The sequence below is a fragment of the Oryctolagus cuniculus genome, chromosome 16 (assembly GCF_051225735.1).
Source record: "Oryctolagus cuniculus isolate XC-2025 breed Fujian yellow rabbit chromosome 16, ASM5122573v1, whole genome shotgun sequence".
Classification (NCBI taxonomy): domain Eukaryota; kingdom Metazoa; phylum Chordata; class Mammalia; order Lagomorpha; family Leporidae; genus Oryctolagus; species Oryctolagus cuniculus.
This window is the reverse complement of record NC_142882.1, coordinates 78,353,065-78,425,153: the sequence shown is the minus strand read 5'-3', so window position 1 is coordinate 78,425,153 and position 72,089 is coordinate 78,353,065. Positions and strand designations below refer to the sequence as shown.

At 40.3% G+C, this 72,089-nt stretch overlaps 1 protein-coding gene and 1 long non-coding RNA gene across 26 annotated transcripts; one reads left to right on the top strand and one right to left on the bottom strand.

The window, feature by feature from the left end:
* Positions 1 to 16,337: 16,337 nt before the first annotated feature.
* BET1 (Bet1 golgi vesicular membrane trafficking protein) lies at positions 16,338 to 26,597 on the bottom strand. The gene is made up of 4 exons (XM_002713801.6): positions 26,443 to 26,597; positions 22,013 to 22,137; positions 19,647 to 19,703; positions 16,338 to 17,493 (listed from the first exon to the last, which is right to left on the bottom strand). The coding sequence occupies exons 1-4, from the start codon at positions 26,459 to 26,461 to the stop codon at positions 17,338 to 17,340; spliced, it is 357 nt and encodes a 118-aa protein (XP_002713847.3). The 5' UTR covers positions 26,462 to 26,597; the 3' UTR covers positions 16,338 to 17,337.
* A 95-nt stretch (positions 26,598 to 26,692) lies between these two features.
* Positions 26,693 to 61,694, top strand: LOC103349471 (uncharacterized). 25 transcript variants are annotated; one of them, XR_016223123.1, is made up of 6 exons: positions 26,693 to 26,818; positions 27,344 to 27,456; positions 35,394 to 35,530; positions 45,246 to 45,355; positions 48,460 to 48,532; positions 58,046 to 60,154. It is a non-coding gene; the product is annotated as an uncharacterized LOC103349471 (long non-coding RNA). The 25 variants fall into 25 exon arrangements; XR_016223124.1 differs by lacking the exon at positions 58,046 to 60,154 and adding an exon at positions 51,209 to 51,517; XR_016223125.1 differs by lacking the exon at positions 58,046 to 60,154 and adding an exon at positions 49,332 to 50,805.
* Positions 61,695 to 72,089: the final 10,395 nt, after the last annotated feature.

Below are 72,089 nucleotides of genomic sequence, written 5' to 3'. Positions count from 1 at the left end.
AAGAAAATATGGGATTATATGGTAAAGAGGTACTCCAAAATTGAATAACTTTGGGAAGAATCTTACTTTCCTAGAGAAAGTCTTTTTCCCCTTAAGAATGCCCCCTATTTTATAAATAGTTTAACTTTGAAGTTGTGTTCAAACTATTGATGCAAGAAGTACACACATAAGTTTGAGTAGTGTGCCCTGGTGGACAAGAGTGATCAGGAAGCTGACATACATTCTGGCCTTTCCTCATTTATGACTTAGTGTTTTCTGGAGAAACTGCAAGTCACAACCTGTAAGATGGCAACCTGAGGACATGCTGGTGTCACACGGTGTTAAGATTACATCTCGTTTGTCCTCCCAGGATTGAGCGCCATGCCTTTGAATCTCCAGAACTGTGAGCTGAATAAACCCATTTTCTTATAAATTACTGAGCCTTGGGTATTTAGTGGCATTAAGAGAAAATGGACTAATACATGTGGGTATTTTTCTATTCCCTGTGGTTTACAAACTTACTGAAATGTCCTACAGCATATCTTATTTGTATTCCATATTTATAGTTATACTAATTGTTTATACAGTTAGTTTTTATATTGCATCTCTCTAGTCTCAACAATTTATGGTCTTGGAAATGGTTTATGATGATTTCAAATACCTTCTGGGTTGACCACTGAGTTACAACATGGATCTAAAGGAAATTAAATATATTATCTGAAATTAACTTTGAAAAGTAGTTATTACCATAATTATTAGTTTGGTGAATTTTTACAAGCTTTGTTTCTTGACTTATGAGTTTGGTACCATGCATTACTCAGTGGCTTTCTGAAATATATGGAATCATAATCAATCTCTTATGTAAAATTAATACTATACAAGAGCTTTGTATTAAACATATTTAAGCATAAATAAAATTTGGTACAATGTAGCTTTTGTAAAAGAGGCAAATAGATGGATTTCGCTGAGACCTTTGTTTAATGGAGGAGAGAAGAAGAAATAATTGAACACCAGCAGGTAACAGGGTTGTGTCTTTGGGAAATGCACTGATTCCTGCCGTCCTGGAACATGCAGTAGTACCTCCTCCTCTGGGTAGGGTGGCACTGTGTGGGGGAGGTAATGAGTGCAGAGCCAAATTGAACCTCTTTTCATGACAGATTTCTTTCCAGCTCTATTAACTCTTGAGGACAAAAGCACTTCTTAAAAAACCTTTTACATAGCTAGACATCAAAATAATTTTAGAATTTACATATTTTACCCAAATAGTTTTACCCATACTCTGAGCACATATAATGCAAATATATAGTCCTAATCCTTAAATTGTAATCTTATTCTAAATAATGAAAATGTGATAATGAGGCCCCAGAGATAGGGTACATATTTTATCCACTTTGAAATACTCACAATAGTGGTCAATGGTAAATAGCTAAAATACTCTCTGGACTAAAAAAATGAATGTTATAATGAACAAGTGGAAAATGTATTTATGAATCTAATTGGCAATGAATGCTAATATTAAATAGTGGCTTTTGACTGTATTACAAGATAAATACTATATTTTGTCATTTGACAAAAGAAAAAAACATAAAACAATCAACCAAGGCTTTTTTAATTTAATCATTTTTCCCTCCTTGGAGCCATAACATGGGATGCAAATTTGTCCCCTGAAAACAGAGCTTTTAGCATCCAACGTGGTGGAGCAGCTATTTTCAACAAAGAGATAGAATCTGCTTTAATTTATAAACTAGGCTAGTACTTGGAATAGTTCTTGTCTTTAATACATGTTTGTTTCATGAGTTTGGATTTCATGTGTGTTAAATCAGGAGAATATTAGCAGGTACTTGACATAAGGACTTGGTCAAAATGCAACATGGAATTGGGGAGATTCTCACAATACTGAATTTCTCAATACATGATGACTTTATACGGTTCCTCATTTATTTTTTATTGAATTATCTCTTTGAGAATATGGATTATATTCTTTGATTCAAAAGATTCTTATGTGATCACTGAACCCAATGCTTCTATTTTGTTTGTAATATACCAGGTGTTTTATTTTTAAAAATGCAACGTGAATCTTAGTGGTGGTGCTTTGCAATTGCATCTTTTAGAGATGATTTTATTTGTATGGCCTCTGATTTCTCATTTGCCTCAGAGCAATTTTTTAGTCATGATAATAAGGCAAATAAAAAGATGTTTGTAATACCTTTAGGGTCATTGAACTGAAACCTCTTGTAAGCAGGGTATTTATTTAGCTTAGCTGGATAATTTAGTAATTTGACTACTATTCTCTCAGACCAACAACTCTGGATATTATTTTGACTAAAATGAAGATACTGTAAAGTTATTTGTTTCTTTGAAAAGTCAATGCAGATAATCTCTTAACCAAATTGAAGAAATGCAAATATCAGCCTATTTTTATTTGAATGTGTTAGAGTTAACGATGTATTCCAGGGATTATTAATTTTTTTCTCCTCTTTTAAAACATCGTAGGCAATTAGGCTAAAATGATTACACCTATTACCACTAATAATAAATTTGCTCAAACACTCTTATTTGTTGCTGTTTTATTTGTTAGAATTTGCTACAAAGAAAATCACTACAACTGTTACTACCTGGAAAGTGCTGCAAAGCAGAATGATTACAAGAACATGAGTGGGCGGGAGTGAGTCAGGTAGTGTGGGTTGGAAGTGTAGGGTACTTGGTGGGGGTGCACACTGCCCCATCTCAGTGAGTCGGCTTTCAGACAAGTGCCCTTCCTACGTCTCTGCACAGCTCTCTTGGCTCATGTTCATCTTCTGGGTCTCAGCTCCTCAGAGAGTCCTTCTCTGACTATGACACACACTGTGGTCTCCATAGTCACTGTCACTACTATTACCCTGCTTATTTATTCCTTATCAGAACACAGCATTCTTACTGAGTTTGTCCATGGATTTCGCTTCTCTCTTGCCTGTTTTGTATTCATTGTATCCCTGATACCCAACAAAGTACATGGCACATGGGAGGGAAGGGAGTTATCAAATACTTCACTGAATGAGTGAATGAATGAATGATTCCCTGGGCTGTCTCCCACAGCTCTGTCCCTTAGACCTGAGCCACCTGTGGTCCTCAATGCTTTGCATCTAGAAAAGGTGACTGATTGAAGGATGCCATACAGGCCTTCTGTCAGCTTCCCTGCTCTTTCCTAGTGTGAAGTTCAGTGATGTCAGTGCTAAAGAACCTCAGGAACTTCTTGTTTATGAGAACTGGACATACAAGTATTGACAGTGTTAAGCACAATTTAAACAAACGAGCAAAACTACCTACTCTCTGAGTTATACGTGCAAGACCCCCTATCATTTGTTCATGTCTCGTATGCTTTCCTGACCATACGTTGAGTCTAAGGGCAGAGTTGTGGAGAACCCACCCTTTAGCATTCACTCAGGTATTAAGGGATGCCCAATGGCTTGGTGAACATCTGATCTGTCATTGTCTATTTTCCCATCAGTGATAGAAAAAGCTATTCAGTGCTACATTGCTCTTCCCAAGTCTGACTATAACACATCCTTCCTTTGACCTTGGAAGGGGCTTCTCAATTAATTATTCCTTCGTGCCATCAAGGTAGCTCTTGTTTTTCAACAATTGGCGACTCACCTTCAAAGATTAAGATCCTAAGGAGATATGAACTAATCTTCAATTAATGAGCAAAATCCCTGAAATCTGTAATATTTTATCAGGACTAAATTTCATAATAGTTCAAATATGTTTAAAGGTAACTAACATGTTTTCTGTATAAATGATTAATTTTGACATGCATTCATGGTGCTACAATATTTCTAAGTCCAAATCCAGCTGAGCCATGATTTTGCATAAAATTTTCATGAGAAACACAATCCCAGGATTATAGGCTATTTGCTGGAAATGATTAGTGTTTTCTAAATCCGTCAGTGGCTTCTCACTTTGGAATCTTTAAGTTGATTTCAGACTCATTTGAGGTACTTATTCCTACTACCTGGTTGCATCAATTACTCGGGTCAATTCTTCAATATATTGGTTACACATTGCAAAAGGGGACATAACAAAGGGGAAATGAACTATTTTGAGTAAATATGCTCTAGAATTTCCATGGAGCTGACTGCACCATGGAGCTTCCATTGGCACGAATAAGAATGTAGTTTTACGGCCGGCGCCGCGGCTCACTAGGCTAATCCTCCGCCTAGCGGCGCTGGCACACTGGGTTCTAGTCCCGGTTGGGGTGCCAGATTCTGTCCCGGTTGCCCCTCTTCCAGGCCAGCTCTCTGCTGTGGCCAGGGAGTACAGTGGAGGATGGCCCAGGTGCTTGGGCCCTGCACCCCATGGGAGACCAGGAAAAGCACCTGACTCCTGGCTCCTGCCATCGGATCAGCGCGGTGCGCCGGCCGCAGCGCGCCGGCTGCGGCGGCCATTGGAGGGTGAACCAACGGCAAAGGAAGACCTTTCTCTCTGTCTCTCTCTCTCACTGTCCACTCTGCCTGTCAAAAAAAAAAAAAAAAAAAAAAAGAATGTAGTTTTAGGTCTCTATATTTACCATCCAGAGTCTCACTGTTGTGCACCTGGTACACTGTCCCAGGCAGCCTCACTAGCTCCTGATACTACAGTGGCTAATACGTTAGTGTCCTAGGGCTGCTGTAACCGATTACTGTGGAAGTTGCCTTAAAACAATGAAACTTTATATTTCACAATTCTGGAGATTAGAACCCCCAAATCAAGGCTTTTGCAGGGCCAGGCTCTTTCTGAAGTCTCATGGGGAGGACCCTTCCTTGTCTTCTCCGAGTTTCTGGTTGTTGTTGGCACTCTTAGCCAGCCTTTTGCTTGTGGGCACATCACTCAATTCTCTACTTCTGCCTGTATCTCTGTACCCACCAAATTCCCTTCTCCTTGTAACAGCATCAGTCGTTGAGTTAGGACCCACTCTAATCCACTATGACCTCATCTTTAGTAGCTAGATGGAGTTTCAGGCTCCTGGCTTTGGCCTGACCCAGCCCAGGCCTTTGCAGCCACTTGGGGAGTAAACCAGTGGATGGAAAATCTCTCTGTCTCCTTCCTTTCTCTGTAACTCTGCCTTTCAAATAAATAAGTAAAATCTTTTTAAAATGGCTGTCTCTACTATGTATCTTGAAAATTTAATTTTTAAAATCAAGCTGAGTTCCTACTAAGATCGTCTTACCATGCGTCTCATTCCCTACCTTACCTCCACTCTCGCTGCCACTTTTCCCACACCCAAATCCAGGAAGTCAGAAACATGGCTATAGTTGCTGCCACTTTTCCACTTTAGAATCTACCTTCCATCGAAGACTTTTTTTTTTTTTTTTTTTTTGACAGACAGAGTGGACAGTGAGAGAGAGAGACAGAGAGAAAGGTCTTCCTTTGCCGTTGGTTCACCCTCCAATGGCTGCCACTGCCGGCGCGCTGTGGTGATCAGAAGGCAGGAGCCAGGTGCTTCTCCTGGTCTCCCATGGGGTGCAGGGCCCAAGCACTTGGGCCATCCTCCACTGCACTCCCTGGTCACAGTAGAGAGCTGGCCTGGAAGTGGGGCAACCGGGACAGAATTCGGCGCCCCAACCGGGACTAGAACCCGGTGTGCTGGCGCCTCAAGGCAGAGGATTAGCCTAGTGAGCCGCGGTGCCGGCTCCAAGACTTTCTATAGAGTCTCTCACTGAGGCAAAAGGCAGGTTGTGTGTGATTAAGCTTCTAGGTATTGGGAACAGACTGTCTAAATGCCATACTTTGTGTATGATTTTAGGTTGCTTAAAGGCTCTGGGCCAGGATTTTATGTGTAAAGCAAAGCTATTTACAGTATTATCCTTGAGAATATTACAAGGGTTAAATGGGCTAGAATATAAAATGCAAAGCAGTCTTTGACCCCATAAAGAGCCACTATCATTATTAACTGTGTGATGCTGGTATGTAACCTAGCAAGTAATCCTCTTCAAACTAAATAATGGAGAACTTTGGCTACAAAACATTTCATACCAGAGTTCTTCAAAAACCTCATGGAAAATGTGTTTTATGGAAAAGCTATGCATGGATTTCAATTTTTTGCATAAAAATAAGCTTATATTTAAAAATTTGTATTTATTTCTTCATTTGAGGGGCAGAGAGAGAGAGAGAGAAAAAAAAAACATTTCCATCCACTGGCTCACTCCCAAGATATCCACAATAGCTGGTCTGTGCCAGTGCAAAGTTGAGAGCTGGGTCTCCTATGCGGTTGTGAGAGATTCAACTACTTGAGTCGTCACCTGCTGCCTCCAGGGTGTGCATTATTAGAAAGCTGGAATTGGGAGCATAGCCGGGACTCGAACCCAGGCACTCAGATGTGGGACACAGGCAACTTAACCTCTAAGCTAAATGCCCACCCAAATTTATCTTTTAATTCCATTTTCTGTGAACTTTTTGAAGTACCTTTGTGCACTTAATATAAATGTGATTTTGATGAAACGATGAGCTAGTTCTTACAACTGGTAGATTGAGCTCCTTGGAATAAGGACTGAAAGAATACAAGCACTCTACAACAACATCTCAGGCTCATGATTGTTGTTAAGACAGGATCATTCAACCAACTTCCTCCAAGTTGAGAAGCAATTAATAGAACAAGAAGGCGCACCCAACCAAGGCCCTAAAAAAACTTCAGGTTGGTTGCTGTGAAGTTTGCAATGGATCACAATGATCCTCCCCTGATAATGGAATTCAAATATTTTTAACTTTTTTTTTCTGCTCCCTCTCATACCACCATTCTTTTTGCCTTATCAATTCAGGTGCTATTTCTCCAGCTAAAGTCAATGAATGGTAAGAAGGCTGATATGAGAAATGATGGTATCCAAATCAGAAAAACAATCTAAATTTGTACTATACATGTGCATTCTCCTGATTTAATTAATCATGTTATCTTTTGAACTCACCTGTGAATATATATGGGCTAGATCCTTGAATTTATGAAATAATGTGTTTGAAATAAATAGTATCTAATTTGCAATTCAAAATTCTATAATTCTGTGAATATATCAGAAACGTTTAGCTCTGAAAATCCATGAGACTTAAAGAGCTAAATTTCTACATTACTAATATTTAGCACTTGCCTTTCTTGAATGAGAATGGATTATTGGTTCTGAAAACTGAAAAAAAATTTCCTCTGATTCCCCTTTGCAATGGATATCAAGACAATAGATGAAAACAAAACAGCTGATTATAAAATCAGTGGCAGCAAAACCTGGACCATTCAGGGATGCTGGGCTGCCCACATGTGCCTGACTGCCAACCCTGGTGATGTATTCCTCCCCTTCCCTTGAATAATCCTTTATGTGCCAGTGAAATTTCCTGGTAAATGAGGGGTTACCACTGAGACTCTCAGAGAAGATGGGGTATCATTGTATTATACAAGGTTGTTGGTTAACATGTAACATTTACTTGTATTTTTTTTATGGGGGATGCTGCATATATACACATGTTCACAGCATAAACCGATCGGACCCTCTTAGAGGCATTTGATTTAACCCATCTTCCCCCACCTTTATAACAGGAAAACCATTGAGGAGAATTTTAAATCAGCAACAATTAGCTAATTTTAAATCAGCAACCGATTAACCTCCTGGCTACAGTGCCAGGTCTCAAACACTCAAAGAAGCTCAGCTGGTAGGTGAATTTTGTGTATTTGTTAACCAAGCAGCACACTTTTATTAAGGGCCTCTTATTATCTGAGCACTAGAATCTTAGTGTGCCATGCTAAAAAAGACATTCGTTCTGTAACAGGGAAGATACAACCAACATTAATTTATTTGCCAAACACTTGTGTTAAGTGCTTGATAGAATTTGCAGGTTGGTTCAACTTAAGGTCCCTTATGTTGGTTCACACCAAGTATTTCTTTCCTGAATAATTAAATAAAAATATTTTACTTAGCAGTTAGAATTTTCTTCTGAATAAATAATTTTCATGTTCTTTTATTATTAGGAATTCATGTCTCCAAAATACAGAAAAACTGTGTTGGAGGGAGTCTGATTATGTCTGACATAATCAGACTCCACAGAGTTATCTTTTTTGGAGATGTAAGTTTCCAAAAAGTTCCTCATTAGTGAGACAGAACTGTTTTTTTTTTTTCTTTTTAAAGATTTTCTTATTTATTTGAAAGGCAGACTTACAGAGAGGCAGAGGCAGAGAGAGAGGGGGGTGGGGGAGAAAGTCTTCCACCTCCTGGTTCACTTCCCAAATGGCCACAATGGCCAGAGCTGTGCTGATCTGAAGCCAGGAGCCAGGAGCTTCTTCTGGGTCTCCCATGCAGTTGTAGGGAACCAAGGACTTGGGCCATCTTCTACTGCTTTCCCAGGCCACAGCAGAGAGTTGGATTGGAAGTAGAGCAGCTGGGAATAGAATCAGTGCCCATATGGGATGCTGGCACTGCAGGCAGTGGCTTTACCCGCTACGCCACAGCGCCGGCCCCGAGAGCCAGGTTTTAATTATCAGATGTTACAGTTCTAAGAGGGAGGCATGTTTATAACAGCTCAATGGAAAGTGCCAGAAATTTAACAGTGATGAATAAACATTCACACTTCTGAGAAAAATAACCCATTTGAGTTGGCCTGGCACTGATTAGTACCATGAGGAACTGTTTACTAAACAACTAAATTCCCTGAAAAATACCTCATTCCATTACTAGGAACAAAAGCAAAGCTATATGTTGAATAAAGCAACACAAATACATTTAAATAAAAAGACAACTACTTAACACATATTTTATAATGCTTAAATGCCTCAGGATGAATATATCTTCCAAAAATGTCAAATATAATTTATATTGAAGACTGTAAAAGTACCAAAGTGATTGGGGTCTTATTTTCTATTGGCCTCCCTTCTTCCTTTTCACTTTCTCACACACATTTCACTTCTAGTAAAACCTTGATGCATAAGAACATCTTGATGATTTATTCTAGAATGCACAAAGGTACAAAAACTTAAGGTATATTAAATCATAATGGCCTTTTATAATCATGCTGTCATTTTATGAAATAGATTTGTACTTTATATTTTTTGAATAAATTAAAATTTTACGTTTAGAAAGAGAACTCTGAGAAGCCACCCTAGGCAATTTGTCAGTTACGTCCCAAAGGGGGGTACAGGGACACCACGTGTGAAAGAGCAGGTGAACTAAACCTTGTAATTGGTTTGCAAATCGTGCATCTCATCTGTGATGAACTTCATAGGCAGGAGCCTTGTGTTTCCAATCACCTTTGGTGACTGGCTGGTTGTGAGCACAAACTAGATTTGGGTGTTTTTCTGGTTTTCTGCTATAGTCATAAATATATCATGTCCTTGGGGATCAGACTGGAGCCAGGATCCAGGAAGTCCATCCAGGTCTCCTACGCGGGTGCAGGGCCCAAGCACTTGGGCCATCCTCTGCTGCTTTCCCAGGCACAACAGCAGGGAGCTGGATTAAAACTGGAGCGACTGCAATTTGAACTCATGCTCATATGGGATGCTGGTGTCACTGCTTCGTCACAATGCCCGCCCCCAATTTTCTGTCTTCATCAAACTCACTTAAAAAGCTCTCTGTGTGAATTGTAGAAGATATTTCATAATTAAATTAAATTATTTCATCACAAGAAGTAAACACAGTGAAAGGAAAGGGAATTTAAGGGAGTTGATTAGCATATTTCATTTAGAAATTTGCGCCTTTCAAGCAATAATCTAGAGGATGACTTAATTATTGAAGGAATTTCAATCTAACAGTTATGGATACTTTTAATATGATTATAACATATTTGTACCCTTGGAATTTGGGGGTGTGTGTGTATAAACAAAACTAACTGCTTTTTTAAAATCATTAAAAATGTTTAAATAATTAAAATATAAATATACATCGATTCAAAATTAAAATATATTAAAATGAGACTTTAAACAAAATTTTTACTCATTTATTTGAGAGCCAGAGAGACAGATTCCATCTGCTGGTTTAATCCCCAGATGCCTGCCACCCAGACTGAAGCCAGACACCAGGAACCCCATCCACGTCTCCAACCTGAATGGCACAAATGCAACCACGCATCCACCACCACCGCCTCCCAGAGCGCACATTAGCAGGAAATTGATGTCAGAACCAGAGCCAGCCATCGAACCAAGTTACTCTGACCTGGGACCCCAAGGCTAAATGCCACCCCCACAGCATCTTCTAAAGAGACCAAGTGTTGAATCTACCCACAAGCAGACTAAAGCGTTTCATTCCAACTTTTCTGAAATTCAGGTTACCTCACATCACACTCCAGCTGCACTCTCCTTGAAAGTAAGTTTTTATCTCATGTGCTTTAAAGTTGATGATTAAATAATGTAGAAGTCTAATAAATTACCAGCTTGAAGCGCTACATATTCATTAATGAGATAAAGTTGAAAAGCAAAGATTAACCTTTTAAAATGTAAATTGATGACCTGACACGATTTTTCTGTATAGTAATATTTGTTTTATGTAGACTTCTCAAACACTCAAGGGTTTCATTTTTTTTTCTGCTGGTTTTCAAATTCATTGTCAGCATCAGAGGAGCTATAAATATGGAAAATTTGAGCCACCTGTTTTCCTGTGAGCGGCAGCACGAGTGCAGCACAGTGAGAACCCAGACTGACCCTTGCTGGAGTTAGTCTTAAGTGTCCCAAGACCTTAGGAATACTATAGATAAGGCAGTCATATTCTGCTTATTCTTTAGCTACTACAGTTATAAATGATGAAGGTTATATCAGCTTGACTTTCACATTGAGCCAATGCTTGCTTTTTTGTATAAAACATTTTATGTATATTTCTATTCACTTTAAGATCAAGTAAAGGGGCCAGTACTGTGGTGCAGTAGGTTAATCCTCTGCCTGCGGCGCCGGCATCTCATATGGGCGCCGGTTCTAGTCCCAGCTGCTCCTCTTCCGATCCAGCTCTCTGCTATGGTCTGGGAAAACAGTGGCAGATGGCCCAAGTGCTTGGGCCCCTGCACCCGCGTGGAAGACCCAGAAGCTCCTGGCTCCTGGCTTTGGATAGGTGCAGCTCTGGCCGCTGCAGCCATTTGGGGAATGAGCCAGTGGAAGGAAGACTTCTCTGTCTCTCCCTCTCACTGTCTGTAACTCCACCTCTCAAATAAATAAATAAATAAATAAATCTTTTTTTAAAAAAAGATCAAGTGAAGATGAAGACTAGGATGTGGCACTCCACACATCTCTTTAGTCTCTATGGCAGTCCTTCAAAAGCTGGTGAAAACACTTCTAGAAGGGCAAACAGGCTTTGCACAGATTGAACCCCTCAGCTAAGATAAACTGAATGTACAAGAGAGAACAACTGTGCAGCATGAGCCCAGGCTTTGTGGTAGTGGCTAAAACCCCACGAGCGATGCGTTTCCTGAGTGCCTCGGTTTGAGGCGGTGCCAGCTCCGCTCTGATTCCATCTTTCTGCTAGTGTATACCCTGGGAGGGGACAGTGATGGCTCCAATGCTCAGACCCCTGACCCCACATGGGAGACACTGATTGAGTTCCCTGCTCCTCCTTTCATCCTGGTCCAGTACTGGCTGTGGTGGGCAATCGGGAAGCAGACCAGAACTTGGAAGATTCTTTCTCTCTCGTGTCCCTCCCCCCGCCCCCGCCACTGGATTTCAAAAACAAATGAAAAAGAAATGTACAGAATGATCCTTGTACTCATGGTTGCGCGTTTAACTGGAGAGGAAAGCATGGAGAAAACTAGGCTAATGGCAACCACTTACTTGCCTTTGTGCATGATTCTTATGCAGTATTTGAATGACCAAAAAGGTGGACGGTCACTAAATGCAGCAAGAATTGACCCAACAAATTGAGAAAATGTTGATCTTTGCAAAGTGTGTAAGTGCTCATGTGAATGTCCATTGCCTTTGGAAAATATTGTTGTAGAGTTAATTATCAAGCCACCTGAGATTTTTTTCTATTAAAATTTAAATGAAAGCATTTTATTTGAGAAACAAATTTCATCTATATGTTTCAGGAGAGTGTTTATCATCAATATAATAACCAGGGTCTGCAGAAGCAGCTTAGTACCAGCTCATGAGCGCTGAATGTGAGCATCTTTTCACAACTGTGTGTTCAGTGACTTGAAATCTGTGAGATTATTAATAATGCAAAACAATTACTGCAAATCAGGTCTTCCTTCACACCTCCCCCTTACCACCATACCATTGAAAAACCAGTCTAAAACTGAGAAATTCTCTGGAGTAGATAGCCAATATCCCAATTATGGCCAACTTTTCAGTGTAGGTTAGAGAAGAGTCATGTGATTCTTATCAAATCCACTATGATCAGTTAAAATACTATCAAAGAATGCTGAAGTTCATAAACAATAATAAAGACAAAAATACCTGTTGACTATCAAAACACTATGAAATTCCAATAGTTTTTTTTTTTTTATTAGGCAGAGTTAGACAGTGAGAGAGACAGAGAGAAAGGTCTTCCTTCTATTGGTTCACCCCCCAAATGGTGGCTATGGCTGGCACACTGTGCCGATCTGAAGCCAGGAGCCAGGTGCTTTTCCTGGTCTCCCACGTGGGTGCAGGCGCCCAAGCATCTGGGCCATCCTCCACTGCCTTCCCGGGCCACAGCAGAGAGCTGGATTGGAAGAGGAGCAACCGGGACTAGAACCTGGCGCCCATATGGGATGCCGGTGCCGCAGGTGGAGGATTAACCAAGTGAGCCACGGCACTGGCCCCAATTCCAATAATTAACCAATATTAAAACGGCACTTTATTGGTATAAGGATAAAGAACGAGATGAAAGTAATTGGATGGAACAAAACACACACGCCAGAAAAAGACCCTTTATTTATTTTCTCATTTATTTGAGAGATAGAAAGGGAGAGAGAGGCCTGTCCACTGGTCCACTCAAGTGCCTGCAGTGGTGGGGCTGAGCCCGGGCCAGAAGTCAGGCGCTGGGAACTCAATCCCCATCTCTCTCAATGGTGGCAGGGATTCAATTACTTGAGTCATCACCACTGTCTTCCCGCCTTAGCAGGAATCAGCTGCCAGAGTCAGGAAGCAAACCTAGACACCGATGCAGGACGTGAGCGTCTTAACTGACATCTAACTGCCTGGCCGAAGGCACTTCGCAGGAGACCCTACTGCATGCTCTAGCAAGGCACAATGAGCGTCAAAGAGAAAGTGTTATTTTGTTTTTACTGTGAGAATAAGTGGCATGCATTTTCTAAACTAAAAAGAAAATCATTTGAACCCTTTACCTTACATGATCAGGCAATGAATTCTAGAAATAATAAACTACAATAGAAGTAAAAGGGAATAAAATGTTTATTAACTGCTTATCAAACATCTACAGCAAAAGAACTTTCTAAGCTTCTCTCCCTTCAAACTTCTGCTTCTAGAAAGTTGAAAGCTATGTTGTCCTCATTTTAATAACCTAAAACAAGTCAGATGAGCTAAAAAACAAGAAAACAAAACAAAACTTCATCAGATTGCTGAGGATGCAAAGAAAGCTAAGTGAACTACATTCCAGAAAATGATGAACCCTCCCCAGAAGAGAAAAGAACAGCTGCTTTCATTCCTGGCAGCAGAGAAGAGAAAGCAGCCAAAATTCTATCAGCTGCACATGTTGGTGTAACAGATTAGAATTCCCAAGTACCCCAACCCAGCGTGATAAAGGCAGCAACTACCACTGAGTACCAGGAACCCCTCTAACTTCTCTCAAGTAATGTTTCAGGTAATTATCACCCTAAGTCTTTGAGTGTATTATTACTATCTTTATACAGCATTTAAGCAATTCGACACACATGAAAGAGAGAAGTCCCATCTGCTGGTTTACTCCCCAGATGCAATAACTGGGAGTTGGCCAGAGCCAGGTCAGGGTTAGAGTCAGGAGCCAGAGCCAGGAATTAAAACTACACATTTTAATGTGGGATGCAGGCTTCTTACTCACTGGGCCAAATGCCCACTCCTGATAACAATTTGTGTTTCTATTTTAGACTACCTGAGATGGCAAGGTCATAGCTGAAAGTCATAAGTGACAGGTGGAGCCAGAGTTCAGGCTCAAAGAGTGGGACTTCAAGCTTTCAGTCTTTAGCCATGATGCTCTTCTGCTTCCCAGTTCAAATATTCAGACAATGTTTACTCATCAGTATGTCCTTACTAAGTTATTTACGAACAACAAATTCAAATTATCAAGCACCTTTTCAACTTTGCCAAAGAAGTAAATTCAATGTATATAATCTGGAATTTAAGGGCATTGAAAAATTGGGTAGGCTAGTTAATTTTAAAGAACCAGAAGGTGCTAGTGTTCTTTCCCCCACAATTCTGATGCTTAAAATGTCACAAATTTGTTCTAAACTTGACATCTATTCTCTGTTCAAGTAATACATTATAATTCACATGCTAACTTAAATTCTATCAAGACTATGTATAATTCTCCCTTTCCTCATTGCAGACATGGTATCATAGTTATGTTTTGCTTTTTATCATTTGTGAATGTAGAGATCTATTCCTGATAGCCATTATTTTGCATTATTTGCAAATGTATTTGGTATACTGCCAACAACCAACTCCTAGTGAAATAAAGTGAAAATGTGAACATCTGGGATTTTTGAAAACTGCTTCCAGAATTTGCTTAATCACTTAAAATTTAAAGTGCCCCACCTACCACCCAAACACCTGCACGTATTATGTTGCTTGAATAAAGATTATAATGCAAACTTTTTACTTTCCATGTTCATAATCAACTTCCCAGAAACCTATACCATTAGAATCCTTTACAGAATCAGCAATAGGCTTGCAAATGATTGTTGAGTCAAATTTCTGTATCTGGTACTTTTCCCCAATGTTTATTTCTGGGAATATTTTTTCTGAGGGGTCCCCACACAGAAGGAAGGACGTGCTAGTAGAAGGGACCCCTAATGGAGCAAATAGGCCAGTGCTTCCAGAGCAATTCCCTACCTGCCAGGAATCTCAGCAAAAATACCGTGATATGACGAGTGATAGGAAATACCAAGTAGACACCTGCTATGGCAGTTCTTAAAGAGAAATTCATAAGAAATGTCGAACTATGCAAAGGTGGGAATCACCTTTACATCACCAAACATCTTTTACTGAAACTTCTGCCTCCCTGATGATAATAGCTAACTTTATCTAAACAGTGTTTTAATGTTTCACAAAGGACTTTGCAAAAACGGCCAAGCCTTCATGCCAAAATCCATCCTTCCCTCGCCATCACCAGTTTTCATAAGCCTTCAATCCCTTCTATTTCCATTGTTCATTCTTTTCTGCTTTCATCTTCAAGTCATTTAGTCATTTCTTTGACCTTCTGCAACTTTAATTATTGACAATCATTTGAGTTTCCTCCAAGCTCCAGTGTCTCACAACTGGCACACAGTACAGCTAAAAATTTCAATGAGTCACTGCCTGATAGAAATATCTACTTGGAGGTTCCATCATTATCTCAAAACCTGAAACCAACCTCCTGTCTTCCCCTTAACAAAACTCCTTTTTCTGACTTGTAATTTTTTTAAAGGTGTTGGGAACTAGCATTCATTGAGCACTGATGTAATTAACACCATCACATGTCACCTACTTGGCAATATATTATGATACCTACTTCTTGCAACAATTCTATGAAATAGGTGATGTAATGAAGAAACTGGGGCCCCAAAACACTGTGCCAGTGAAGTAATGGAGATCTGGACTCAGATCCTGTTGCCCAAACCCATGTCTCTCCCCTCTGCTGAGATCGGTGCATTCACTTGGCAGGTAACAAATGTAGCCAGAAATAGGGATAAAACAAAAAGCACTGAAAACACAAGCAAAACCAAAGAGGATAGACTTTTAACTAAAAATATAAACAACGAAAGAGGTTTTTAAAACTAGTCAAAATTTGCCTTATTTGTTTGAAGCAAATTCTTATAGGACACAAATGTTAACTGTGCTTCACTTCATTCACACTGAGTGTTCAGAACCATTTCTCTGAGTCTATGGCAACAATATAAGAGATTTAAAGAAGCAGTTAAGTTGGGGCTGGTGCTGTGGTGCAGTGGGTTGAAGCCCCAGCCTGTAGTGCCGGCATCCCATATGGGTACCAGTTCAAGTTCTGGGTGCTCCACTTCTCATCCAGCTCCCTGCTAATGTGCCTGGGAAAGCAGCGAAGGATGGCCCAAGTCCTTGGGCCCCTGCACACACCTGGGAGACCAGGAAGAAGCTCCTGGCTTCTGGCTTTGGATTGGCTCAGCTCTGGCTGTTGAGGCCATTTGGGGATTAAACCAACGGATGGACGATCTCTCTCTTTCTCTCTGTCTCTACCTCTCTCTGTAACTCTGTTTTTCAAATAAATAAAATAAATCTTAAAAAAAGAAGCAATAAAGTCAATTAATATATTTTAATAAAACATTTATTTTTGGAGTCTATAAATGGGTAAATTGCAAAATAGTGGCAATATGAGTGTTTAACAATTTTTTTTTACTTAACAGTCTACTTTTGTTTTGCTTTCTCTAAATAAATACATGAATTAAAGAAAAAATCCTTTTAACTCCAAATTCAGTGTCTGAATATCTTCCATATCTATTTTGAGCACATAACACAGCAGAGGCACTTAATTTTCTTGAACACTTTATTTCCAGTCAGAGCTTAGCAATTACTTAACTTCACATTATTCTGTCACAAATTATAATCAAATGGCTAACATAAATAGGTAAAATCATAAAACTATTGGTAAGCCAAGTCAATAAAGTTTTAAGGTTAATATAACACAATAACTATACTGGCACACATATGCATTGGGCCCTCCTAGAAACAGGCCAAAAACAACAAAATTTATTAAAGAACAAGGTCCTTAGACACAGGGAAGAGGAGTCATAAATTGTGATGAAGGTTGTAAGTACCAGAAGTTGGCCTACAGCTTTAACCAACAAAGGCAGAAAGGGAAGTCCATCAACACAGTTGACGACACACTGACTATTCTATCACAAACTGGTTCACGGCCTCAAGAGATCACGGCTGGCTCTCCAGGCATTGCTACTCTCCCACTAAGTTTCCTTACATGAAACACAATGCTACATTTACAGTAACAGAAGAATTTTATATTCCTATTCAATTTGAAAAGTAGCAAAAGATAGGAAAAAACTGGTAAAGCCACACTGACCTTCAACCATCTCAATACCCCTGAAAATAGGGGCTAAAATGAGCCACTAACAAACAGTATTCAAAGAGCAATGTATTATCTAATACGACTTACAAAACAAGCAAAATTCAGTCATCTTCAATGGAAAAGGCCACAGTATTTGAAAAGTAGGAATGTTCTGATACTGATTTTTATCAAAATGGTAATCTAAGCCATGAAGTTGGAACAAATTCCAAACTCGCACTTACTCGCATCACCTTAGTTTAATAATCCAATAAATGACAAAAAAGACAAACAATGAAAATAGCATCATATAGCACAATAACTTTGTTTGGCTTCCTCTGGATAAAATCTTCAGTTTTCCCATAGTTTTACCTAGAAACCCTGTTGTAGAATCAAACTGTGAATCCTATGAGAGAAGAAAAATGAAACATAATTGTTAGATCCCAATATTCTACATTTAAGTAATTCAGTATATTGTTATAAAGAGTACATTTTTAATGAAAATTTTTGTGTTAAAATCAATCCTAGGAGCCTGTTTGTAACCTTGGATAATCAGCATGATTACTCCATGTAAGACTAAGCAATTCTCCCAGTGAATAAAAAACTCTTTCACTGTCCAATAAACAATTCTTTCAGTTCCATGGAGTAATTCAAGAACCCAAACCATTTAGGTCTTACTCAACTATGTGGGAGAAAAAAAACCTACAAATGAAGGTAAATAGTCCATACATGATCACATGGGCTTTTCCCCACTTTTTATTGTGGTATCACTCTCCAAGGTCAAATGATTGACTGCCACTAAGTTAGAGGAATCATCTAAAATTTAATATGCTTTGCAGTTTAATGTTGCTTTACTTTTAAAATCCTTTTGTTTAGCGAGCTGTCTCTAAAAATCCATTAAAAAATAAAAGAAAATAATGTGAAGGTAGTAAAATGTTATAAGAAACATAAATATAGATGAAGAAAAACTATCATGTTAGAACATATGTGGAAAAGTCCTTAAGATGAGAGGTCGGGACCAGTGTTGTGGCACAGCGGGTTAAGCCATCACCTGTGACATGTGATCCCGTTTAGGTGCCAGTTCAAGTCTTGCTGCCCCACTTCTGGTCCAGCTCCCTGCTAATGCGCTTGGTAAAGCAGCAGAAGATGGCCAAGTACTTGGGCCCCTGCACCACGTGGGAGACCTGGATGGATTTCCAGGCTCCTGGCTTTGGCCTGGCTCAGTCCAGCTGTTGCAGCCATTCATGGAGTGATGAGCAAATAAAAGATCTCTCTGTTTCTCCCTATCTCTCTGTAACTCTGCATTTCAAATAAAATAAATGTTTAAAAAATAATGAGAGGTCTAGGTACAGATTAGAAATATCACACTTTCATAGAAATCTGAATATCTTGAGATACAAAGACTGCAGCATAATAATCGCCTTTGCATAGTTCAGTCTCTATCTCTATGATTCTTCACCAGGATTCTGAATCACAACACCTGTGATATTTTTTCAAAAGATATATGCCTAGATCCATCTCCATGAAATCTGAAATCAGTATAGTAGAGCTATATAACCAGGCATATGTATTTTCAAAGGTTTCCTAGGTGACTGAATGCACAGTTTAGTAAGTATGATGCTTTCAGTGCCATACTTGTTTTTGATTAATACAATTTTTAAAGCATTCAGAGAACCAAGAGAAGGTCCGGGGAAGTTTGACATCCAAAATAAACATTAGTGAATGGCAGGAGTCTCTAACAAGAGAAAGTATATATTGCTGAATTGTCGAGCTTATTTAGGGCAGAGATTAAAAGCCCCGGCTGTTCAATCTATGAGGGCTTGGTTCAGAAGTGATGCTTAGGAAACCAAGCAAAAGAATTTCCATTAAGTTAAAGGTATCTGGCTGGATATAAAGTGCTTTTATGTTCTTTTTTTTTTTGAGAGGCAGAGAGAAAGACACATACACAAAGAGAGCTCCTATCCCATTGTTCACTCTTCAAATGCACACAAAAACTATAGGAGGCCAGGTGGATGGCAGGAGCTGGGATTACAATTCAGGTCTCCCACTGGAGTGGCAGGGACCGAACCACACACGTCACCACCTGCTGCCTCCCAATATCCACATCAGCAGGAATCTGGAATTTTGGAGTAAGGCCAGACCTCAAACCCAGGTACTCTGCTAATAGGATGCAGGCGTCTTTATCAGTAAGTGAAATATGCACCCTTAAAGTGCTTTGTGATTGCGAGAGCCTTTACGTTTGTATTTCTTAGACCACTGAAAATAGTAATCTGTCTTGAGTCCTTAACAATGTTTCTAAATACAGGATTAAAGATAAATTGGCTTCCACCTTGTCCTATCAATTACATGTGTTAGGCAGATGAAAAATGCAAAAGAATGGCAATAATAAGCCTTACACTTATTCCAAATCAAGTAGATAAAAATGGATGAGAATTCAGGACTTATTATCTCTAGATCTAGTACTTCAAAATGGATAAAAGTTAAAATATTTTTCTTGATTAACAGAATAAATTCGAGAATATTAGATGAACTTTGCTAGTTAAAATCATAACCACTTACCATTTCAGCTAATAATTTATTTTGATTTTTAACTTCATGGCCTATTTCAATGGATAGCTATCAAGAAGAAAGCACAAGCATTATTATTTATAAATAAACATTCAAGTGTTATAAAGTAAAAATAATGTCATTCTAGGCCTTTGCGTTTTCTCAAATGATATTTTAGTCTAGAAATATAAAATGTAGTCTATTTGTAACACTTTTCCCACTTGAAATTAATTGCAAATAAATTTAGAATTTCTGTTCCTCCCAACTAGCGGCACCACCTTAATAGTCAATTCTGTCTTACTTTTGGTTTACACAGAGCACTTCTCTCTGTTCTCACATCCTTGTGTGCTTTATTTCTCCATGAACATTATTAATAAAAATGCATTTCTTTGTATATTTTCTTCTTACATTTAAAAAAAAATACACAAGTATGCTTATGACCAATTCAAATCCAGACATAAATATTCAACCTTTCCTAATGAGATATTAATTTCAATATATGTCTAAATTAATTATTTCTTTATATTTTAAAGGTTTTTTTTAAATTTAAAGTAAACTGAAAAAAATTTTACAACTTAGTGTTATCTACATCTTGAAGTTTTGCAGAAATGAATATGAGCTGAGAAAAAATAATGCCATAGTTAATTATAGCTGCTACTTAAATCAAAACCCGTGTAATACTTCATGTGACAAATTCAGCAAAGAGGCCCTTACTGCCAACGTATTTGAGTACAAACAACCACTGAACATTGTGGAACATTAATGCCAATATTAGTTTCAGCTGGTGTGAAAAGCATATTAGGTAATGCTGACACAAAACTATGCTAGAATTCTATAGATTAGAACATGACATTTTTCCCCAAATTTAATAATTCAGAGAATATTAAAACAAATATACAGTTAGATAACACAAACTACCTCACTAGCTTCTACAATTGTCATTCATGCAAAGAAAAGAAATTTCCAGGAAATCGCAACTTCCTCCTTAGACAAGGAGTCTAAATTATCAACAGTGCAGTTTTCTTAAGGGATTTAATTATTAAATCCTTCCAAATGTTATATTTTTCATTATTAACATTCTACAATATAATTTACTTCATAGATGAACCGCTGTTGATTTCACATGACTGAAAACATTCTGTTTCAAAATGCAATGCTTTCCAGGCTGAATAAATTTGATTTTTCAAAGACTATAACGAAATACAAATTAAGTTTTGGCAACACAGACTTCTACTGAATACTTCCGAAGTATACAGCATGTTTATTGTAAGGCAGAATGAACCACAGACACTACTAACATCATTTTTGTGTAATTCATTTCTTCTATGCAAATTCACTCTATCACCGATAAGGAATTACGCTAGTTGCTGTGTAGAGTATAGAAGTAAGAATAATACCAAACCTACATTCTGGTAAATCTACTCTACATACAAATAATCCTAATACAAATCACTATGCAACAAAAATAGAACTAAGTGACTTAAGTTCATAACAGAAAAAATTACTTCGGAATGTTTAACAGGCAAAGGTTGGAGGGAGGGGTAGGAGGGAGTATATTGAAGTGGGTCCATTCAGAATGAGCAAGACTTTAGTCAACAGACACTAAGGAAGAGTGGGAGCGAAGATAAGCAGATGGGAAAGTGACAGTGTAGAGACAAGGAAGAGTCTTCTCATTTGGCGAAACCACCCTGCATTCTGAAAGTCAGGGATAAGGTGTATAAAACTTGGGCCAATCTTCGAAAGACTTATTCATGGAGTTAGTGTGACACTTATTAGACCATGGGAGATCACAAAAGAATATAGGATGCAAATTCACAAACATTCTAAAAATATGACTGTGGTAACAGTGTGTAGCTCAGACTAGAATGTGCAGAAAACCAGGAACAGAGAGGCTGAGACATTCTCCCAACAGTTCACCCAAGAAAATCAGGATACTGTGTTCAAAATAGAAAAGCAGAGACAGAAGAAAACTTTAGATAAAAGAGAGAAAAAGTTAAGACTCGATGACAGAAACAAGCTATCAATGTGGAAACAAGAAAACCAAGATTTGTAGTTCAGGAGACTAGAAGAAAAAGTTAAAAGAGCCACAGGAGGTAGAAGATGGAGAGCTCCATTAGAGACATTACTGCACACAACATACAATATTTTTTAGATTTTTATCACAAAAAACTGAAGTTTTAAAATCTGTATCAGTACCATATATTTTGATTTGCCACATTTCCTAACCCAAAGTATGGTCTAAATTGTGAGAGCACTTTGAACTCACTGAACCATAGTATTTAGGCATCCTTAGAATGATGCTACTAAAATACAGTTTATATGTATATGATACATACACAAATAAGTGAAAATGCATACAGTATCTGTCATATACTTACAGACTTTATAGCAGTTACTTTGCTTCTCAGGCTTTCAGTGAGTCTCTCGTTTTCTTCTTCACAGGCACTATACCCACTGTTAGCATAGCCATAGCTCCCATAGTTGCCAGGAGGTACTCCTTCACCTGCAAAGAGCAGAGTAACAAGGGTAGCTCTAGCAAAACCAGAAGCCACTTTTGCAAGGCTAATAGGAAAGAACCAAAAAAGACCCCTGGAGGGCGTTGCAGACCATGTATGCCTATAATATTCACATTCCAAGTGAATTTTTGAAAGTAGTAACTAGAGATCAGAGCAATACTTCCCAATATCCTCTCTTAAGAATATTAAATTAATTTCAATACACATTTATTGATGTTACTGATTGACCAGAAGACACTAATAGGTATTGATAAACAAAAATATCCAGGGTACCGTCCTTGCTCCATAGAAATACACTTTTAAATAAAAGATCTAAAAGTAGCAACATCAACAACCTACTGAAGAAGCTTGGCTAGGAAGGAAAGGGACAAAGAATAATATAAGAGCAGGTAGAAGGGGTATCTTTATGATATATTTTTTTCTGTTTTATAGAGAGCTTGATGGGAAGAGGTGGGTGAGGCTCCAGCAAAGAGGTAGAATAACTAATGAAGCATATTAGCAGAGAGTGAAGAGGGGGGCCATTCATTCAATAGTATTCTTACTTGACGCTACTTTGATGGAGTTCATGTAGGAGATGACATTTAGAAAACCATTTCACTCTGCCTAAGGTGGCATTTGATTTTCATCAGGCAATTAAACAACACTTGGAGGAAGACTTAGTGAATACCTACAGAAAAGTGTGGCTTAAGGTGCTTTTCAGCCATTCCTTTTATAATAACTGATGTCAACTGTCCCAGTAGAGAGAGAAAAGGCGCTCTCTGTTGAAGAAGGGTGATCATTTGGGAACACAGTAAGGAGGACAATGGAGGACCGTGTCCAGGGGATAACACAAAGCTGGTGGAAGGAGCAAACTACAGGAGCTTCCATCCTCCCACCTGTGTCATTTTTCTACAGAACAGTTCATCAGCCTGAGCTGGTCCAGCAGAGGGTGGATATTTAGACTGATCTAATGCTGGAAGAGTACAGTATATGCACTGCAGAAAACAACCTCCCAAAGATCGAAACTGCTTTCCAGGGGAACAGTTGGAGACATGGATTATGGGGCACAGACAGGACAGGGATGAAGCAGATTCCACAGTGCCCTGGGAATTTGGGGCAAAGGAATAATATGAAAACTAGAGGTCTCCAATAGCTCAAAGAGCAGATGGAGGGGCAGTAACAGCAAGAGCTAGAAGGAGAGGAGGTAGCAGGTAGGTGAATGATGGCTAAGGTTGAAGGTGTGAGCAAGAAGCTCTAAGGCACAGCATAAATGTCATTTGTCCTAAGAAGCAAAAATCCCTCTGAATTCTTACTGTGTCGACTATATGTAACACTAGCACTGCTTTCTAGATTGTACTACCAGGCAGGACAGAAACTAAGTCTGTTCTACTTGTAATTATACTACTCCATAAAAGTAGAAAACACATGCAATATAAGGCATACTCAGTGAATACTTGCAAATGAACAGATTAATGAGCAGAATCTGAATTCACTGCTCCTCAGCTCTGAATGTGCACGCTTGTCAAGAATGGCATCCCATGTTTCCCTGAGGTCAGAGACAGTGCCTCACATGCTTCTTCTACATCTCCCCAGGACCTAATGAGCGCTTTACAGGTGGCAAACACCCACAGTCTTCACCCCAACAAAATGTTAAATAAGTACAATCCAAACAAGAGAGTTACACTACCCAAATTCTCAAATTCTCCCCCAACAGCTGACACACTGTCCATACAGCTAATGTGTTATGAATTTAAAGACTGGGCTCATTTTCCCCCCACTCAACAACTAAAATCATTGTCTTGAAAAATGCAACTTTATTAATGAATAGTCTGTGCAATCTATAATAATGATCAACATCCTTAAGGAAATGGAAACATCTTCTACTTATTTTATATGTTTAAGAGCCAAAGTATATAACATTGCCCAATAAGTAATTACTGACTGGTTGGATTCAATCACTTTGTAACTTCAAGAAATTCTAGAACTTCTTCAAGTTCTAAATGAATGGCTACTTACTATATGTCCTTTGTTTGGGTCTTTTCACATACATTAATTTTAGTTTTAGATTTCTTTTATATTGCTTCATTTATTCATTAAAAAAATTTTGAGAAGCAAAGAGACAGAGAGCTCCCTTAGGCCAGTCTGTGCCCCCAAATGAACAGCAGGGCTGAGCCAGGCAGAAGTCAAGAACTGGAGACTAGATCCAGGGCTCCCCCAAGGATGCCAGGGACCCAACTACTCAAGCAGTCACCTGCTACCTTCCCAGGGTTTGCGCTGGCAGGAAGCTGGAACTGGCGGCAGAGCCAGGACAAGAAACCAAGCATTTCAACAAAGTTGCCCCAACCAGTGGCTTAACTACTTAGGTCAAATACCTGTCCCTGTTCCATCTATTTAAAATGAAATTCTCATTTTATTTCTTGTCTGGAAATCTTTCAGTGCATATTTCTATTAGAGTTTTACCTTCTCTCAGCTATCACCCTCCCCCAGGGATGGACTCATGGTGTAGCAAATTAGGCCACTGCTTGCCATGCTGGGCATCCCTTATCAGATGCCTGTTCAAGTCCTGGCTACTCTGCTCCCAAAGCAGCTCCCTACTAACGTGGCTGGAAAGGCAGTGGGGGAGGAGCCAAACTGCCATCCATGCAGGAGACCCAGATGGAGTTCCTGACTCCTGGCTTTAGTTTAGCCCAGTTTTAGCTGTTGAGGCCATCTGGGGAGTAAACTAGCAAACAAAAGATCTGTCACCCTGCCTGTCAAATAAATAAATATTTGAAAAAAAAAAAAAAAGCAAAAAACATCATCCACCAACACAAATATTCTTCACATGAATATCTATCAAATTCATTATTATTCCAAATCTAAAATTGCAGGTCATTTCACACTGGCACTTCAAGTTTTTTAAAAAAAACCGTCACTTCATAACAATGTAAATTATAGCAACAGTTCCTTAATCGATGTGCTATCAGGACTGAGAACAATTACTTCTCAAGTCCCCTTCCTGCAACTTAACCAGGGAGAGTGCAGTGCAAAAAATAAGTGGGCCTCAAGGGCAATTTAGGAAATCTAAACTCCTTGGCCTATAATGCAATCTCCACAATGTGGTCTCATGTTTCTTGGTTCAATCAAATTGGTTGAGTCATAATTCCTTAGCTACATAATCCTAGTTCTATGCTCTTTGTTTTTTCTTTTCTTTTTTAGTGATCCTCTCACCTGAAACTCATCTTTCCTAACTTCATTATTCATGGTCTAGTTCAAGGTCACCATCTCTGCAATTTCTGAGACATTATCTGCAGAACATTATCTTGTGTTTGGATGTATAGCTGCCACCTTGTACCATAATTTACCTTTGCACATTTTCCTACTTCCCAGCTGTGGGGAGCACCAAGAAAGTAACAAAACAACTATATAGCTAGAGCTCATTCAGGTATACAACCTAAAGACACTGAGAAAACACATAGGCTGGTGAAAACTAAACTTGATCAACATTCTTTTCTGTCTTCAATTTACCTGGCTTTCTCCAACCACAGATTCACAAAAACTGCACTAAGAAAGAACACTGACACACTGACAACTTTCATTGACCTTAAAGTTGACACTTTTCGTAAGCCTTGTTTTCGTTTTTGCGAAGTTATTACCACGGCTGGCAGAGACAGTCATCTTTCGCCAATGCTCACATATACTCTCAATCACGCTGCACTGATAGAGCAGGGTTCTTTCTCTTCTTTCTCCTCCTCCTCCTCGTGTTTAACCATCTCCTAGTACAGAGCTTCAGAACCATAAGAGGTAGTCCCGACAGCTGCTAACCAGTGGAAGAGGTTCAGATAAGAAATGCTCCAGGCACACTGCCTTTGACCCCGACCTTACACCCCAAGGCCTGTAAGGTAACGACGTGTACATGTACCTTTGTCACTCACTGCTAGCCGACTCACATAATCACCGTGGAAGCGCTTAGCATGCAACCCCACTCTTCGTATCTCCCTTCTAAGAGGCAGAAGCAGCAGGAAAGCAGAAACAGCAGAGAGGCCAGGCCACCACACAGCACACAGTCCGACGACTGAGCTGGCACCTGCATATACCGCACCCCAGTCCTATGCTACTCTCCAAGACTCGGGTCCGGAGACCAAACCTAAGGATCCCCCCGTAAGATCTAGGACAAATGACGTGCTTCCACTAGGCACCGCCTGCATGGCTCCCCTCCACACACGCCGTTTCTGGACCAGATGCCGAGTGACAGGACACCAGGGCGATTTTCTCCCGCGCCGACCAAGGCCGGCTCTGGGGCTCCCCACTTCGCACCTCGGACCTCTTCTTACCCAGGCCTGCACGCCTCATCCCGCCAGAAGAGGGAGGAAAAAGGCAGGCGGGGGTAGAGAAGTTAGGAAAGGGCCAGAGGTCACCCGGACCGCGTCTTCAGTCCCAGGGCGCCGCGAAGCACCAACTTCTTCACCCCAAGCGCCACGACATCACTGAAGCCTGGTACACCGCGCCGACTGATGGCGTCAACCCGGGCGCCCATTGGTGCTCCGCGAGGAGAGTTGAATGGCATTCTGGGAAAAGTAGTTCGCTGTTGTCGTAAAGGGCATGGCGGGAGGAGCGACTGGGACTCGCTTCCTGGAGTGGGCGGGACTTCCGGAAGAGGGGCGACATCCGCTTTGGCTTCCTGTTCCGGACCCTGAAACTCGCTGTTCGGTACCGTGACCCCGTATGCGAGGGCCGTGGGATTAGCTGCCTACAGGTCCCTACATTTAACGCAGTAGCTCAGCTTCTCCCGGCCCACGAGAGGTGGTTGACTTACCTTTCCTGATTCATACTGGTACTCACTGTTACCTGCAGAGTTAGTTGAGGGAAGTCTGAGAGAACTTCGTCCAAGTTTCTCGTCTTGCAAACAAGTAGTCCGAGACCCACTGGCGGGGCAGCAGAGGCTAACTGATTTGTGCTTGGTCACACTCAGGGGGGGAGACTCGTGCTGGGCTAAGGCAGCAGGGGTCTCTCGGAGCCCCCAGCGAGCCGGCTCCCTGCTGCTCCCTCGGCTCCCTTCTAGAAGCATCGTTGGGGTTAGGGAGCACTCCTGAATCCCTTAGACACGTGGTGCTGAATACTGCCTTACATATAGCAATGTGCCGACTGGGGTTTTCAGTGCTTGGGGTAGGGTGTGGTGAGGAGTGTGTTGGTGCTGCTGCCTGGGTCAAGTGAGAATTTCGTGTTATCTCACAGGATGAGGTACCCTGAGGAGACTCTGCAGCAATGGTTTTTGAAGACATCTGGGACACAGGAAATGCTCGGAGTCCGCTGGTGTTTGCGTTCTGATGTTGCTGATGTGTGACAAGGTAATGGTCTCCCGGCTAGAGGTCTCTGAATCTTCATCATGTCCTGTTTCCTCGGTTTCCCATTGTGACAGTGATGTAGCTGTGACTTCAGTTTCTGCCTTAAAGTTGCTTTCTTAAAACACAAAAATAAGTTTTTATAATTGTTAGGAAAAGAGTTGCAGATTGGTGCCTCCTCACACGGGGCACCATAAATGTTAGGAAAAGAGGTGCAGAATAGAGAGGAGGCAGTGAATGAATTTACAGCCAGACTGAATTTATTCAGAGAAAATAAATTAGAAGAGGCGAATGACCAACTGCCCTCCTGCACATTGATGGAACACGTGGCAGGAGGCCCTGACCCCCCGTCCTGGGGGTCCTGGCCTGTTTATATTTTAGGAGGGCTAGAGGCGGGGGTGGGATTAGGGAGCAGCAGGTGGAGGGGAATTCCCGGAACTGGTCTTTCAAGTGTTCCAGCAGCTGGTCTTTCAGGTGGCTGTGGGAGTGGGGTATGAAGGCAATAGGATGTGAGATCCAATTGAGATTCAAGGGTAAGGAATACATGCCAATGTTTATCTATCTTTTGGGCAATGAGCAAGAATGGCTGAGACATATCTTTGTTACATCAATAATAAGTTATTAACCTGGGAAATAAGTTTAATCCAATAGCATCTTGAGAGAAAAAGAGTCTTTGTAAAAATAAACAACTGATTTCTGAATGGTGTGGAATTAAACCAAGATTGTATTATGGACAGTTGCTACAAATAAATACTGAAGATCCAATAAGAGAAATGAGAGACTCTCCTTTTAAAAACCATTTTGTATTTACTTGAATGGCAGAGTCAGACAGACAGGGAGGCAGAGCAAGAGATCTTCCATCTGCTGTTTCACTCCCCAAATGGCAGCAGTGGCTGCCAGGAGCCTGAAACTCCTATCTGGTTCTCACACATGGGTGCCGGGACCCAAGCACTTGGGCTATCTTGTGCTGCTTTACCAGGTACAGTAACAGGGATCTGGGTCAGAAGTGGAGCAACTGGGACTCAAAGGGGCATACTTGTGGGATGCTGGCATTGCAGGAAGTAGCTTAACTCGCTATGCCACAACACCACAGCACTGCCCCAACTTCTCTTTTTGCATACAATCTGTGATAGTCTCTACTTTTGCTAAAAAAAAAAAAAAAGGAAAAAAAAACCATGTTCTATAATCAAAATGTGCTAGAAAAAAAGGCACAAAATGCGAACTTTACTTTCTTGCTATTTTTCTGCTTGCTATTCATTTGTCATACCTCTTCTTGACCAAACTTCAGAACCAAGCCATAGGAAAACAGCATACAAAGCCCTGAAATCTAGCTAAATTTTCAATCATGAAACAAATCCAGTATCTTGAGCATCATATTTGAGCTGTGAGAAAATGTAAACTAAAATCATGGAGCTCTTCACTTAACACAGGCCATGGCACTGAAGATAGTTTATCAATTTTTTGTTTGGTAGTTAACACACATTTTCCTCTGGAGCCTGAAGTGATGCTCAGATCCCCAGTGCAACCCAGAAAACACATGGCTATTGTAGTCCCCATGCTGGCTGATCACAGGACAACTGAAATACTATAGATTTTCAGGGAAGATCAGTAGAAAAAAATATATAGTCCTTGTGATGAAATAAATGATACCATTAGAGAAAAAAATTTTTTTAAATTACTCTGTTAGTAAGCTCCCTCCCTATTCCACCATCTGATAAAGGATTACTATCCAAAATATGTAAATAACTCAAGAAACTCAACAACAAAACCAACAACCCAGTTAAGTAATGGGAAAAGGACTTAACAAGGCATTTTTTAAGAGAGGAAGTCCAAATGTCCAACAGACACGTGAAAAAAATGCTCAGGATCACTAGCCATCAGGGAAATGCAAATCAAAATGCAATGAGGTTTAACCTCACATGAGTTAGAATGGCTTTCATACAGAAGTCAACAAACAACAAATGCTGGTGAGGATGTGAGGAAAAAGGTACCCTAATCCACTGTTGGTGGGAATGTAAACTAGTACAGCCACTGTGGAAGACCCTATGGAGATACCTCAGAAATCTGAATGTAGACCTACTGTATGAACCAGCTATTCTACTTCTGGAACTTTACCTAAGGGAAATGAAATCATCATATGAAAGTTAGCTGCACCCCCATGTTTATTGCAGCTCAATTCACAATAGCTAAGATACGAAATCAACCCAAATGTCTGTCAACTGGAGACTAGATAAAGAAATTTTGGGCTATGTCTACTATGGAATACAACAGACCAATAAAAAAGGAGATCCTGTTGTTTGCAACAAAATGGATGCAACTGGAAAACATTATACTTAGTGAAATAAGCCAGTCCTAAAAGGTCAAGTACCATATGTTCTCTGATCTGTGGTAATTCGCAGAGCACCTAAAAGATAATCTATGGAAGTGAAATTGACACTTTGAAATGCGATGACTTCGAACAGACTTTGTCTTGACTGTTGAGTAACAGATTTTTTTTGTATTTGTTGAACTGTTTACTTAGTATACTCTTATGTGTATAAAGTTAATTGAAAATCAATCTTAGTAAAAAATAAGAATGGGAATAGCAGAGGGAGGAGGAAGAAGGATGGGAATCAATCAAGAAGGGTGGGAGGGCGGGTAGGGTGGGAAGAGTCACTATGTTCCTAAAGTTGTATTTATGGAATGTATGAACTTTGTATACATTAAATAAAAAGTTTCTGGAATTTTCTTGTTATTCTTGTTTAAAGTGGTATGAATTTTATCTAAAAGTTCTTGGAAATGCGAAAGTATTTTCAAGGAATTTCTAAAAAGCTACCAGTTTGAGCTTCTTTTTCCATAATTGAGGAATATTACCAGCATTGATATAATGCTTCTCAGCCATGGTTGGTTTTTAAGAATAAGGTGCACAGTTCCAACCTCAGCCTCCTCAATAGAGCTAGCCACATGATGTGCAGAACCTAGAGAAAAATGAAAATGCAGAACCATAATTCAAAAAACAAGTTCAATCAAAGATATTGAAGCATGCAGCTCTCCTGTAATTTTCTTCAAATTTTCATTGAATTTTTATTTGCTATGTAATGTCCTTCTAAGTACAGAAAAAAATCTTAAATTATATGCATAAATTATATCTTTCATCTTGATATTGTACAGTGATTATTTTAAATGCAAATGTAAGATCATTTAATTCATATGTGAAATCATTGCAATCGTACTTTATTTGGTACCTCATATGTGAATATGTATTTACTTCTTTTTTTTAAAAAAAAGATTTATTTTATGTATTTGAAGGACAGAGTTAGAGAGGTAGAGACAGAGAGAGAGGTCTTCCATCTGCTGGTTCACTCCCCAGGTGGCTGCAACGGCCGGAGCTGTGCCAATCCGAAGCCAGGACCCAGGAGCTTCTTCCGGGTCTCCCACGCGGGTACCGGGGCCCCAGGACTAGGGCCATCTTCTATTGCTATCCCAGGCCATAGCAGAGAGCTGGATCAGAAGAGGAGCAGCCGGGATTAGAACTGGCACCCATATGGGATGCTGGCACTTCAGGCCAGGGCGTTAACCTGCTGTGCCACAGTGCCAGCCCCTGTATTTAGTTCTTCTTCTTCTTCTTCTTTTTTTTTTTTTTTTTTTGACAGGCAGAGTGGACAGTGAGAGAGGGAGACAGAGAAAAAGGTCTTCCTTTGCCATTGGTTCACCCTCCAGTGGCCGCCACGGCTGGCGCGCTGCGGCCGGTGCACCGCGCTGATCCGATGGCAGGATCCAGGTACTTATCCTGGTCTCCCATGGGGTGCAGGGCCCAAGGACTTGGGCCATCCTCCACTGCACTCCCTGGCCACAGCAGAGAGCTGGCCTGGAAGAGGGGCAACTGGGAAAGAATCCGGCGCCCTGACCGGGACTAGAACCTGGTGTGCCGGCGCCACAAAGTGTATTTAGTTCTTAAGTAGAGAGTTACACAGACTAACTCAACTGCTTTTATTCTACACCTTGTTAGGCACTTATTCTCCCAACACACTACCTTCAGTTTACTGATGCATAGGAGAGACTGAAAGGAAAATGATCAGTGGGTTGCCTTGTCTCTCCCTTGCCTTCTGTGTCTTCATTTTCAATACAACTAGCTAAAACAAAGACTTAAGATAACAAGGAAAGAATATGATAGGATTCCTTGGTAGTTTTCTTCCATCTGTGGAGAAATTTCTAGTTCAAGCAGAACACGTTTGACCTTCTGGGGCTGCCCGTGTCCACAGCCAAGCATGGATTTACCACATTTTCTCAAACTCACTCTGAGTCTTAGTGAATTCTCATGTATTGTGGTTCACAGGAATTTTATGTTCATGGGGGCATTGCAAGAATTAGATACTAGCAGAGGAGGAAAGGAGAGTGAAAATGAATATATACGTGCCACAATGTTCTGTTAGACTTCAGTTACACAACACAAGATCAAATGTAAAATTATTAAGAATATCATGACAGTGACCACAGAGCATATGCCAAGCATGGAGGCCTTCTGATCTAGGGTGCTATGCAGCTGCAAAGGTGGCATGCCATGAACCTGACCCTAGTCTTCAAAGAGAAATTTTCCAAGGACATGGGGCCATAACTGGTAGATAAAAAGGAAGGAGATGGGTGAATACAGAGGACATACACATCCACAGAGGGAAACTGAGTGAAATGAAATATTTCAACTGAGCAGTGAAATTCATAGGGAACAAAGAGGGTATTGTGGACGTGTCTTGCCCCAGGGAAAGGAAAGAAGGAAGGGAATAGGTTGTAAGTTGCACAATCCTCCCAAACTACTCACAACCAGGTTTCTGTTGAGAGAAAGTGCTTTAAGTGGTTAATGAGCCATAGATGGGTGAAATTCTTGTTTCTTAGCATGTATAGTCTGTAGAAAGATGTTCTCAAAGTGATTATGATCCCAGCAGACCTGTGTGACAGGGTGTTATGACAGGAGTGTGGCTTTTTCTTGTATTGCACTCCAAGATAATTCACTCTCCCAGCAATTCTATTGCATTACTCAGTCTCCATTCTGGGAAATGATTCCTTCCTTAATGTCAGTTCATCAATAGCTATGACTTTTTTCCCCTGAATATATGGCAATACAGTAGAACAGCATTTTAAAGCTAAATTTCAAAATGGACACTTTGCATAGACTGTCCTTTTAATATTCCAATGTTGAAGACATCTTTGACATTTCTATAACATCAATTTAGGTTAAATAAGATAAATTTAATTTCTATTTCCTAGAAAATATCACTGTAGTATTTTTAAAGTTCTGAATTACCTAACATTCAAGATCAATTAGTCAAGTTGATTGTCATTTTATTTTAATGCCATTTATTATGCAATAAGCATTGAATTATAATTCCAAAACATTCAAATTATGAACAGAAATATGAAATATATAACTCAGTTTATAGCACTGTTAGACACTTTGACAGACATGTTATCTTATTATTCCACTTATTGATTTGTTTTTCCCCCAATGGTGCATTTATTTACGTACATATGAGAGACAAAACATTTCAATAAGTTGTTCAGGAATTGAAATATGCTATCAGTTTTTATGTAGCGGAGATTTGCTTATTTTTTCCGTTTTTCAAAAGATAGCAGTCATAGCTCTTGATTTCATGAACTGAGTCAAGAATGTGTCACAAATGTTTGCAGATAATCTCATTTCAGTTTGGCTTAGTTTTTTGACCAGAAAGTATCCTGGAGCCAAAGGCTAAAATATACAGTTTTGTTACTTTGTTATTATCATAATCCTACAATAGTCTGAGATGACCAAATTTTTATGTCCAATCTTTGATTCTTTGTAATCATATAGATTGAATGTAATTGCTATAGAATATCAGATAGTATTAAATGTTTTAATCATTACACCAAGAATCAATATTATTTGATACCAGTATTACAGATATTCAGGTCTCATATTCACATAAAACTTATGCCTTCAGTATGTGCTTCCTATAACTGATTGGCGCTGATTTCTTCTTGGTTTGCTTTTAGGGTACATTTATATCAACAGATACAGATTACACTGCTTTTCACATTATATATAAGGATGCTACAAAAAGTTAATTAGAAACTGGAAATAAAAGTCACATTTTTTTGGAGCAAAAGAACTTTTGAAATACATTCACAGACAGGTCTTTAAAAATTAACAGAAAATGAGTATTTTGAAAAAACTATGCATGAATTTCAAAATTTTACTACACAGTAAAATATTTTAATTCAATTCCTTAATTCTTTGAAGCAAAAATGGAAAATGTTGATAAACTTCACTGTATTAAAAATAAGAATACCAGGAGTAGGCATTTAATCTATGATGCCCGTTGGGACAACTGTTTCCCATATTTTATTGCCTGGGTTCATGTCCTGGATCCTCACCATACCAACTTTCTGCTAATGCATGGACCCTGGGAGCAGCAGATGATGACTCAAGTTGTTGGGTCACTGCACTTATGTGGGAAACTTGTACTGAGTTTCTAGTTCTCAGTTCCAGCCTGGCTTAGCTCCAGTTGTTGCAGGCATTTGGGGAATGAACTAGTAATTAAAAGCATTCTCTTTCTCTTTCTCAAATAATTAACATTTTGAACTAAAGGAATTCCTGTTCATTCAAACAGCACCATTAAAAGTATGAAAAGGCAAGTCATGCAATGAAGTATGATATTTGCAGTAAATGTATTTGACATAGGATTTATGCAGGGAATATATAAACAGTTCCTGAAAATTAAAAAGGAAAAGATAAGTCAATAGAAGAAATGGACAAAAAAGAAAAAAAAATGGAAATATCTTCACAAAAGACTATCTAAATGGCCAATATTTGAAATATTGCCCAACATAATTAGATCTCAGAGAAATTCAAGTAAAAATCACACTGAAGTAACACTACACCTCCTCCAAAATGTAGCGCCTCTGTGTGTGTGTGTGTGTGTGTATTTGTTATGTATATGAGATGCCAAGTATTGATAGGGATGAGGAGCAAGTAGAACTCAAATGCTGCTAGTGGATGTGCCAGCTGGTACAATCACCTTGGATTACTGTTTTCTATATCTGCTGAAGTTGAAATATATATCCACATATGCCTGTGAAGCACCACTTCTGTTCCTAGGCATAGACCAACAGAACCACACACACACACACACACACACACACACACGGTCACAATTTTACCATTCATAATAGCAATAAATTGGAAACATCACAATTTTCAACAGCAAAAAAAATGAGTAGATAAACTATAGTAGAGGTATACATTGTAACTGTATACAATAAAAGTGAAAACACACAATACTCAACAGTACGGATGAATCTCATGAACAAAACACTAAATGAAAAATCATGATGGAAATACAAGCATGGAGAATGTATAATTTTTTTCCATTGACATAAAATTCAAATACAAAACTAACATGGTGGGAAATATTGAAATAATTACTTTTAGTAGGACTAGAAGGGAGCAAAAGAGATTTCAGGGACACTAGTAATGTAGTATATATTTTTGTTAAGTTATATAGAATATTAACCCTTTGGAAAGTCATCAAGCTGTATATTTTGTATGTATGCTAGCCAAAAAATTTACCAGAAAGAAATACAGAATTAAGCCCCATCTTATGGCAATATGGAATATATAATAAACAATGTGGAACTTGAAAAGATAAAAAGAAAAATCAGCAATTTGCCCCGGGCCAATTAAATTGGCCCAGGTACAACATAGAACTATCAGTGTCTTGAGGAAGTCATATCACGATTGTAGCAGATGAAAAATTGCATGATGATGGCACACAGTGCCAAATCACTATCAATGTTTGTCTTCATGTTATAAGTTCAAAGACTGTGCTCTGCCCATTATCTCTCCCATAATAAACCCTGCTATTTCTCAGTTTTGCCCAGTATGTTCTACAATAGTTGTCAAATGATGCTCAGTGTGTAGGTTCTCTTGTTAGGTACCCTCGGAAGCCAACTTCGGGATGGAGAGTAAGCCTGAAGGAAGTGCATCGGGGAGGGGCTCTCAGCATCAATGCCAGGGGCAGAGGAGGAGAAGCTGAGCTGTGAGAGCCTCCCTGGTGATACTATGATCCCTGTAAGTAAGATAACTCTTTATATTATTCTAAACTGGGGCACCTCTCATTGACTAGTGGTTGGATATGAGCTTAGGCATCTGGCGTGCTCTTGGGTTAGGCAACTCTGCTGCTAAAGGCAGTTCCTACAGAGGGCTGACAGTGGTGGAGGGTGAGGAGGCTTGAGCAGGCAGTGCTGCCAGTAGCTGGGGAGGAGGTCCTTTGGTGCTGAGGCAGCATGGTTTCATCACAGTTTTCTGTCTGTGGGCTAGGCCAGTTCCCAAGGACAAAGAGCCTGTGCCAATTCCCACACAGATTTTGGAAACACCATAATTAAACTTGAAGAGCTACGATATAACAATTATTCCTAAATAAAATATTAAAATTAATAAAATGAAAGGATACTTTCCTCAACCTTAATACAAAGAAATGTTTGTCTTAATGATAAAGGAGACTAAGGCTTTCATAACTGGGACACATTTGGAGGTCTATAGCATTTAAAATCATTATAATATGAATGATTTCATGAGGGGAAAACACATAAATACACACACAAAGGGAAGGAGGTGTGAGATAAGAGATTTGTACTTTTAAATTAAAGATTAAAGATGTGTAATTTAGAAGGTCTAAGCGGTATAGAGAGATCCTGGGTTTATAAGTCTATGGAAGTTGTCAAAGTACATTAATTTTTACTATATTCAGTTAAACGGGCCTTTTTTTTAAAAAAAAAATCTTAACTCTTCCTCTTGAGAAGAGTAAAGTTTTCTCATAGAGATGGTGTTCGGCTCTAAGTGGAGTCCTTTTGGACAAAAAATAAAAAAATCAGCAAAAATTCCCTGAGTATATGACAAATTTGCTGGAAACATTTTGAATACAATATTTGCAGACTTGGGAGAGATGTTCAATATTGGTTTACCCAACTAGCATTAAAGATGAGGAAACCCATGATTAGAGGAAATTGAATAGTTCAAGTGCTGTGGTCCAAGTGTGGTGGGAATGAGTGTTACAATGCGGATGTCTTCTGAGGCCGAGTGCTCCTCACTGCGCTTACGCACTTTCTGCAGCAACTTCCATTTGCAGAAGCTCTCATCATCTATCTTAAAAAAAAATACTCTCTTTGCTGAAGAATAAGTATGTTTCCTAAAATATAATTAGAAATTAATGTTCCCCTGAAAAACGCTTTCTGTAGACAGGCTTATTGCCTTCTGATTTGTTGGAAACATGGAAAGAGAGGCTGATTTGTTATGGCGTTGCAGGCTTGTGGGGGTCTTCCTATAACAGCTGCTCTGCTTCCAATCCCAATCCCTGTTAACAGCCTGGGAAAGGCAGTGGAAAATGGCCCAAGTACTTGGGCCCCTGCACCTCCATGGGAGACCCAGATGAAGCTCTTGGCTCCTGACTTCAGCCTGGCTCAGCCCTGGCCCTTGCGCCATCTGTGGAATGAACCAGTGGCTAAGAGATCTCTCTCTTTGTCTCTCTCTCTCTTTCTGTAACTCTGAGTTTCAAATGAATAAATCTTTTTTAAAAATGGAAATATTTAGCTTCTAGTGATTTTTCCCCTCTTTGACTTTTTCCCAAAAGAATGAAAACAGAAAGTGTTTGGAAACAGTTAACGAAATAGTTTTAAATTTTTTTAAAAAATCGTATCTATTTGTTTTCATTCTGTTTGAAAGGCAGAGAGAGACCTATCTACTGGCTCATTCCACATATGCCTGCTACAGCTGGAGACTGGACCTTCATCCAGGACTCCCATGTGGGTGACAGAGATCTGAGTACTTGAGCCATCATCTGCTGCCTACCAGGGTGCTCATTAGCAGGAAGCTGGATTAGAAGTGGAGCAGGGACTCACACCAACCACTGTAATATGGGATGTGGACATCTTAACCATTGCACCATATGCCTGTCCCAGGTTTTTAAATTTAAAATGTGATTTAAAAACAATGAAATTAGCACAGGTGATTAGCCTTGGAGTGCAAGTATGCAGCACATATAATTGAAAAGAGAATGCATTTTTGCTCCCAGCAATAGGTGTTTGGGCTATATTTTTTATTAAATACCCAAACAGTTGCCTCCTCTGCAAGGTGTTTTCCAATAGCACTTATAAACTTTGCTATAAAAATTGCAGTTTGTAACCGGAGCCAAGTCAAACATGAGCCATCAACTATTCTAGAATTGTGGGATTTCCAAGGTTCACAAAAGATGAAAGAAGGAAAAATATTTTTGCAGCACCCCACAGAAATCTGCCTAGCTCATCACAGAACATGAAATGCACATTCTTGAACAAAAATTGAGAAACAGATAAAATAGCTCACCTGCCAAGCTCAAGGCAGTTTGCCAGCCTTCTTTCCATTTTCAAAGCAGATTAAAGGATGAAGGAGAAAAGCATGGGGAATACTGAGTCATTCCGGGTTCTCTACGATTGGTTTATCAGTCTAGTCATAAACAGACACAGTGCTTTTCAGTGGAGTGGACAGATATTTTTGTTTAAGAGATCATCTATTATTCAGGCAGTTACACCAGCTGAATGTTTCTGTTTGCCTTGCCCCTGTAGTACCACCACCCTTCAGGCTCTGAACAGATAGCATGTGTCACATCTCAGCTGGTCATGATCTCCAGTCTCTGTGTTCTCTGCTTGAAGGGTTAGCCTTTGAGTTGCTCTTGCTGAGCCATTTGCTGTACTGGAACTGACTGGCAGTGAGCAAGTGCAGTGAGGGGAGATTACTACATGCAGAGGTGAGGCTCACTTCCCCCCAGGGCCCTGTTTCTCTGTGATCTTTGTCCCTTGAGTCCTGGTTGGGCTGGGAGTCAAGGACACCAATTTCTGTACCCCAGCGAGAAGGCTATCACACAGGCTAGCCTGATCTTTCTACTCAGTCTCCATGCCCCCATTAAGTGAAGCAGAAAGCACAATGGAAAGGAAACAGAGTGATGGATTTAGCACCATAAAATTTAAAAACCCCGGCTTGCCAAAAATATCAGAAAAAGGTTATGTCATAAATGGTTTCTGTCCCTTAAAATTTGTTCATTCTTTCTGTGGTGCACAGTTGTAGGTGGAAAGTAGCAGCTCAGCTGGGAACTGAATTTCTTCATCCTGTTTGTCCCTAGGTGTCCTAGATGACATGTTTTGGCCAATGAAACATGAATGAGAGCAGTTCGTGCTAACTTCTGGGCTGAGGCTTGTGAAAGTTGAATGTGCCTCTTCCATACTCTCTTCACACCTCAAGCTGTGCATAGCTTTAAAACCCAAGGAGACAGAGAAGGTTAAAGGCATCTGGACTCCAAAACAACTTCACCGAATTGAGCCATTAAAAATTTAGGGTTCTAGTTGTCCACAATAATTTAGTCCATGCTAATATGCAAGGTTTAAAAAGTATATACCCCTAAACATTGTCAAACTGTTTAAATAATATAATCTGAAGTGTTTTAAAATTCCATTATTAAAAGAAATATTTCAATGGATATTAAAATAAAGAAAATTCTCCAAGAGGTTATTGTTTATTATGCTGTCCAAATCAACTCCTGGCATTAATACCATTGATTAACAACAATGCACAACACATGATCTATGAGATTAGAAAAAAGATTAATGAAAGTGTCCAGGGTTGACTGCTAAGAGAAATGTACTGTTGATGGAGCTTTAACTTAATGAAACTAGTATAGCAATAATTTTGGCACTATGTATCAAAATGTTAAATGATTGTATACTTTGGGTGAAGAAATAACACTTTTACACTTTTCCCAAGAAGAAAATAAGTGCAAAGGGATATAGAAACCAAAATTGTTATCATTGAAATTAGGCATTAATCAACCAGACTAACCATTGCATAAATTGTGCTAGTATCACAAAATTATAACATATTTTAGGTATTATTTCTTTTATCAAAAAAGTATTTACTGCCATGCAAATGCATACATTTAACATAAATCCATGGTGTTTGTGTGTGTGTGCATGCGTGTGTGTGTGTATAGAAAGAGGGAGACAAAGAAATAGCAGAATTTGGACATATATTTGCCAAATATGGACAGTGATGATGGTATTGTTTCACATTAGCTCCTCTTTGAACCAGTTCACATTAAAAAAAAGATTCTATGTATTTGAAATGTAAAGTTATGGGGGTGGAAGGAGAGGTGTTAAGTTTGCTGATTCATTCCCCAAATGGCCACAATGGCTAGGGTTGGGCCAGGCTGAACCAAGGAGCCTGGAATTCCATCTGGGTCTCCATGTTGGTGGCAGGAACTCAAGCACTTTGGTCACCTTGCACTGCCTTCCCTGGTGCTTTAACAGGGAGCAAGATGGGAAGGGGAGCAGTGGAGTCTCAAACCTGTGCTCGAATGGGATACTGGCTTTGCAGGTAGCTGCTTAACCCGATGAGCCACAGTGTTGGCCTCACATATTTTCCTTTTCTACAAGAAACATGTATTACTGTCTTTATGGTGGAGAAATGAGAGTAAAAATGATTGACTCCTCACAATACATAGATGACATTTGGGAAAATATCTAAAAAAGAGCAGCAAATTCTCTTAATGGATGGGAACCCAGGACTCAACTTCTTATCTTATTCCCCTCTAATTCATGTAATCAGTCACTCATCAAACATTTTATTCTGGAGACACACTATGAGTCAGGCACAACATCCCGAGCAATCAATTGTGAACCTAGCCTTGAGTTCACTGAAGCTCATGCTGGCTTTAGTGGGTCTAGAGGGTATTTGGGGGAATGTTTCAAAAAGTGTATTATGTGTCAGAAACCTACAAATGTGCTTTTCAATCCACTTTCATTACCAGTACATAAAGGAGATGTACTATCCAAAATTTTTACCTATAGATTTCTTCTCTTTAGAATGAGATACGGATGCTACTTTTGTCTAATTGTTTTAGTCTCTATAGCCATTTTCAACATGAAATAAGTACTTATACATGTTTAATATTTGGCTATGCTAATTTTAAGATTTTTAACTTGCTTGCATGGCTGTATTGGAAATTAATTTGCACAACCAGTCTTAATGGGGAGAATTAAAAGAGAAGAGATTAGCCCTAAAATGGTAGTTCTTACGTATGTTAAAGTCAGATTTGATTAAAGAAATGATCACCTTCCCTGTCCTCCCCCAGAAGAGGAAAGTGAACCTACCTGGAAGTTTTCCAAGTAATGTCAGGAGTTTCAGGCTGTCTGAGAAGAGCTCCTGCAACTGGGCTCAGAGCAGCAAACCCTTATAGTGACTTCCAAAGGGCAAAATAGACTAATTATCTTATGTCCCGATGACCATTCTGGGTATCTCTCAGGACATTTGGATTACAGAAAGAAATAATAATGCTTTTGAAAAAAAAAAAGAAATAATGCTTTTGAATTATAATTTCCATGTAATGTTTTTTGATAATGAGAAATTATCCCTTAAGAATCATTATATTAACTAGATAAGACCAGTTTGATAATAAGGATAACATTCCTTCTTCCTACTAAAAGCACTCCGATTTTGTGACTGTCAAGAATAGTGACCATTCTATTGATATTTCTGGCAGAAATGTAGGAATCTGAATATAACTTTAAGCATTCCCAGAAATACATGAATCATTACAAAGCAACATATTCTATTTAAAATTGAGAGTTGGTTGGGGCTGGTGCTGTGGCGCAGTGGGTTAATGCCCTGGACTGAAGCGCTAGCATCCCATTTGGGCACTGGTTCAAGACCCAGCTGCTCCACTTCCAGTCCAGCTCTCTACTATGGCCTGGGAAAGCAGCAGAAGATGGCCCAAGTCCTTGGGCCCCTGCACCCGTGTGGGAGACCCAGAAGAAACTCCTGGCTCCTGGCTTCGGATTGGCACAGCTCCAGATGTTGCGGCCAATTGGGGAGTGAACTAGTGGATGGAAGACCTCTTTCTCTCTCTCTCTCTCTCTCTCTCTCTCTCTCTCTCTCTCTCTCTCTGTCTCCCTCCCTCCCTCCCTCCCTCTGCTTCTCCTCTCTCTGTGTAACTCTGACTCTCAAATAAATAAATAAATCTTTAAAAATAAATAAGTAAAATTGAGAGTTAGCTGTATCTTCCCATTATTTGTATAAAAGTTTTGGGGTATATTTGCTTTAATATGATTCTAGCATATTTTCATCTTAGTTTTTTCTCTTTTCTGCTAAAATTATTCTATTATTTTCTCTGTAAATTTACTTCTTCTGGAGACTCTACCTTGTAATCACCATCCCTGTCTTTCCCCAGATACTTTCTTACTTTCTCATTTAGATCCTACTGGCCTCAGTTCATGCTGTGAACACCTAGCTCTTATCATTCCTTTGGTTTCATGTATGTTTTTTGCATAATGAAGTGTGTTTTGAATGTTCTTTGAGGTCTATCCAATTTACATCATTTGTCGTGGGTAGAGTATTACTCCCCAAAGGTATTCATGTCCTCCTCTCCAGAACCTGTGAATGTGGGTATAGCAAAGAGTAACAAAGGTTGCAGATAGGACAAAAATTGACCTTAAAATGGGGAGATTAGCTGGATTATCCTGATGGACCAGTGTAACCAAAAGGCTGAAGAAATGTAGAGGAGCAAAGCCAGTTAGACAGGGCTGTGACCAGGAAAAAGATGAACAGAGAGAGACAATGTTGCCAGTATTGAAATTAGAGGAAAGGCCAGAGGAAGAATGACAGCTTTTCAAAGCTGGGAAGGGAATAGATTATGTTCTAGAACCCCCAGGAAGAAGCACAGTCTCTCTAATGCTTGGTTTCAGCCCAGTGAGCTCCAGCTTGGCATACTGCCCTACAGAAGAGTAAGATAAAACAATGTGGTGTAGGCCACTAAGTTCGTGTAATTTGTTACAGCAATAATAGAAAACTAATGCCTCATTCTTTATATTGAAGCTAGGAACTTATTCTTAATTTTCTCAGCCAAGTTCCTCTACTAGACCCTTATGTTAGCACAATATGTGCTCCTTTTAGCAGTTTGGAGCATCCATATCAGTCATAAATTGAGCTTAGTTGTTGGTGGTGTTTTCTCCTGCTAATATGTGAACCCCAAGTGGCTGACTCTTTTCTGTCTGTGACTTCCACAAGGAAAGTGTCCATAAGTGTTTATTTGGGGGATTGATCCTACCTTCTATTTCCTACATACACATTCATCAGAGGAAATCAGATGAAATCTTCCAAAGGAAATCATCACAGGTCAAAGATAACCAAATTCCACATGGTAACTCACTCAGTTCACATGGTGTTTAATTCGCCTAGACCATTAGCTCTCAGTGTCATCCCTGACCGGAATGATCAGCCTCACCTGAGAATGACTGGATTAAGGATTGAACACAGCAATTTATGCATCATGCAGCTGTCCAGTTGATTCTGATGCTCAGTGAAGTTCAAGATAAACTGCTCTAGTCCAGATTGCTGAGCCCCACTAACATTATCTCTGATTTCATAGGTCTGGAGAGAGGAACCAAAATTTGCACTTCTGACAACTTCTGAAGTGATTCTCAAGCTGCTGGTCTCATGACATCCCTTTGAAAATCAATGGATAGGGTTAGGGAATGTCTAGTGGAGAATGACCTAAGAGATCTCACAGTTTATGGGATTTTTATCATTTGCTATTTTTTTGTGCTTTATGTACATCCTTACCTAGAAATCTGCATTTGTCTTTGGAGCAAAATAATATGATCCTGGGGCCAGCACTGTGGCGCAGCGGGTTAATGCCCTTGCCTGAAGTGCCGGCATCCCATATAGGCGCCAGTTTGAGACCCGGCTGCTCTACTTCTGATCCAGCTCTCTGCTATGGCCTGGGAAAGCAGCAGAAGATGGCCCAAGTCCTTGGGCCCCTGCACCCACGTGAGAGACCAAGAGGAAGCTCCTGGCTCCTAATCCGAACAGCTCCAGCTGTTGAGGCCAACTGGGGAGTGAACCATCAGATGGAAGACCGAAGACCTCTCTCTCTGCCTCTCCTTCTCTCTCTGTATAACTGACTTTCAAATAACTAAATCTTTAAAAAATATATATGATCCTTTATAAAATCCAGCTTAGACTTATGTTACAGAAAGTAGAATTTAGATCGAGTATGTGGTTTTCAATTGTGTATATTAGAATTACATTTTTTTTTTTTTTTGACAGGCAGAGTTAGACAGTGAGAGAGAGACAAAAAGAAAGGTCTTCCTTTCGTTGGTTAATCTCCCCCGAGATGGCCGCCACAGCCAGCGCACTGCACCAATCCGAAGCCAGGAGCCAGGTGCTTCCTCCCAGTCTCCCATGTGGGTGCAGGGCCCAAGCACTTAGGCCATCCTCCACTGCACTCCCAGGCCACAGCAGAGAGCTGGACTGGAAGAGGAGCAACCAGGACAGAATCCGGTGCCCCAACTGGGACTAGAACCCGGGGTGCTGGCACCGCAGGTGGAGGATTAGCCTAGTGAGCCGCGGCGCCGGCCCTAGAATTACATAGTTTTTTGAAACAGCATTAGTCCTTGGAAAAATAGATTACCTAGTGATTGTAAACCAGTTTGATTTGTTCTACAAGTCATTGATTATTTTTCTAAGAATGTGTATACAATTCCCTGATGTATTTCTGATACAGTGACAGCAGTTGCTCATACAATATTTAATAATGTGCTTTAAGACTATGAAAAATAACTTGCCAAACATAAATTTCATTTTAAGGAATGATTTTGTTTGATACAGGATTAATAATGTGTAGTGTTCACAGACTGTTTTGAAATCTGCCTTCATTTGGATGTTCCTGTAGCTGAGAATGATGATGGCATCAGTCTTGGGGAGGGAGGGTCTTCATGGAAAGCTGAACTATTGTCATAAATCAATGTATCTGTGCTTGGGTGACGGATGGGATGAGGCAACACCAACATCCTCAACAACAAACGGTGGCCTCTCAAGCTAATTTTAGGGTGCAAACACGATCTTTCCATCCTTTCTCCACTGCCTTCTGAAGGGAACAAACCCTCATATTCACAGTTGATGCAGTCAGGGCTTGAAGTCTCAGTGATGGGGCCAGGGATTGCATTGCTCCCATCCTTTGCTCACAGATTCCATTTTTCAAAGAGGATGGGGCTGAGTGCCAAAGAGAATGCACCTCCAGGGAAGCTGAATACAGAGAGCAAAAACATAGCTAGCCAGGCGTGAAAATTCTGGGGAACAGTAGGACTTTGAGGACAAATGAGCATTTTGAAACTACTAGTGGTGGTTTGTGATCCCCCTTATGAGGTAGTGGGGGTAGGGGAGGTTTGATTAAGGATAGGCTTAATAAAAGCATGCAAGTTAAAATGAGGCAACTATTAAGTAAATTGATAAAATATACACATAATACAACATATCTAATAAACAACTGCACACGATTTTCTATCATTGGAATCATATAACTTGATTGAGTGGGAAGAGAAGGAACATGGGCATGAATAATTGTGCTATACTACCATAACAGGAGGCACACAATTATTATCTAAGAATTATGAATTCATAAATAGCAGCATAGATATAATATTTAGAAATATGAAAATAATACAACAGATCCCAAAGTGATCAAACAGTTAAAAGAGTGAAAAGTAGTTTCTCTTCAGAGTAGAAATAGAGTAGGGATGGGACAGCATGCAGGTCTCTTATAATAACCTTTTAAAAATATATTTTTATTGACAAAATGAAATAGGGGACTTTAAGACCATGGTGCTTTATTTAGTCTTTTGAACATTTCGGGAACAATTTAAAATTTTATTACACTTTTATTTTGAAGCATTGCATCTATAATAAAAATGTGTATCATCAACAGCAAAACTCAACTGTTATCTTTAAAGATGGGTGTTGAATGCTATTTTGGCTACCTCCAGAGTTACCTTGGGAAAGTCATCTCATCTTCTGTGAACTTTATTTTCTTCAATGGTAAGAATTATTTTGAGAGCTGAATAATATGTCTGTAAAGCACTTGGAAGATACTTAGCATTACTACTTCAGCTCCTCTCCTCTCTTTGTCCTTTCTAGTCCAATGACATTAATTGTCACAGAAAAGTAGCTTTTAAGTTCATGTCCATAACTATGAAAAACTTGTATGTGACTTCTTGGCATCATCTTCTACATTTCTATTCTTTTTATGTTTTGATGCTGTCTAGCTCCATGACGGTATTGCCTCCGTCTCTTTTAATGGTTTCTCCTCCTGGAAACAGTTTCTTAAGGACTGTTAAATCTGCAACCTCACACTGGATGTCCCAAGAGTTTTGCCTGGCATTAAAAGCTATACTTGGGCCATTCCCACATTTGTATTTCTAGCACAGACCACTCTGAGTTCCACACCTGAATATAGAACTGCCTGATAACTTCTGTGAGACAGTTCAGGTGTACCTCAAACTCAACCTGTCTAAAGCCAAACTCATGACCTCTTCTCCCCAGATATTCTCTTCTGCTTTGTTCCAATTCCATGAACAACACCTGCTTCCTTCCAGTTGCAGACGCAGAAACCTAAAAGTTCCTTGACATCTCCCACTTTGGAAATTTAATCCTGCCAAATCCCACATTCAATCCATCAACAAAGTCTTTGGAATTTGCACACTAAATAACGTTCACATCTGCCCCTCTTGATTTCCTCCACACTACAACCAGCACCACTTTTGTCCACATCACTGTTTTTTTTTTCACACTTATATCATAGCAGCTTTCTTTTTTTTTTCAGAAAGCTTTTATTTAATAAATATAAATTTTATTGGTACAGCTTTTGGAATATAGTCGTTCTTCCTCCCATACCTACCCTTCCACCCCCACTCCCATCCTACCTCCTACTCCCTCTCCCATTCCATTCTTCATTAAGATTCATTTTTAATTATCTTTATATACAGAAGATCAACTCTATATTAAGTAAAGACTTCGGGGCCAGCGCTGTGGCACAGTAGGTTAATCCTCCACCTGTGGCGCCTGCATCCCACATGGGCACCAGTTCTAGTCCCGGCTGTTCCTCTTCCAATCCAGCTCTCTGCTGTGGTCTAGGGAAGCAGTAGAAGATGGTACAAGTGCTTGAGACCCTGCACCTGCATGGGAGACCAGAAAGAAGCACCTGGCTCGTGGCTTAACATTTGCACAGATCTGGCCGTGGCAGCCATTTGGGGAGTGAACTAACAGAAGAAAGACCTTTCTCTCTGTCTCTCCATCTCACTTTCTATAACTCTACCTCTCAAATAAATAAATAAAATCTTAATAAAAAGATTTCAACAGTTTGCACCCACACAGACACACAAAATATAAAGTACTGTTTGAAGACTAGTTTTACCATTAACTCTCATAGTACAACTCATTAAGGACAGAGGTCCTACATGAGCTACAAGTGCACAGTGACTACTGTTGTTGATTTAACAATTGACACTCTTATTTATGACATCAGTGATCACCCAAGGCCATAGCAGCTTTCTTGATGTTCTACCCCATCCACTTCTGTACCCTATCATCCATTTTTTTTTTTTTTTTTTGGACAGGCAGAGTGGACAGTGCGAGAGAGAGACAGAGAGAAAGGTCTTCCTTTTTGCCGTTGGTTCACCCTCCAATGGCCGCCGCGGCCGGCGCACTGCGGACAGCTCACCGCGCTGATCCGATGGCAGGAGCCAGGTACTTATCCTGGTCTCCCATGGGGTGCAGGGCCCAAGCACCTGGGCCATCCTCCACTGCACTCCCTGGCCACAGCAGAGAGCTGGCCTGGAAGAGGGGCAACCGGTACAGAATCCAGCGCCCCGACTGGGACTAGAACCCGGTGTGCCGGCGCCACAAGGCGGAGGATTAGCCTAGTGAGCCGCGGTGCCGGCCCCTATCATCCATTTTTCAGACCATCCCAAACTGTTAGCCTTTTATCATTGTCTCTTCCTCTGGCATGCTACAAGTTTTCAATACATATTTATTGAATCAATGAATAATTGCATAAGGTCTATTTAAGTATGAATATAAAATGAATTCATGTAAATATAATAGATTAAATACTATAAAGCAAGATTTAAAATGCTTAGTAACATTGCTTTGACATCTTAGAAGTAGATTTTATTAAGTATAAAAAGTTCCATCACTTTCTGTGAGTAAAGAAATTAATTTCAAATACATGGGAAAATAGCAAGAAAGATGAAACAATTTGAAAAGAAAGGATAAATTTTTTGACCCTTGCATCACTGTTTTCACCAATTTTTTTTATTTACTTACTTTTATTTATTTGAAAGGGAGAGTGAAATAGGGAGAGAAATCCTTCATCCACTGGTTCACTCCCCAGATGCCCACAACTCCCAGGGATATGTCAGGCCAGAGCCCAGAGCCCAGGGCCAGGAGCTCCATTCAGGTTTCCTGCATGGGTGGCAGAGACTCAGAGCAGGAGAGAGTGTGGGCACCTGCCCTGGAGGAAAAGAACAAAGAAGAATCAGAGTCTGGTTCATCACAGGCCATAGCAATGCCTGCAGCATGGAGGGGCAGTCTGGAGGACTCATTACAAAGTGGACTTTGAGGCAACTGTGGTTCAGTTATTCCATTCTGCTCCATCCTGAGCAGACCTGTGATATCCTTACTCTTCAAGGGAAGCAGGATGTGGGAAATGTGTGTGGGAGTTTGCAGGAAATCCAGAGACATGAGTAAATGCATGGAACATGAGATCTGTGCAGTCTATTCTCAAAAATCCTGCCATGGTTTACAAAAAAGGCAGATGGAAGCTTTGTTTTGTTTTGAAGCTAACCATTACTGTTGAGTGGAAATGTAAAATTTAGGTTAGATACTAGGAGGAACTTCTCCTAAAATGACATGTAGTAAATTCCTAAAGAAGTACTCCTAGCAAGTCACAGTCTGGTGGATGGTGTGGGTTTTTAGGGCCTGCAGTTTTGCCAAAAGAGGTCACTGGACCAACTGGGTGCTGTGATTCTGCATTCTGAATGAAGGGCTTCCAGGCATGGGGCAGGTGTTCAGTGTGGCATCTGGGTATGGGGGGGGGGCATTAACAAACACAAAGGGTGGGCTTATCATTGTTCCTTTTGTAGGTAACTAAAAGGCATGGCTAAGAGAGTTCATGGTTTTGATGAGTTATTCTGTGGATCCAGAAGATCCTAGAAGGTATGTGAATCACAGGAAAAAAAAATTGGGCCAGAATTGGGACTAGAACTCGGTGTGCTGGCGCCGCAAGGCAGAGGATTAGCCTAGTGAGCCACAGCGCCGGCCCAACTTTTGACTTTTAATTTCTCTTTTCCTATCAAAACATTATTCTGACTAGGACTGACTGAAGAATTTGAGGCCAGCATTGTTGCAGAGTAGGTTAAGCTACTGCTTGGACAGCAGCGTCCTAAAACAGAGTGCCGGTTGCGTCCCAGCTGCTTCACTTCCCACCCAGTTTCCTGCTAATGGGCCTGAGAGTCAGCGGATGATGGCCCTAGTACTAGGGACCCTGCCACCTACATCAGAGACCAGAGTGGACTTCTTGGCTTCTGGCTTCTGCCTGGCTCAGCCCTGGTTGTTGTGGCCATATGGGGGGTTAACCAGCGGATGTAAGACCTCTCTGCACGACTCTGTCTCTATCTTTGTGTCACTCTGCTTTCCAAATACATAAATAATCTTTTTTTAAAAAGAGTGGATATTATTGACTCCTTTCACAAGGCCACAAAGGGACCTTAGGAATAGGAATGTGGAATTACTTGAAAGGGATAAAAGAGGGTAAAACCTGTAATAAGTGATCACTCTATGAAGTGAAGCTCCTTATTTTCTTCTTTATTTCTAATTTTATCCTTATTTATTTTTTCCTTGATGTATTCTTAAACTTTTTTTTACAGTAGAATAAAATATAGTATGACTTAACCCCTAGATTGTGCCAATACTTCTGTATCTTTTCGCTTTTACTTTTCAATTAAACTTCTGACAGCTACAATACAACTCCTTTCTCTGACTCCCGACTGCCATCCATGGGACATTGTGACGTGATAGGAAGATGCTGAGAATTGAGAAAAGCAACAGAAGGCCATACTGGGATGTAGGATACCTGGTGCAGATGACAAGAGGAAGGATCCATCCCTGGGATCCACATGCTTTTTGATGAGTTTGGAGCCCCTTTTTTTTTTTATTTTGCAAAATAATTTTTTCCTACTAAGCATGCAGCCCTATGTATGTAGGTATCTGTGAAATCATGAGATTGACTGAGGTCTAAACTTGTACGGGTCTTGATCCTGCATCATGTTCCTGTGGTTGGTTGGTATATCCATTGATTTAAGGCTTTAAAAAGTCTGAAATTCATGCTGTTAGTGTTAGCCTTGACCTTTTTCAGTCTTCTTGACTTATTCTCAGGAGGTCCGTGTGACTGCACCACTGCTACTCTTCTGTTCTCCAGGACTAGGTCCACTAGAAGGTCCACTGTCCTAATCTTTTCCCATGGCTCTGTGCACTCGGTCAACAAGTACAGTCCACCCATATAAAAACACCCTATACAGACAGCCCGCGTCAGTAGGATCACCTATCTCCGCATGAAAAGCAGTAGAGAGCCCATAGTATTGTTCTCTATAGGTACACGTGTACTTCAAATAGATTATGGAAAAATGGAATTAAAAGATATGTTTACCTTGGTGTAAAAGAACTTTGAAATCATATATATGAGGAGTTCTCAAAAAGTTTATGGAAATATATATTGTGAAAACTCTATGCATGGATTTTACTATCATTGTATCAAAATAAACATCTTATAATCACATGTTCCATGAATGTTTTGAAGTACTCTGGTACACATCAGTTCCAGGAGACTCCCAACGTCCCTACCTGCATCATGTGCTAGTTTCTGTTCTGCTAAGTGTATTCAGGGTCTAAGATCAAGTGCAGGGTCATGGAATATTGTGATTGCTCAGGTCCGTGCCATCTGCTCAGGCCTGTTACAGGGGTAAAGAAGGAAAACTGATACCCCACTGGGAGCAAACAGCATATATATGAATAGTGTTTTCCAAAAACATCGAAGGATGAGAGAAGGGAAATATGCTATAAATATAAATTAGAGATGCCACAGTGTAACACAAAAGTTGTCTCTCACTAGTAAATCTTCTGAAGTTGAATATTGTGTCATGCCCTCTATCCTAAATTCATATGTGGAAACCTAATTCCCACAGTGATAGTATTAGAAGGTTAGGCTTTGGTATGTGATTAGGTCATGAGGGAAAAGTCCTCATGAATGAGATTAATGCCCTTTAAAAGAGACCCCCTATAGCTAGCAAGCCCCTTCTGTTCTGTGAGGTTACGATGGAAGATGTGTGTCTGTGAAGGAAGCAAGCCCTCCACATATACTGAATCTGCCAGACCCTTAATCTTGGCTATCCAGCTGCTAGAATCATGAAAAATAAATTTCTGTTCTTTACAAGTCTAAAGTATTTTTATAGTTGCTGAAGCAGACAAATACTAAGATCTCTTATAAACTGTAAGACAGCTAACAGTCTATCATGTCGTGTTTGGGTGGCAGAAGTGGGAGGGATACCTGGGTCCTAAAATCAAGGTTGACGTTGTACAGCTTGACTTCCATTTTCTGTTGCTGGGATGCATTTTCCCACGTCCAGATTCCAGAAGGTGCACTGTTATCTTTTGTTGGAGGACTATCAAGAATCACAATGAGAGATTTTTGTTTTGTAAAGTCATATCTTCTTTATGTAATTTTAGAAATTATACCAGGCAAAAAGAATGAACACCACAAGCAAGCAAACAATGTTGAAAGATTTTCATACCTCCTATAGGATGTGGTCTGATTAAATTTCACATTTCTTTCCTTAGGAATGGGAAACCCAGAGGAGGAAATCCAATGCACTGATTATTCCATGAATAATAGGGATAGGTGAATCTAACTATGTCCTTTCAACCATATGCTGGGACTGGAATGATATCATGTGAGAAAGACAACTCTGATTTATACTTACAACCCTTGAAAATGAGTAAATTATAAGCTTGGCAAACTATATTTCCCAATTTCTAAAAAATGTTTCGACATGTATTCAAAAGGGCATCAGTGGAAGTACTCTTAACTTGTGACAAAACAGGAAATAAATGACAATGCTAAAATGTCATAGTGCCATATTACCAAAATCTCTTTTGTGACTTTTATTAACATGCCCCACTGCATGTGTCTGTGTGAAGTTTCTTGGAGCTTGAGATCCAAGAGTCACATACCATCCAATTCTTAGAATTATTTAGGAGCATACCAAGTCTACCAAAGTTTGGTTTGTTTAGAGACTGATATGATTTCTTTATTGACTCCATTATGGGGAGAAATATGCCTTGGGAGCTGTGCTAACAATTAACTATACCAGAATCATGGGTGTTAGATTTCCTATTCCACTTTTTTTTTAACTTGAGTGTGAAATGTAGTATGTGTGGTTTTTAGTTTATCAGACTAATTATGATTTACATCAGTGTACATTGTCCTGCAGATTTAATTAATTGATAAAATACCAGGAAGAACAGTATTTTTTTTTTTTTTTACCATACTAACATCTCTCATCAATTAGAATTGAAAGGAAAACAAACAGGCAAACAAGCCTTGAGTTTCCTGAATGATTGTGCAAACTCCATGTGAGTAATGAATGTCCAGTCAGGAGATTAAGCCAAACAAATCCATAAATTGGGAGATTATCCAGACCATTCACACTGGCCTTCCCTTGATTATACAAATGGAATGTAGGGTGAGAATTTCTCAAAGCAGAGCCGCACTCTGCTGTGTTCTGCCTCGAGTCATCAGATTGGATTTTCTTTACCTTATGCTTTGTAGACCCTACTGAAGAGGGCCTCGCAAGGTCCCACGTTCTCATTCATTGTTTCAGACTCTGTGAAGATGGTCTGACCAATGGGACAGGCTTCATGGTAGCTGAAAGAAACAGCACTTTGGCTGGCGCTGTGGCTCGCTAGGCTAATCCTCCACCTGCAGTGGATTAGCACACCGGGTTCTAGTCCCGGTTGCCCCTCTTCCAGGCCAGCTCTCTGCTGTGGCCCAGGAGTGCAGTGGTGGATGGCCCAAGTCCTTGGGCCCTGCATCCGCATGGGAGACCAGGAGAAGCACCTGGCTCCTGGCTTCGGATCAGCGCGGTGCACTGGCCGCAGTGGCCATTGGAAGGTGAACCAAAGGTAAAGGAAGACCTTTCTGTCTCTCTCACTGTCCACTCTGCCTGTCAAAAAAAAAAAAGAAACAGCACTTTAAAATGCAAGCCAGTGCCCTGAATTGACAGAATTCAGGATATTAAAAAAGCTTCTTCTCACCCCCATAAGGACACAAGACAAGGGCTGATCAAATATAAAAGGAAGAATTCAGGGAATATAACAAGAGAAATGGCCTCACAGCTCTCTGGGGTGAAAGCCTCCCTGGCTGATGCACCCCACAGTTGGAGAAGGGGAAGTGGCATTCACATGCCCAAGACCCACTCTTCTCAGTGTTGGTCTTCCTGCACTTCAGAGAGATCTTGAGTGAATAGCATCAACTCTGTTGCACCAGTACCTTGATCCTTCTCAAACTACTGTCCACTCCTTTCCCTTTCCGCCAGATTTCACAGTGCCATGTCTAAGACTAGTGATAGTCTTGAATCAACATGGTCTAATAAGCTAACATGTTTCTGTGGGGAGCAGGGCCCGTCTCCCGCAACATGGCAGGGTGCCCGGGGGACAAATAAGTACTGAGACTATGGACAAATAAGTACTGAAACTACCGAGACTGGACTAGACCACTGAGACTATTAAGGCTAACTCTATGCACCTGATCTTCCATCATATGGCGCTGAGAGGGAGTAAACAAATCTTACACAGCGGCATTGTTAATTAGCTGATTCCTGGCCCAACCCCTTAAAAGGGGGAGAGAGACAGCATGCGCGGCCGCGCCCCCCCGAGAGAGTCGGCTGGAGAGCTCGCCGGTGCCGCCCCTCCACGGAGGCGGGGGAGCGGCAGCAAACCCGGGAAGGGCTGGGGAAAGAGAACAGCGCAGGGTCCCAGGTCGTTCCTCCGTGAGTGGGGGAGCGACAGTTTCTCAAGCAATTACAAAGTACATCATTCTTTAGGGGCATTGATTTTACAAGAACATTTCAGAAAACAGTTAAGTAAATAAGTAATATAAAACATTTAATTGCATGAATTTGTCAGATTCAACCATGAGACTTGGAGGATAGTTTTCATCTGTAGATTGAAATGTTGACAAACCTTCTGGAGTGTACTTAACTCTCTGGATATGAGAAATGTATGAGTGGATAAGTTGAGAAGTACTGAGAAAAAAAGGCACCTTGGGATCCCTCTAGCTCTACTTTTGTAGATAATTATACACTTTTGTTTCTCCATTTCACAGCAGAGTGGGATATTTCATTATTGAAACAGTCACTGAAGCCTGTGATTACCTGCTTATCCCCAGGAATATACAAAATTCTGATGCTATCTGTCTGGCCAAATTCAGGTGCTCTCATTGCATGCTTATTACATAATGTTAACATATGAGAAAAACTGAATAGCTTTCAAGAATAACTTGGATATGCATCATTCTATAGTAGTTTTGTTTTCAAATAATTCTATATTTACAGAGGGGTTGCAAAAACAAAACAGAATTCTCATGTACTCTCCATTCAGTTTATCCTAATGTTAACATTCTATATAAGCATGATACATTTATCAAAACAGAACTTAATGTTGGAACCATACTATTAATTAAACTTCATACTTCATTCAGCTTTCCAAAGTTGTTTCACTAACAACTTTTTCTAGTCCTGAGATCAAATTACTTGTAATATCTAGAAGATTTTTTTAAAAGATTTCTTTACTTATTTGAAAGGCAGAGTTACAGAAGGGCAGAGGCAGAGAGAGAGAAAGAGAAAGTCTTCCATCTGCTGGTTCACTCCCCAAATGGTTGCAATGGCCGGAGCCATGCCAGTCCAAAGTCAGGAACCAGGAGCTTCCTATGGGTCTCCCACGCCGGTGCGGGGGCCTAAGGATTTGGGCCATCTTTTACTGCTTTACCAGGCCATAGCAGAGAGCTGGATCAGAAGTGGAGCAGGTGGGACTTGAACCAGCATCCCTGTGGAATGCTGGCACTGCAGGCAGTGACTTTACCTGCTAAGCCACAGTGCCAGCCCCTGAGCTAGAAGTTTTTACTTTTTCTTTTTATCTTCAAATAATTCAGTAGACATAACATTACTATTTTGAAGAGCTTTGATCTTCCATTATTGCAAAAGACTAATAATATTCCACATTCTTTTAACAAATAGTGTTAGGCTTTTGCATTGAATCAGTGGCTGCTTTAAATCAGTAATAAATTTACTGTGTAAAATTTTAAACTTAAGCATCACAGAAAGATGGGCTAAAACACTGTGACTATTTCAAGGTAGTATAAAATTTCTTTCCTTCTAGCAAAATTTTTTTTCACCTAGGAAATGATTTTCTGATAAGCTAGATTTGATTTATTACAGAAAACTCTGAATAATTTTAAAGGTATTTTCCGACCCACGTAACAGTTCAAACTATGACTCTCTTACGGCACAAATGTTGAGGTGTTGGAAGCAAAGATGTATTGTTACTCATTTTTGTATCCTGAACATTGCCTTAAGCTTGATAAATATTTGTTGAATTAAAGAATGTATGAGGCCGGCGCCGCGGCTCACTAGGCTAATCCTCTGCCTGTAGCGCTGGCACCCCGGGTTCTAGTCCCGGTAGGGGTGCCGGATTCTGTCCCAGTTGCTCCTCTTCCAGTGCAGCTCTCTGCTGTGGCCCAGGAGTGCAGTGGAGGATGGCCCAAGTGCTTGGGCCCTGCACCTGCATGGGAGACCAGGAGGAAGCACCTGGCTCCTGGCTTTGGATCGCTGCTGCGCGCTGGCCGCAACTCGCCAGCCGTAGCGGCCACTTGGAGGGTAAACCAACGGAAGAAGGAAGACCTTTCTTTCTCTCTCTCTCTAAATCTGCCTGTCAAAAAAAAGAATGTATGAAAGTTCCTAGAATCTTCAGGCTGGGGTGAATTTGGGAGTTTGATACTTTCAGGTTAATCAGACTCCAGAGCCTCACCACTGACTGCCCTGAGTGTTTTGGTGTGAACAGTGTCAGAGTGGTTGATAGGTGATGTGTTAGCCAGCTTCATGGAAATGTCATGAACCCATGTGAATACTGCCAGAAAACTCGCCAAGTTTTAAATGTCTAATACTTCTCTTCTGAAAGAACTAACAAGAGCCCTTATCATCTCATAAATGTGCAATCGACATATGGTAGAAGAATGTGTCCATACCACAAAGGCAAACATCAGATGAAGTCTTGGTCCCATCCCTTTGGGTGTAAACAACTTGCTAATAATGAAGGCTTCATTTTTCAAAGATTTATTTATTTATGTGAAAGGCAGAACAGCAAAGAGAGAGGGAGCAAGAGAGAGAGAGGGAGGGAGGGAGGGAGGGAGGGAGAGAGAGAGAGAGAAATCTTCCATCTGCTGGTTCACTCCCCAGGTGACAACCCAGCCAGGGTTGGTCCAGACTGAAGCGAGGAGGAAGGATTCCATCCTAGTTTCCCATGTGAGTTGGCAGGAGCCTATCCTTCCCAGAAAGCTGAATCAGCAACCAGGACTCAAACCAGCATTATGATATGGGATGCCAGTGATACAGGTCGCGGCTTAACTCACTGCAACAAAAAACCAGCAATCATTTTAGGACTCTAAATGCGGACATGTGAAGTGCAGTAGGGCAGAAATGTATCCACTGATCATGTGCTGGTCTCAGTATGTTAGTGTCTTGCCACAATGTCTAACTGACTTCTCATGGCCTAGGTTTTTCTTGTCATCGTCCTGAGTTCAGGGATTCTTACAAACATCTTTGTATGTCCCCTTGGCAGTCCGTGCAGTGACAGTTGTACCTTTGTATCTGTGGCTTCTGCATCCGTGGATTCAACCAACTGCAGATGGAAAACATTTGGGGAAAAATACATCTGTACTGAACATGTACAGAATAATTTTTCTTGTCACAATTCCCTAGACAATACAGTGAAACAACTATTTATATAACATTTTTATTGCACTCGGTATTAAAAGTCATCCAGAGATGATTTATAGTATATGAGAGGAGGTGCATAACTTCTATGCAAATACTACACAATTTTAGGTAAAGGACTGGAGCATCTGCAGATTTTGGTAGGGGCTGGGTGGGAGTCCTGGAACCAATCCCTCACAGCTACCAAGGGACAACTGGATTTGTTTATTTATTTTGCTTATTTTTATTAATAATTGCATTACTAAAAGAATTCAAATAGGAATGCCTTTTAGAATTGTAAACAAATCCCTGCCAAGCCAGAAAATTAATGTTTGTTTTGTATTCTCTTCTTTGTAAACTCAGGGGAGCTGAAAGTTTGAATAGTTTGTCAAGACTAATGAAATCCCGTGAGTGTTTGTTCCTTGCAAGCCTAGTTTATCCAGGTAGAATTTGGCTGCACTATCCATGATCTGGGCCTCCACTGTGGATGCGTTCACACAATATATGTCCTGGAAACTTTATCCCTAATGCAGCAGTGTTGGAAGGTGAGGTTTGGGGGGAGAGGGGTTAAGTCATGAGGGCCCCTCCCTCATGAAGGGATCCATGTATCTATGAAAAGGCCTTTATGGAGTGGGTTCTCTCTCTTCTGCCCTCTGGCCTGCAAGCACACAGCGGGGAGGCCCACAGCAGATGCCAGCACCTTGATCCTGGGCTTCCCTGCCTACAGAACTGTGAGAGAATAAACTTTTCTTCATAAATTACCCAGTCTTAGGTGTTCTGCTACAGCAGTATCAAATGAACTAAGACACCTTCACATATCCTACATTTCCTGAAGCACTAAGAAGAGATCCATGCGCGAGGGTTCATGAGCAAATATTTGCTTCTTTAAAGACTGAAGTGGGGGCTGACATCATGGTGCAGTGGATTGAGCCCCTGGCATCTTGTATGAGCACTAGTTCGAGTCCCGACTGCTCCACTTTGGATCAGCCCACTGCTAATGCCACAACATTTTCTGGGTCTTCCTTAACACAAACCACATGTGGAACAATCTTACACAGATTTAGGCTTGTAAACACCACACCCATGCTGATTAGACCTTGCCACATGCTCTGCACTCATTATCTTGCTGCTTGCAGAAGGCCTCCTAACACACAATCATTATGCAAAGTACAAGGTGTGGCCTTGTGCTTTGGTTCAAGACATAAGTAACTCTGCAGGAATTATTTCAATCATAGGCATATGACTCATGGTGATGACTCACTTAATGCCATTTTTGATTCACACAAAAGCAATATGCAGAGTCAGACCTCAATCTAGTAAGAAATATTAAAAAATGGGTTTCCATGTATTTTATAAAATTTTTGGTTATGGTGGTTTATCAGATATCCATTTATGTCTAATTTGTCATCTTACTAAGAATTGTATTTCTCACCTGAGTGAAATGCACATTTGTTTTCAGGTACACTTGTTGTGTTCTTTCTGCTTTCTTGCATCTCATTCCTTTCTTGCTTCAACATTTATTGTGTACATATTCTGTGGGGAGGAAAAACTAAGAAATATATGTAAATCAGTCACCTTCAAGTGCAGCAATAAGAAGTGGCATCTCCATACATTGTATACAGTCATGGAATCTATGCTTTCTTTTCAGGTACTGTGGAATGCTTGGGTCGGGTGGTGCTGAGACTTCACAGGTGTCCGCGTGCCTTTCAAGCAGCAGCTATTAGTAGGCAATTACTTGATGGTTTCTATTAATCAGTCCAGTCAGTTTGAACTTGAAGTCGCTTGCTGTTGTGCTCTGCTCCTAAGAGCCGGCATTTGGTATCAATTGCTGAAATGTCTTCTTTTCCCCTGGCAGCAATTGAAATTAATTTGGTTCTCCTCTTGCTGGCTTACCCTTGTGGAACATTTTTCTTCTTAGTTCTTGACAAAGTGGTTGCATGATCCATAACTTGTGTTCAAAGCCTTCCTCCAGCAAGGAAGTCAATCAAATCCCCAAGGAAGAAAATGGCCCAGCAGATACCCCAGGATTCTGCCTCAGCAGGCACGGAGCCCAAACCCAGATCGGCTGACCCTTTGTCCTTTTGCTTCTACTCCATCTGGATATTCTCAGTGAGGCTCTTAAAGTGATTTTTGTGCTAACTGAAAATTACATTAAGAGGTTATGTACTATAATAAGAGAAGAGGCTCTGGATTTGGATGGGCTGAACTCCACATTTTGGCTTCAACACTTACTTGTATGATGTAGGACAAGTCAATCTTTCTGTACCCCACTGACTTCAACTGCAAAACCAGAAACTCAAATACACTGCAGAGACAATTGTAGTTAGGCAGGCATACTAAGGTTCTTCAGAAAGTTCACAAAAAATGTGTATTATAAAAAATGCATGATTTAAAAATTTCTTTACACCAAGAGAAACTTATCTTTTAATTTCATTGTACAATAAACCTCTTGAAGTCCCCTTGTGTATGTCATCTGCCATGAGCTGGACACACAGGGAGATAGTAGGTGTTTCATATATGCCTACTTTGAAGCAGCCTCTTTCCTGCAGCCTCAACCCAAAATGAAAACTGGGATGTTTTGGCAGTCCCTTAAGGAACTGTTCACTCAAATAGCCTGGCTGATGGAAGGGACAGATTTCTTCAAACCCTGCAAATTGTCACCAGCAGTGATGTATAACTTGTGACATCAAGCACTGACATGTGGACCAACTGAGCCTGCTGAGGCTAGGGAGGCTTCCTAGGCCTTTGTGTAATGGCCTTTGTGTAACGCTAATAGACACAAAAATGTCTTCTCTATAAACATGTTCCAGGTGCACTCCAGAGGCTGTGGTGGTGGTGAGTTTAGTTTTTTTTTTAATAAAAACTAGTCTGAACCACAAGCACCCAATTAGAGAGGCTCAGTTAGATTACTGAAAGCTTTCAGACCTGGACACAATAGAAGAGGTTTTGAGGGGTTCAAGCAGGGGAAACCATAATGAGAAAGACACTGAACCTGTTTTTATTCCTAACAGCAGCATTGTTTGTCCTGTCTCCAAGGCCAGAGCTGTGCTGCTGAGACTGAATTCATTTCCCTACAAAGTATTTTTGTTCCTTCCTTGCAAGGATTTGTGAATGGACCCTGAAATTCAGGGGTCTTGGTTCCCAGGAGTGCAGCAGGTTTGGCAGCTACACAGTGAATAGCAGTGGACAGTTTCCAGTCTTCACTCAGATGTCTGATCCGATTGCAAAAGACACCAAAACCCCGGGATGGTTCTGATATAGAAGCTTCCCTCTTGAAATGCTGAAAGAGGAAGAGACATGGGAAATGGTTATGTTTTCGTCCTGGTCTGGCCCATGAGTTCTGGCCCAGAGACTGCCACACGTGCCTTTTAATTTGTGCACACCCCGATGTGCAGATGCATTCTAAAGTTTGGGAACCCAGGCTGTTCCAGGTCAACACCATTAAAGTTGGGACTCCACATGTTCACTGACTTTGCTGGACCTAAGGCAAGCTGCAGAAACCTGATTACACATGCCCCTTTCTTGTCTTCTTGTCACTGTCATTGTTCTCTCTTTGCTGGTGTCCCCATTGTTGACATATTCCATTATGTTGTGTTATTATCTGAATTTTTTTTGAAATTAGAAACAAAGATATATTTGCTTACCTCTGTTAATGTGGATCTCAAAGATGTATCTGTTCTACCAACCCATCTTCTTTTCAAGTAGTCTATTCAGTTCATATATGTTTTCTAAGCAATAAAAGGTCGCTTTCTCTGTCTTTCCTTCTCTTTGTCACTCTGCCTTTCAAGTAAATAAATCTTTTAAAAAAGGAAAGCAAGATGATGTGGCTAGGGGTGGGCATTTGAGCTGGTGGTTAAACCACCACTTCAGATGCCTGTATCCCTTTTTAGAGTGCCTGGGTTTGAGTCCTGACTCCATTCCCAACTCCAGGTTCCTGCTAATGCACACTCTGGAAGGCAGTAGTTGATGGATCAAGTAGCTGTGTCTCTGTCACCCACAAGGGAGACCCGGACTGAGATCCTGGTTCGTGGTTTTTCAGATGATAGAATATTTGCATATATACCAAATGGGATTTACAGGGGATGAGATCCAAGTCTAACTACAAAACTTTTTCACATATAGGCTATACACAGAACTTAATATTAATTTATGCAATATTTTTAGAATACCTGCATTTTGATTGCAGCCCACCATATGAGGTAAGATGTGGAATTTACCACTTATGACAACATGTCAGCACTCAGAAAGTTCCTGAATTTTTGAGCATTTGAGATTTTTTGGATTTAGGGATTAGAGATGTTCAACCTGTATTAGAAGATTTGATTATGATTACTGGAAAGCAATAGACATTGCTTTGAATCTGGGTTTTGTCACTTAATTGTAGGTGACCTTGTAATGCTTCTCCATGCAAGAATTTTTTATGGAGTTTATAATATTACTTTGCTTTCAGATTACATAAACATGCATATAAAGTCCATTGTAAAGGTGTTAGAACATAATAATGAATAGTTTTTATTATTAAAATTTAGTACCTGCCCATATAGATGGTAATTTCTCTCTGCCAATCTCATTCTTTGCTACATGGGTAACTTCCATTAAACACCAGTGTCACCCACCGTATCAAGTTGCATTCACAGACTCCTACTACTTTTTAAATAAACTTTCAATTCTTTGGCCATGTGTTAAATGTTCTTTACCTCAAAGGACCGCCTTGATCCCTGTGTGAGCTTCTACTCTATGCCTATTATCTTTTAAATTAGTTTTATTTTTTGTGGCTTGTGATATTTGGTTATGTCACTTCATTTTCTATTACTCTCAGTTTTCTCATCAGCATATTGTACATAATAATAAATTTCTGCCCTGCCTCACTGTGCAGAGAAAAAGTAGCCTCACTAGCTACCAAAGATCATCTCTTTGGACACAGCATCAGCTGCCAGGAGGTACGTGAGGACTCGGAAAGTCCATCCTATCATTTTCATCTTGTTTCCTGTGAAAGTTTGAGATGTTTAATTGTTTAATTATGGTCAATGCATATTTAGTCATGTTTTATTGCCTAATTTATCATGGTGAGTCTTTATCATTCACAGAGCAATCCAAAACGCTGAGCTCCACACTTAGACCCCCAGAATGAAGAGAAAGATTCCTTCACCGGCCAGGGCAATAGCACCTCTCAGGAAGTTACAGAGAGGACCTCAGATCTCCAAACAGGTCTGGTCTCCAGCCCAAGGACCCTGAGGAGTGAGGATGATTTGACCCACAATGTCTCCTATGTCACCCTATGTCTCTAGTTTTAAATAGTGCGTATTTATGGCAACTTCTCTTTTGTAAATCTCTCAAAGATTGGCTCAAAAGTACTCCCAGCTGAGCATATTCTTCCTGGCAGTACTTCCAGCTGAGTATATTACTCTTGGTAGACTACCTTTCAGAAGCCAAAAGCAGGGCCTGCAATGTTATTTATGGGTCTTTAAGAGGAAAAGAATTTGCCCAACAGAAAGGCTCTTTAATTGTAAGGGACAAGTCCAAAGTGTTTAGAACTTTTAACTTTATCTTGCTTGAATTATTACCAACACATAACAATTGCAGTCAATCTAAAGTATGGCAGTGATTTTGCAATATGGTGTATAATGAGGATTTTGTGGAAATATTTGCAACTTTTTAATATTCATGTTTCAATAGGCATGCCCTAAATTCCTCAGCATAATTTTGAATATAAAACATAACTACCAGTAGCAAGAGAGTAATTTGATAATTCCATTGCTCTGCTGTGTTATCTGTCCTTTCAGATCTATCCAAGTATTAATGTCACAAGTTCCTTCTATAATATTTTAGCTAATATTTCCCTGGTCTCTGAAGAAAAATCTTGTTATTTATCAATGTAATTTCAGATTCACTGTCAGCTCCAGCATTAAAAAGGTAGATAGATAGGAAAAATATGTAAATTCTATGAATATGTTTTTTTCAAATTTTAATAAAATGAAAACACCCACACCTAGAACTTATATTAGTCTGTTATTCCTTTCAGAATCATAAAAGCTATAAAAACCAATAATGTGCCTATCAGCTACTCCTTACTATGTGGCTATGTAATTTGAAAACTGCTAATTGTGCTATTCTATATTAATTGTATTCTCAATCTCATTCTACTTCCCTTTATTTATTTGATTTTTTTTAAAGGAGAGGCAGAGAGAGAGAGAGAAAGAGAGAGAGAAAGAGGTCTTCCATCTGCTGGTTCACTCCCCTACTGGCCACAACGGCTGGAGCTGCGCTGATCCAAAGCCAGGAGCCAAGAGCCTCCTCCGGGTCTTCCATGTGGGTGCAGGGGCCCAAGGACCTGGGCCATCTTCCACTGCTTTCTCAGGCCACAGCAGAGTTGGATCAGAAGTGGAGCAGAGCAGCTGGGACCTGAATTGGTGCCCATATGGGATGCCAGCATTGTAGGCGGCAGCTTTACCCACTGCGCCACAGCACCGGCCCCTCCCTTACTTTTATTAATATAGTATAGTCTTGTCATGATTATTACTGATACAGATGCTGTATTTTCTCTCTATGTGTGTGTCCATATGTGTATTATTGCTGGGGTGGGGATGAGATTGACTTTTTTGGGCCTGTAGGATACCCAAGTCCATGAAATAAGGTAAGTTTATGTATTTATGATAGAAAAAAACCCTCAGTCTTTGATATAGTATCTGGGAAGCAGATTTCATTTAGAACATATATGTAGAATAGACAGGTGCTACTTTTGAATATGAGAAGTTACAGTGGGAAAGTTCTCTGAAGACCCCATTTTACATGGGATGAAGCCAAGCCCATGTGCAAGTATTTGAGTGAGTGGCCTATGGTCAAATACCAATTAAAGCTCCCCTGCTCCCCAGGTACTTACTCTTGGAAACTCATGGAACACAATGTCCCCAGTGACTGTTTTCTCTACAACACACAGTGAGGACCAGCACAGAAGGAGAAGTTCACTAATAGGGGAATGTCTCAGAAACATCTGCACTCCAGTAAATCAACATTCACACCACTTAGTGGGAGACAGTTGGGGATACCCTTTAGATAAACATACTATTGGGAAGACCCAGGAGAAATACTGTACAACAAAATTAAAACTGATTTTTGAGTATGTTATTTAAATAGCCTAAAAACTATTTTGGTGTGACCCTCAAAATGATGACTTTGAGTTTAGGTTGAAATAAAATTGGCTTTTTTTTTTTTTTTTTGACAGGCAGAGTGGACAGTGAGAGAGAGAGAGAGAGAGACAGAGAGAAAGGTCTTCCTTTTGCCATTGGTTCACCCTCCAATGGCCGCTGCGGCTGGCGCACCGTGCTGATCCGAAGCCAGGAGCCAGGTGCGTCCTCCTGGTCTCCCATGGGGTGCAGGGCCCAAACACTTGGGCCATCCACCACTGCACTCCCGGGCCACAGTAGAGAGCTGGCCTGGAAGAGGGGCAACCGGGACAGAATCTGGTGCCCCAACCGGGACTAGAACCTGGTGTGCCGGCTCCGCAGGCGGAGGATTAGCCTATTGAGCCATGGCGCCAGCCTAATTGGCTTTCTATCTTGGTTATCAATGGGTGGGAAAACTCTGATTACATTGGTTATGGAGTGGCATGCATGTGAGTGCAAATTATGTGCGTTCAAGTCCAATTTAGGGCCCCAGAAGGGAAATATGTAAGTAAGCCCTTCCTCCCTTCTCCATGTGGCATTCTGTCCATTCAGTTGTGATGGTTACATAGTACAGACTCACAGACACAACTTCCTAACTGGAATAGAAAAGTAATGAATTCTTTCAGATCAGTTTTACATGTACAAGCACACACACACAAGGAAAGATTTGGAGGTTAAGGAATATATAGGAGCTGAAAAGGTCTCTTTGAAACATCTAACAGCGTTGGAGAAATTATCTCCATGATGGAAGAGCCACCAGTTGCATACCTCTGAACAACTTCCTTATCTAAATGCTTCAACAGTGAAAGCAAGAGTCATTTGCTAAAATGATGTATGCTTTTCCTTATAAGTACATTCTACTAGGGTTGTTTATAAAAGGCTTCTTATCTTTCATTTTAATAGTTCTCTTGCATTTGTGCCCTTATTTCAAGATGTCCAAGACTGTTTTTGGAAGTAGGCAAGATATAGAAGGGGAGAGAAAGATTTTCCAATAAATCTCCAACGTTAAGGTTATAATTGCTTCTGTCACTGGGTGGATATGAAGATATGAGTTGGAGGATTTATTGGGGAACAAGATAGCCACAGTATTGACAGGTTTGAGGCTCTGTGCCTGCACATGGCCAACAGACCCTTAAGGAAGTGAAGAGGGCACTGAACACAGTGAACTCTGTCCTAGTTCCACAGAACAATAGGGAAGTGGGCTGTGTGAGACGTGCACAGCGTCCTCCTTTCTCAGTATTATGGCTGATCTCATGTCTCCATATGTTTCCTCTCCCATAACCTAAAGTTCTGACGTATGTTGCAGTTTTGTGGAAAACAAAGCTTCCCTGAAAAACCTCACGTACCAGGCTCTACATAACTTGCTTGCCAAATAAAGTGTTTGGCTGAGCTCAAGAAGATAATCCCTTCGATCATTTCTCTTCGCTCTCTGAGACTCGTTAGGGTGCTGTTTGAGAAAATACACAGCAAAGATTCACTCCAGGTGATTTATTCTGATTGTGTGTTAGTGATCAGCAATCTTTCACAGAAGTTCTTAATTCCCAGGTGGCACATTGAACATTATTATCTCAAAGAAGTTGTGTTGATATATCCTAAAGTGGTCTATTAAATCGAAGTTAACTTTTGGTAACATAAACTTATCAAGGTCAGCATTGTTTAGGACAATGGATTCTGAATTTTTACAAACTCAATAACATGGAAGCTTTTATTTATTTTTAAAGATTTATTTACTTATTTGAAAGTCAAAGTTACATAGAGAGAGGAAAGGCAGAGAGAGAGAGAGAGAGAGAGAGAGAGAGATCTTCCATCCACTGGTTCACTCTCCAATTGGCCGCATTGGCCAGAGCTGTGCTGATCCAAAGCCAAGAGCTAGGAGCTTCCTCCGGGTCTCCCACATGTGTGCAGGGGCCCAAGGACTTGGACCATTTTCTACTGTTTTTCTAGGCCATAGCAGAGAGCTGGATTGGAAGTGGAGCAGCCAGGACTCAAACTGGCACCCATATGGGATGCCGGCATTGCAGGTGGCAGCTTTACCCGCTATGCCACAGCATCGGAGTGATTACCTAGGCTTATTTTGGTTTGTCATAATAATCATTCACTATAGTGACTGAAGCCACTTGACTATTCTCAAATAAGATTCTAATTAAATTGATAAATCATTAGGAAAATCTATGAAATGGTTATAAAGTTGACCCTGAGCTTTTTCTCTGTCAAAAGTCTGTATAAATAAATTATAATTTAGGAACAACTCTTAAGACAACTTCTGTTTCTCAAAGACCACATGAATAGCCACAGTGAATAGCCAGAAAATACCCTAAATACTACAGTAATTACCTTAAGTATTTATACTATATTATATTTATTATAAGCTAGTAAATATCTTGAATACTATAAAACCTACAGAAAATTTATAAAATAATTGTCTGCTCTCATAAAACTTGGGCCAAGTCAGAATGACAATACTACAATCCTTGTCAGAGGGGGTACAAAAGGTGAGCTTTGTGTTTACTTGGCTTTTTTTTCCCTGGCTACAATTTCTGATATGGTACAGGGAAATAGGGCCCATCTAGGGAGTGATCAAAAATGCCAAAGACATACTGTATAGAAAGTTATGTCATTCACTATTTAAAAATTAAAAAGAAAAAAAAGTCCTACTTGGAAACTGAGACCTGACAGTGCAAATGGACCCCTGAGTTTTCCTTAATTCTAGTCTCTGAAAGGGATTAATGCATTGGTCTTCACATCAAGGATTAACTGAACAGAAAATATGTGAGTCTAACAGCAGATAAACCACATAAGGGCAACTGAATGAATTGACCCAGTTCATTTCTTATTACCAATTGCCCCAAAGTTTCAGTTCCAACGTGAGACCATTAAGTATGTTGGTTTAGTTAGGCTGGGTCTGCAGCACAGGATGCAGGCTTCATTCAGCCTTGGGAGCACACACACCCCTGATCTACTAAGGTTTTCAAAACCAAGGGGAGAGCACGTCCATCCCTAGAGCATCGTCTTCCTGCAAGCTCTGAGGAAATAACCTTTCCTTTTATTTTACTTTATATGTAAAAGCATATGTGCTACACAGACACTGTGCAGATGCAAAAGTATACATGAACTAAGACAGAATGGGAGACGCAGGAAAGGGAGAGTCTTCAGTGCAGACCCCCAACATTCCACAGGTGTTCCCTGACACTGTGGAGGAAGAGAGAGAAGAGGAGAGAAAGAGCACGTGCCCTCGCACCAGGCTGGGACTCAACCTCTGGCCTCCCCTCACTTCTAGTGTCCCTGTGGGACAATTGCCTTTACTCTGATATTTACCTGGGGGACACTAGTATTTACCACAAGCACTGCCATCAATGAGAGTATGATGGTGAAAACTTTCTTGTCTGTGCCTTCTAGATGGTACCCTCTCTTCTCTACTACTGTCTTTGCTATATCATTGTGCATAAGCTCAAAAAGTGCTTAGGAGCCCAGAGTATTTTATCAAGATGTGCACTCAAGTTTGCAGCTCAGGAGTTAACTCTCTTTGTTAGTTTGTTCATACAGTGTTGTCATTAAGGCTGGGATGGTGTCTGTGCTGAGAACACAGAGCTTGCCCTACCTGTGATATTTGCCTGGTAAATCAGGTTTGGGAAGAGTTTTAGAATGCTGCTGTTTTCTCCGTCAGGGAAAGTGGGAAAAAGTAATGAGAAATAGGAAGGCTGTTCCAATGTCAGGAGGGCATGGGAGGGCTTGAAGGGACCCAGTCAGGGACTGCCAGGAGTTCTGATGGAGTAAAGGCTTAGGAGACAAGTGGGGAGGGATGCAGGAGACTCTCTGGACTTAAGTAAAGGGAGCTGGGTGGGGGACTTCATTGCTGTTGTGCCATCTGAAGGTGTCTAGTGTCTGAGGACAGTGGAGTGGGGGCAAAGTGGTGACAACAAGGAGGAGTTCTCAAGAGAAGTAGTAATGGATCCTTCTTTCACCCAACTGGTTTATACACAAGGGTTGTTTGCAAGCTGGAGTTTGTGATTTTGGGAACTATTTAAAGTTCCCAAAGTTTGCTCAATGATATCTGCATTTATACTCTTTCTGCAAACATGATATTTCTCTATGAATGACTAGGGTCTGAGTATAAATGACACCAAAACAAGGCAAGACCCTTACATGCTTATTTATCCACTCGTCATTCATTCAGCAATACTAAACTTACACTAGGCACTGCGAATAAAAAATTAAAAGCCCAATGCCTCCTTCTAAGTATATACGTTCTACCTAAGACCTCAGACGGCTTATTCATTCACTTTAAAGGAGCATATATGTTGTCATATTTTATGCATGTAAAAGCATATGTCAAGTTTTTGTCTCTAAAACCTCTTGGATGCTTTTGGAACTAATTTAAAGTATTAAAACATGTTTAAATATCTGTATATATGTGTGAGTAGGATCTTTTACACCATCCTAAATGTTTAGAATCAGAGGTTCTGCTTTTGAGACCCAGAAAGTTGCTTTTCAGCCGACTCCCAATGTGATCTTGTGTAATTAAAAACTGAGAGGTACACTGACTGCCTCTTGCTTAACATTCTCCCTTATCATAAGATAGAAGACACCCAGGGCTCAAAAAGCAAAAGCAGAAAAGATCACATCTGCCATGAAACTTCCAAGTACAATCTTTCTAAGTATGTGTCGGTGCATAAACTGATTTGTTTTGACTGATTTTATCTGTAGGACCAATCTACAAAACAGTCATGTCAATCAAAAAGTCATTTCCTTTTGTCTGTGTTTTAACATTCACCAGCCAGGGCTTGTCACAGACAAAGGTTACCTGATTGTATTACTGTGGCAGGCAGTTGGGTGACTTCTTTTGGAGCCATGCCAGAGACATCCATCAAACCAAAACTTTTCAATGGGCAGGTCAGAGCTTAATGAAAGTGTCAATGCTTTCACAAAAAACGATTATCTCCATTCGTTTTAGCTCCATGCATGATAAACTTCACACCTTCCCTTCATAACTAGTCCTTCCTAATTTTTAAGAAGGCAAAAAGAACAGGGTCTAAGAGGACAGATACATTTTTGATGGGTGGGAGGAGAGAGAGATGGAATTCTTGTACCCTAGTTGAAAGGAACAAAAGGGAAGCTGGAGAGTGCTGGGGTTTCCACAGCAGCTCTCCCACACACCAGGCCAACTTGGGCAACTTAGGTGGTGAAGTAGAGCTGTTTTTCTTACATGTGAAGGGAAGGAAATGATAATTGCTAATGTTTATTGAGTGCCCATCATGTACCACGTCCCCACCTGAGCACATGAGTGATTTAATTAATTTAGTCCTCACAATATCTCTATCAAGGAGATGATAATATGCCTACTTCAGAGAGGATGAAACTGGGAGACAGAACAGCTTCATATAGTTTTTGGCAGCATTAACTATGATAATATTTGAAATGCTTAATACAGAGCCTGGTCCTTACAAATGCTAAATAAAGATTACTATAAATGTGAATGTATTGTTGTCATTGGTTTTCCTTTTTAAGCCCTTTCCTTTTTAAGTAATAAAGTTTCAAAATCCACAGCCTCTTTGGTCTGGGCCACTGGGCCAGCTAATTAATTAAGATGCACAGATGGCCCTCACTCCTCACACTTCAGATGAAGAATGCATTGAGCTTCTAAAGGTGGTCCCAGGAGATAACATATTTTATTTCTCTAGAATGGGACTCTAACTCATTACACTGGGCAGGACCAGAAAGCACACACAGCTAAGAAGAGATTTGTCTGAACATATTACTAATCAGTCACTCTGATGACTTTCTAGGGACCTACAATATGGGCATTGATTAGTTTTGAAGAGCTCTGAGTAATTCACCCAAATTTGAATTCTACTGTTTGGTGGGTCTCAGGGGAGAGGGGCAAGAAATGTAGGAATGGAGCCAAGTGCTCTGCAGGTGCTGGGAAGGAGCCAGAGCTAGAGCTGGATCTTCCCCCTGTTTCCCTCCCCCTAAGAGCTGTGTGATCTCAGGTGAGCTATTTTTAGGACCTAATCTAGAAGTAACCCATGGGGACCGTTTTCAGAAAATAGACAAGAGAACCTATAGAAATCTCCCTGCATACTCTGCCACACAGCAGGTGTTCAATCAGTAAGACTGAAGTCTGATGATTAGTTTCATTATAAAGACCAGCTACCAGTAATAAAGTTTCAGACATACTAGATAGGACTCGCAGTCTATTCCTACAGCTGGACAGGCAGCACAGTGAGAGACTGCAAAGCTATAAACTCAGTAGGCAAGTGTGGGATTGAGGAGCACGTATAAACAACTGGCTTGAGAAGTGGCAATCATTTATCCTTCCTTTCATTGAACCAATAAAATTTGAAGACTTTAGAAAGCATGAAGCAAGGACTGTGTAAAAAAAAAATCCTATTCCAATTTTCTTTGAAAGCTTGGACTAAGAGATGCAATTCCTGTTAAAGGTTGTGCCAGTGTTTGCCTGGGTACCTACATAGAGAAAGGAGTCCCCTCAGAGTGAGGCAAGTACAGAGCTTGATTCTGAAATATCCTAGGGATTTTGTAGGGATCTCAACAGTCATGACTACCTGGATCTCCTAGAGGGGCCAGACTGGAAACCAAGGGTCCCACTCTTAGCAGTAGTGCTGTGGTGCTGTGATCAAGCCCAACACAAAACAGTAAAACTGACAGGCCTAAATGAGCCCAGCTCAGTGGTAACCAGCATGAAATAGAAACCAGAAGTGACTTTCTGACACCTCCAGGCTCTGCAGACTGTGTCCATTCTCTCCAAGCAAGGAAGACATCCTCTTGAAACAGTAGGAGAGGAGGCTCTCCAATTGGCTATGATTAAACTCCCTGCCAACTTGGAGGGATGTGTAGAATATATATACATAAATATCTTGCATACCCAAGTATAAAGAAAGGTTCATATTTGCTATGGTTGTTAACCAGACAGTTGTTGAAATTCCTTTTTGAAATCAGAGGAGATATTGCAGGTAAAGTAAAACCTGGGATTCTTAGGGTTCCCACTACTATTATGAAAAGCTCCATTGGGTCTCACATCTGATAGCTGGGAGCTCTGTGCCTTAAATCCAGGATGTAGAATCCAGTTTGTATACTCATTCTCAAACTGAGAATGCTTCAAAATCACATTGCTGGGCTTGTTCAAACACAGAGTTCTGGACTTTACTCCCAGAGTTTTTGACCCAGTAAGAAGTTGAATTTCTAGTAGATTCCCAGGTGTTGCTTATGCTGGTGGTCCAGGGACTTCACTCGTGTAACCACTGCTACTTAGAGATTTTGCTTGGTTTTTCATTCAATCTAATTTTTAGTGGAAATTCAATTTTTATGTGGCATGAATTTACAGTCTTGTGTTATAACACCAGTACCATATAACCACTTTTTACTTTCTCCACTAAGGACAATTGTGCAAGCTGGAGATCTCTGGAAATTTCTATTTTTAATGCTCATTTTTCACATCAGAGCTTATGATAACATTAGATCAAATTACGTCCTTTTATCCACCCCTTTCCAAATTTTATTTATTTATTATTATTTGAAAGCCAGAGAGACAGAAGGGGACAGAAGGAGACACAGACAGAAGGATCAGTAGCTGGAATTAGGTCCTGAGCCATGACTTGAACCCATGAAGTGGATACCCCAAATGGCATCTTATATGGTGTGCTAAATGTCTGCCCTTGCTTTTACTTATTAATGCTTAAAGCTTTTTGTTTGTTTATGTTTTTCAATTTTCACTGTTAAAGGAAATGTCCAATCTTGTCTTTCTAGTAGCCTAAGTACTGTACATTGAACTTGGAGAGTTCTAGGCCACGGAGCAGGGCAAGGAAGAGAGGCTGGAATTCGGTGGAAAACGTATTCCAGTCATTCCATTTCCTTCAAATACAACCTATCCAAGACTCTGAAATGATTTTAAGAAGCTATTTTGTGTGACAAATTGGATCCATTTTTTTTTCTTGTGCCTTGTAGATATTCTTTCATGGGCTGATGAACAGAGTATAAAATCTGCTATAGAAATTAAATAGTACATTGGTTAAAAGCAGAGATACCTTGGCTCAAATTTCAAGCCTGTCCATTCACAAATAAAGACTGATCTCAAGCAGGTTAATTTTTCCTCTTTGAGTCTTCAGTGTTTTCACCAAGGCAATAGAGATAATGCTTTCCATGTGGGTTGTGGCAAGGGCTGATTTAGATGATATGAGTAGTAATAAGCATTGTAAGTAGGAGGATCTGCAGCACAGGATGCAGGCTTCATTCAGCCTTGGGAACACACACACCCCTGATCTGCTAAGGTTTTCAAAACCAAGGGGTGAGCACGTCCATCCCTAGAGCATCGTCTTCCTGCAAGCTCTGAGGAAATAACCGTTCCTTTTATCTTATTTTATATGTAAAAGCATATGTGCTACACAGACACTGTGCAGATGCAAAAGTATACATGAACTAAGACAGAATGGGAGACGCAGGAAAGGGAGAGTCTTCAGTGCAGACCCCCAACATTCCACAGGTGTTCCCTGACGCTGTGGAGGAAGAGAGAGAAGA

Bases quoted from the DNA above. Each gene is read 5' to 3' on its own strand.
- BET1 (XM_002713801.6), bottom strand. The intron at 19,704-22,012 runs GTAAGTATATGA...TCTTCTTGATAG, and splicing joins AAGTAACTGCTATAAAGTCT to CTATCCATTGAAATAGGCCA. The intron at 17,494-19,646 runs GTAAGTGGTTAT...CTTCTCTCATAG, and splicing joins ATAAATTATTAGCTGAAATG to GATTCACAGTTTGATTCTAC.